General features: G+C 39.2%; 1 protein-coding gene across 1 annotated transcript; it reads right to left on the bottom strand.

Annotated features, from left to right (window-relative positions):
• Positions 1-6014: 6014 nt before the first annotated feature.
• KY (kyphoscoliosis peptidase) lies at positions 6015-54629 on the bottom strand. The gene is made up of 12 exons (XM_070753185.1): positions 54488-54629; positions 50953-51000; positions 41627-41701; positions 39491-39547; positions 36767-36841; positions 33539-33595; positions 22120-22202; positions 19154-19262; positions 15047-15164; positions 10359-10547; positions 10059-10249; positions 6015-8266 (listed from the first exon to the last, which is right to left on the bottom strand). Exons 1-12 carry the CDS (start codon positions 54549-54551, stop codon positions 7368-7370), a joined length of 1965 nt encoding a protein of 654 aa, XP_070609286.1. The 5' UTR covers positions 54552-54629; the 3' UTR covers positions 6015-7367.
• Positions 54630-66537: the final 11908 nt, after the last annotated feature.

Raw genomic sequence — 66537 nt, 5'->3', positions numbered from 1 at the left:
AACTAAGGAAGTGCTGGTATAACCCAAAGAAGGCAATTCAATATAGTGAGGAGAGGCAGTGGGGAAAGAAGAAGGAAGCATAATTGCCACTAGGAAAGCTGTAAACCAGTCCTGAGAGAAAAAGCAATTTTGGATTTTGTCTTCTGTCTCAATGAATATTTTTTGTATGTTTTAAGAAAAGTTAACTGCTGGAATTATCTGGGGAGGGGGGAAGAAATAGAATAGAATAGAATTTTATTGGCCAAGTGTGATTGGACACACAAGGAATTTGTCTTGGTGCATATGCTCTCAGCGTACATAAAAGAGAAAGATACATTTGTCAAGAATCATGTGGTACAACACTTAATTATTGTCATAGGGGTCAAATAAGCAATGAATAAGCAATGAAAGCAAGAATAAGACAGAGTGGTGCTGGAACAGAGAGAGAAAATTTAAAGATATTTGAGGCTTAAGATATTTAGGAAGTTATTTGTTCTACCAATCACCACAGTATGAAATGAGTTTTTAAAAAATTGTTTCCAATATCATTTAGTGACAATATTCATGAACTGAAAGAGAGCAGAGACACTTAATATAATACAATAGTTGGAAAGGACCTTGGCGGTCTTCTAATCCAATCCTCTGCTTAGGCAGGAAATCCTACACCACTTCAGACAAATGGTTATCCAACATCATCTTAAAATTTCCAGTGTTGGAGCATTCACCACTTGTGGAGGCAAGCTGTTCCACAAGGGTTGGATTCATTGATTAATTGTTCGATCAGGAAATTTCTCCTTAGTTCTAAGCTGCTTCTTTCCTTGATTAGTTTCCACCCATTGCTTCTTATTAAACCTTCAGGTGCTCTGGAGAATAGCTTAACTCCCTCTTGTTTGTGGCAGCTCTTGAAATATTGGAACACTTCTATCATATTTCCCCTAGCCCTTCTTGTCATTAAACTAGACATACCCAGTTCCTGCAACCATTCTTCATATGGTTTGGCTTGCAGTCTCCTAATCATCTTTGTTGCTCTTCTCTGCACTCTTTTTAGAGTCTCCACATCTTTTTTACATGATGGTGACCAAAACTGAATGCAGTATTCAAAGTATGGACTTACCAAGGCATTATAAAATAGTATTAACATTTCATTTGATTTTGATTTTGTTCTTCTGTTTATGCCCCCTATAACTGTGTTGGCTTTTTTGGCAGCTGCACATATGCTGGCTCATATTTAAATGGTTGTACACTTGGACTCCATGACCCCTCTCAGAGATACTACTGTCGAGCAATGCACCACATATATTATACCTGTGCATTTTATTTTTCTTGCCTAAATATAGAATCTTACTTTTTTCACAATTGAATTTCATTTTTAGTACCCAATGTTCAAGTATCAAGAGCCTTTATCTTGAACCTATCTTCTGGAGTGTTGCTATTCCTGCCAGCTTGGCGTCATCTGCAAATTTAATGAGTTCATCATCTATTCCCTCACCCAAGTCATTGATGAACTTATTTGAACTGGATTATTATTATACCTTTATCAAGTTCATATGCCTCCTGCCTCACTGTTGCAATGAACTATGTCAATTAGAAGAAGACTGTATGGGTGGCATTTGAATATTTGAGATGAATGGTATATTTGGAAGCACAGAGTTGTAAAAACAAGGATTTGAACATTCAGCATTTTCATTTATTTTTGTGTGAAATATTTAATCGTATACCATTAAAAATGCACTCTTCTGGGAGAACAACCTAGGGAAACCTAAGTAAATTTAGGTAACTCTTACAAGATATTACTTCTATTTAAATTCTCCATTTAAAGCATGTGAATGGAGATCTCCTTTTAGAATAAGTAGAAGCTAGAGCAGGGGTGTCAAACTTGTGTTGTCAAGTCACATCATCATGTGACGTCGTGACTTTTTCTTGCTGTTACTCCATAATTTATGGTAAATTGTAGATTTGATTGCTTAAGTATATGTAAAACAGGAACTTGTAGTTTATGCATTATAGCATCAAACTGTCGGACTTGATGTGGGTGGTGACTATGGATGTGGAAAAAGGTGTTTCTTGAATAACTGATGTAGACATGTGAACCACTTTTATCTGTCACTACCGGGTTATGCTTTGAGAATGTTGAATGCTTCTTTGGAATAATCAAATAATGTTAACAATTTATAATTAATAGAGTTGGAGGGGAGTTTCATCTTCAAACCTGGATTTTAATAATTAGAGAGTTTCTGTTTTGTTGTAGCCTGGTATGCCTATTACATATTAGAAATATTTTGGAAATTAAGTTATACATTAATAATGTAATGGGTATTCAAAGCCTTGAGTTCATAGAATGAACATATGTATTTAGTAATACACACACTCATCAGATAAAAAGATGTGGCATCCAACAGCTGGGCTTGCTATTAAAATCCTAAGGGTAGTCCTACACTAGGGTTTTTGTGCTTTTTAAAATTTGAAAGAAGTATTTGAATTAATTACTTGCACTTTCAAAGTGAATACAAATCCTCCTTGCCATTCATAACTTTGAACGGTCACTAAACATATGGTTGTAAGCCAAGGACCACTTGTAGAAATTTCAGCAAAATAGGAATGGAAACTGATAAATATTTTCTACTTCCAGACTTGACTCCTCAGCAAAACAAGTCCCAAATTGACCCTCTCCCCCAATAAATAATAGATGATCTTGTTGCTGAAAATCGTATTATAATATTGAGCCAATTTTTCCCCATTGGATTCCAAATATCCAGAAGATAATGGAAGATATTCTCTTGGTATTACAATGCAATATATTGAGAAAAATGGGAGGTGTAAGAAGAGCGTGGGATGTAAAGAAATTATGGAGAATCTGGAATATTGAGCTAGCTTTCTTTCTTGCTTGCTTGCTTACTTATTTATTTATTTTATGCCACCCATTCTAATAGGACTCAGGACGGCTTTTCTTTATTTATGGGTTCCTTTTTGTACTAGAAAAATCCATGTATTGAATTTAACAGAATAACAGAGTTAGAAGGGACCTTGGAGGTCTTCTAGTCCAACACCCTGCTCAGACAGGAAGGACTATACTATTTCAGACAAATGCTTGCTTAATCTCTTCTTAAAAACCCACAGCTTTAGAGCACTCACAACTTCTGGAGGCAAATTGTTTCACTGATTAACTGTCAGGAAATTTCTCCTTAGTTCTAAGTTGATTTTCTCCTTGATAGGTTTCCATCCATTGCTTCTTGCCCTACTTTTATTTATGTAACAATTAGAACTTGTTTCCAATCCTCCGAGTCTTTGGAAAGGGATGGCATACAAATCTAATAAATTATTATTATTAAATTATTATTATTATTGGCAAACAATAGTATTTGGCTGCCCATCAGTTTCCAGTCACAATTCAAAGTGTTGGTTATGACCTTTAAAGTCCTGCATGGCATTGGACCAGAGTACCTCCGGAACTGCCTGCTACCGCATGAATCCCAGCGACCGATAAGCTCCCACAGAGTTAGCCTTCTCTGGGTCCCGTCGACCAAACAATGTCGTTTGGTGGGCCTGAGGGGAAGAGCCTTCTCTGTGGCAGCCCCAGCCTTCTGGAATCAACTCTCCCTGGAGATTAGAATTGCCCCCACACTCCTTGTCTTTCGTAAATTACTCAAGACCCATCTATACCGCCAGGCATGGGGGTGTATGTATATGTTGTTTGCTTTTTAAAAATATGATAGGGTTTTATGTGCTTTTTAATATTAGATTTGTTTTCACTGGAATATTGTTTTTATTATTGTTGTGAGCCTCCCCGAGTCTTTGGAGAGGGGCGGCATACAAATCTAATAAATTGAATTGAATTGAATTGAATTTACAATTTCCTCTCAAGACATGCATAAAAAAAATACAGGAAAGCATACATAATAGTCATCCATGCTGTTTTAAGATGTTTCATGCATCACAACAGATTTGACTAAATTAGAATAGGAGATAATCTTGAGCCCCATACAATCCAGCACTTTTTGTTCTTTTTACTCCAATGCAATATTGGCAAAAAATGATATAAAGAAGTTTAGATATGGCTAAGAGATCAATTCTGTTCAACAGTTAAAAAATGGTAGACGTAGTTCTAATTACGCTTTAGGAACAAAGTTAGCTGGGTGACCCTGGACCAGTTTCTCACTCACACTTGACCCTAGGAGTCTGATAATGCAAACCATTTCTAAAATCTTGCCAAGAAAATTGTAGGAACATGCTTAAGCAATTGCCAAGAATGAAGACTGAGTCAGAGGTGTACAAACACACTGTCAGGATATGACCGAGGGCTACAGAAGAAATAAAGATCCAGAAAATATTCTTTGTGAACTCTAATGATAGAGGAATTGGGCAGTGGGTCATGTGACTCAGCAGCTCATAAACAACCTTTTCTCCATAGAGGATGGAGTTAGGGAGAACAGCGATCCCATTGGAAACGGATCGTAAAGAACTCACAGTTTGTAGAGGTGGATAGAATCAGCAACCAGAAAAAATAGAGGGAGAACAAGCTACCTATCACATGTCCATCCTCATCTGAGGACTGAGTGAAACAGGGGTTCCCGGTACGTGGACAGGAATAACCAGCTTAAAAGACTCAATCCTATTGGATGAAAAGACGCGGACAACTCTTGTCTAGATGCTAGCTCCACCCTATGAGAAGAGGCGTATCAAGTAAGACCAATTCCCCTGCAGTGCTTCCTCTTTCACAGGACAAAAAACCCCAAGCATTTCCTGTGGACACCATTGTTAATGGGGATGGGAACAATTCATGGCATGGGACCAGAATATCTCCGGGACCGCCTTCTGCTGCATGAATCTCAGCGACCAGTTAGTTCCCACAGAGTTGGCCTTCTCCGGGTCCCGTCGACTAAACAAAGTCGATTGGCGGGACTCAGGGGAAGAGTCTTCTCTGTGGCAGCCCCGACTCTCTGGAACCAGCTCCTCCCGGAGATTAGAATTACTCCCACCCTCCTTGCCTTTTGTAAACTCCTTAAAACTCACTTCTGCCGTCAGGCATGGGGGAATTGAGACATCTCCCCCGGGCCTATACAGTTTATGCATGGTTATGTTTGTGTGTATGTTTTTGCTTTTTAATAAGGGTTTTTTTAGTGACTTTTAAATTATTAGATTTGTTGTATATTGTTTTATTGTGAGCCGCCCCGAGTCTACGGAGAGGGGCAGCATACAGATCTAATAAATAAATAAAATAAATAAATAAATTTTAGGAATTCTTATTTTATTTTGTTTATTTTTTGTTTGTTTGTTTATTTATTTATTTATTCAGTCAGTCAGTCAGTCAGTCAGTCAGTCAGTCAGTCAGTCAGTCAGTCAGTCAGTCAGTCAGTCAAGTACATATTGGTAATATACATAGATATAACATTGTCTATATCCATAATGTGGATATTGATAAGGGGACATTAGGACAAGGATGGTGGGCATACTGGTGTACTTATGCACGCTTTCCCTACTTAGTTTACACTACAAGATCATTGGCAAAGAGCCAAAATCTTCAAAATGAACTGTGGAATGATTTTCTGTAGCAACTTTTTTGAAGTATTTTTTTAAACCAAGACTGATAGTGAATGTTGCCTATCTTGAATCCTGTCATCCTCATCTAGTGCGTTTCAAATTGCATTTGTTGTTTTCTACATTGGGCTTTATTACTCTTCAAAGTTAGGCTGCTGTGCTATTTCCCTGGGCTACTTTCTATGATTATGCAGCAAGCATTATAGGTTAAAAAAAACCCTTTCCTGACTAGTGTCTTACAAATGTGTTTTAAGATAAGCCCCAGAATTCCTGCATAGCACAAATTCTTTGCTTTTCAAATCATTCAAATCAAAGTAAGAATGTCAGGTCAGGAAATCCTTGTTAAATTAGTAGCGAGAACCAGTTTGAAAACAAGTGATTATATTTTTCTATGGCAATGGTGATCTGGCCTTTCCCTAAATCTGTAGAATGTGAACTACAAATTCATCACTTGAAATATGTCTACTTAAATACTTTAATGTCTGTTAATGATACTTAAGTAACAAAGCAGGAAAATCTTTTATTTGATAAGAGATTTTTGTATGAATCTACAGTTTGTCACAATTATAATGAAACAGTAGTAAACTAAGTAGCATTTATAAAATGAATTACTAATATTTTCTGGGTGAAACAAGGAACCTTTAAAGTTCTCTGTATGTATGAAACACATAATCCAAAATTAATTCATCATACAAAATTGCAACATATCCAGGATCATTTTAAATAAGCTTCTGCACCATATGTCACTAGTTAAACTTAAAAAAAAAATCTGCAAAATGTGGTCACTTTGGAAGTACAATCGATTGAATAATCTTTCACTTTTTTTTTTGTTTTGATTTGGCAAAGCCATACATTAAAAAGGATTTCTATATAAGGAAAGCACCGGTTTCAATAATAACTTCTTGTATTTCATTATGTAGTAATCTAGTTCAGAGTTCTCCAGCATTTCCAGATTTACGAACTGGAGAGGATGAGAGCTGATGGTTCTTGTGTGTGCGCTGCTCCATTGGAGCGAGCGGCGTGCATGAGGGCCTGCTGCCGCTCGTACACATAGTCCAGTTGTAGTCCCCTCGCGGCCCACAGGTTGGAGACTCCTAATCTAGTTTGTCTTATGTTATCATGAGGTAGGTACTTCAGCGTAGTACATAAAGCAGCAAGTGAATAATTTTTACATAAATTACATAGAAATAAGTGATTCTTATTACAACGTTTGCTAGATACTATAGCCCAGTGAATAAAAACGAGCATTTAATTGCATTTAATATCTAGTATAAAACTTTTCAGTATTTTATATTTGTAAGACGATGAAGTGCACACAAGAAAGCTTTCATTATAATCTTGCAAAATCATATTCCTTCATGATTCTTCCAATTCTGTAGCCACTTTTGATAGTCAAAAATGTGGGGGGGTTTCTCTTTTTGGCCCAACATGAATTCTACAGTCCTCTTCGATTATATGTGATAATATTGAACATATCCTTTCTGAATCAGTTGTCACATCTCAAAATTATGGCAAGATGGGTGGGAAGATGCATATCATTGCTTCTTTATATGGTAGCTTCATAAATAATTTTGTAATTATTTCATAATTTTCAATAATAATTGAAATTATTTATGGAAGTTTTGCTTGATTTTTAATGAGTAAGTTACATTTTGTATAAATCTCATACATCATATAATATCAGTGAAACGTCTCAAGGGGTGGGGATTGATCAAGTTAAGTTGTTTTGCTGCTGTGTCAGTAACATGAGTATTGTCATCCAACAGCATGAAATAAATTATTCAGAGTGAAATGGAGTATAGTTAGATCATATATTGTGCATGTGGACAGATGAGAAACATTCAAGTGGCCTATTACTGTGATTTTACTTCATATTTCAAAATATATGTCTGAAATGTGTGATTTGCATTCTCTAGTACCATCACATATATCTCTTTGCAGCCAGAGGTACTGCACGATCCCTCCCAGTAGCCATCATTACTAAGAGACAAGGGACAACGTTTTTCACATTGAACAAATACTTTGGCAATGTTGTGAACTTTAAGTTTGAACTTAATGTTGCGGTTGGCTGGTAGAAATGCAGCCAAAGGTTCCACTAATTCATAGCTTTCTTGCCATTTACTATACTTCAGGGGGAACATTGGCCATTTGACCTTAGTGTTGGGACAGCAGATGATGTAATTAAAGATATAGCTATAGTTACCAGGATCGGACTTATTCTTAGCAAAAATTTGCAAAACAAAATTCCCACCGTGTGGAAGATGGATATTTAAATTTATTTGGTTTCCTTGTCGTTGTTGTAAGATATGTCGTGTTTTTTCATCTTCACTGAGGCTGTCTGATTTCAATGAGGCGAAAATGTCCAAGTCTTCACTGAGGATGAAGCTGAGGTTGCAACAGCCATCGTTAGTATGAATAATTGGACCTTTTTGTGAAGGTCTGAGGATCCCCTGTTTTTTGGTGAACCAGTTGTACCCAACTGGTTGCATGAGTTCCTTTGGGAAACAAATACTCCTGTCTATAGAACTGCACTCAATGATGTATTCTAGGACGGAGTTGTACTCTTTTTCAGAGCTTTCAGGTGATTTGGCAAAGATTTGGAGCGTATAACTCCCCGTCTTCTGGGGGTACAGTTCCAGTTTCATCCCATTCTTCTTCAATGACATCAGGCTGTATTCTTTTGCCGTTTTCAGTTCAGACATGAACAGCATTGGAGAACGGCTTTCCACTACTATAGTGACTTTTCCATTTACTGTAAAATGCAATAAAGAAAGCTGGTTAGAACATGCCTTTTTATCAAGAAACGCAAATGAACCAAAAGGCTTGTAGAAAGGGATCTGAAGTCAGTTCTGCTGTGTTAATCACTTTGGCAGTGAAAAGGAGCATCTTGTAGTTGAATGTGGTTAGAAATTGTTCAAAACCTCTGTCATATCCAAATTCAGAATAATACAGTAACAGGATTGAAGGTAGGGAGATTTCATTTTGGGGACTTATTTTTATTTTATTACCGTGTTACCCCGAAAATAAGACATCGTCTTATATTAATTTTTGCTCCCAAAGATGTGATATGTTTTATTTTCAGGGGATGTCTTATTTTTTTTTTAATGAATTGTATCCTGTATCCTACTGCAGACAAAATGCATCCAAACATGCAGCCGCATGTTGGATGCATGTTGAATGTGTTTTAAAACTGATTGATGCAGCGTTTTGGGATGCAATTTATGGACAGCAGTGTTATTCTTGACAAATGTATCTTTTTCTTTTATGTACGCTGAGAGCATATGCACCAAGACAAATTCCTTGTGTGTCCAATCATACTTGGCCAATAAAATTCTATTCTATTCTGTTCTATTCTATTATATATGTTCTGTTTGGGAATGCTGAGAAATGAAACGTCTCCTACGTCTTACTTTCGGGGGATGCCTTATATTAGGCAATTCTATGAAATCTCTCTTACGTCTTACTTTCAGGGGTGATTTATTTTCGGGGAAACAGGGTAGTAGCATAATAAAACTGTGCATCATTCTGAGGCAAGATAAAAGCATATATGGCTTTTTTTACTTGTGGTTGATCTGCCTGCCCTTTGCTGGATTTCAAAGAAAGTTAAGAGTTCCAAAGATAGAATTCTAAAATGAAAATGTATGTTTAGTTCAGGCATGTCAAACATACGGGTTGTGGGCTGGATCTGGCTTATGCAGGCCATGCTCACCTTGGTCCCACAAGGGTAATAAAATAAAATAAAATCCCAATACGTCATGATATGGTCTGAAATATGATCAGGTTTGACACCCCTGGTCTTGATAAAAACTGCTAAATGACACTGAAGGGATAGCTGATAACATCAGAAAACTATGAGCTAATATTTATTTATGTTTGTTTATTTATATATCAGGCTTATTAACCTGCACCTGTACATCACTTGTATTCTTAACCTTTTTTTGTGTCTTCTTTTGAAATTGAAATATACAAAAAATTCTAGGAACCCTTTCAAACTAATTATATAGTGGCATTTTGTACTTGGCATAAGGGCAAAAGTGAGAACGACTGTAGAAATTTGAGATCCACAGGTTAATTCTTCCAAGCTAAGATTTTAAAATTAATTAAAATCGCCCTCAGTTTTAAATTTTGCTGTAACTTTTTTCTTCCAAAAGTTGGAGATATTATATCTGCGGAGAGGGGCGGCATACAAATCCAATAAATAATAATAAAATAATAATAATAATAATAATAATAATAATACAGTAGTACCTCTAGATACGAGCTGCTCTACATTCGAGTATTTCCAGATACGAGCTAGGAGGGGAGAGACATTTCTGTTCTACTCCTGAGCTGAAATTCGGGATACGAGCCGAGCGTCCACTAGGTGGCGCAAGAATCTTTGCTTTTGGTTAGAATCCTTGCTTTTGGTTATCTCGGAGGGGGAAAAAGTTATTTGTACCAGAATACGAGTTGTCTCGAGATACAAGCTCCCTTATGGAACGAATTATGCTCGTATCTAGGGGTACTACTGTACTGGCATGGGGAAAGAAGCTGTATGATTGTACCTGTCTGAATAATAGGTGTTTCTGGATCAGCCACCAGCATTCCCATCATGTAAAAGTTACATTTGTACAGCAGGTTATTTTCAAACTCTTTCAATGCCACAGTTGGTTTGAGTAGCTGCCAGTTGCTGTTGTCCGGGAAATGATTATTAATAAATAGTGCAGGGTGGGTGAGGAAATAAAATTCATTATATCTAGAATAAAAAGAGAGGTGGTCATAATGTTATTGCCAATGCACGTAATTCCTCCCTACCCTCACCCCATCCTCACCCCCAGCAAAATACCAGAACCAGAGACATGCACCTGAAAGTAAACTTGTTGCAACCTTCATCAACATCTCCGCTCCCCCAAGTGCTATCCACCAAATGCCACTTTCCATCAAGGTAAACTGCACTCCAGGCATGGGTGGAATCTCCTTTGAAGGTCTGTCCTGTTTTGTAGCTATAGCCTTTAGAATAACCAGATAATTTCACGCACTGTACCCCTGCAATTCTGAGGGAAGATAAAAATGAGTCCTCGGAAACTAAAGATGTGCATTTTGGAAAAATGATATTCTTTTACAATCAGGGTTAATTTCCATGCAACATTTCAAGAAAATGGTTTCTTTCTTGCCTTATTGTTGGTACAATAATGCATGTCGCTGGTGTGGTAGGTAGAAGGTTGCTGCAGGTAGATATGTTTCCTGTATTAATAAGTTTGGCCCTATTTTGTGATGCATCATTCAATTGCTCCTAAAGGTTTACCCATGTGGAAATTAATAGTTGACATCAAGTTGTGTTTGTTTCTTTTTTGTTTTGTTTTTAAGGTGGAAAAAAAGGCAAAGAATCTGATAAAGGCTCTGATGGAAAAGGACCTAGTTACTTTACATATTGATCACTTAATATCATATAAACCTTTTCCATTGTAATAGTAAAAGAATTCAAGTGCAGCATGCAAAGATGCACATCACTTTAAAAAAAACTAATACAACATATTCATTTTGACATTATCTATCTATCTATCATCTATCTATCTATCTATCTTATCTATCTTATCTATCTATCTAATCTATCTATCTATCTATCTATCTATCTATCTATCTATCTATCTATCTATCTATCTATCTATCTATTGGATTTGTATGCTGCCCCTCTCCGCAGACTCGGGGCGGCTAACAACAATGATATCCTTATTATAAAAACCAAACATACACACAAACATACCATACATAACTTGTAATGGCCTGGGGGAAGGAATATCCTAACTCCCCCATGCCTGGCGACAAAGGTGGGTCTTAAGTAATTTGCGAAAGACAAGGAGAGTGGGGGCTGTTCTAATCTCTGGGGGGAATTGATTCCAGAGGGCCGGAGCTGCCACAGAGAAGGCTCTTCACCTGGGGCCCGCCAAATGACATTGTTTGGTCGACGGGACCTGGAGAAGGCCAACTCTGTGGGACCTTATCGGCCGCTGGGATTCGTGCGGTAGAAGGTGGTTCCGGATGTATTCTGGCCCAATGCCATGTAGGGATTTAAAGGTCATTACCAACACTTTGAATTGTGACTGGAAACCGATCGGCAGCCAGTGCAGGCCGCGGAGTGTTGCAGAAACGTGGGCGAATCTAGGAAGCCCCACGATGGCTCTCGCGGCCGCATTCTGCACGATCTGAAGTTTCCGAAAACTTTTTAAAGGTAGCCCCATGTAGAGAGCGTTGCAGTAATCGAACCTCTAGGTGATGAGGGCATGAGTGACTGTGAGCAATGACTCCCTGTCCAAATAGGGCCGCAACTGGTGCACCAGGTGAACCTGGACAAACGCCTTCCTCGCCACAGCCGAAAGATGACATGCCATGTTCCGGTTAGGTCAGAATAATGTGCTTTCCCAGGAGCTATCTTTGCAAGTATTAGGGATGCTTCAGCTAAAGCAGAATATTGCTGCTAAGTTTCTGATGTATCTGATATATCCATTCAAAGCTGGTTCCTATGTATTCTGCAGAGACAGAATGATTTGAAGAAAGGCAAAGGTGTATGGACTCTCACACGCACACCACCCCCAAAACCCTAAACTTTAATCAAAGGGGGAACAAACATTTCCAACTATCCCTCAGAAACTGTTCTATGTCTAGGAAATATTGACTGAGTAAGGTAGAAAGCCAAAGAATGGCAGAGTTTGGAAGGACCTATGTGTAGAATTGACCTAAGCTATACAATCATTGCAGAAAGTAAAAGCATGGGCTCAATGCACAGAGATGATTAAAAGCAAAGAAATTAACCTGTGATTCAAAGGAGAATAGAAAATAACCTGGAAAATACTACAAATTACAATGATATCACATGAATGGTATGGCCTTCCCTTCAATACAATTTACAGTTTTGTTTACTTCAGCTGAATAAAAGAAATTGAGAACAACAACAAAAAGAAAACAAAACTACAAAGGCCGGTGGAAAGTGCAAGAGGACTAGAGAGATTTCAGTAAGGCAAGGGAATAAATGAAACAATTGGCAGTGATAAACCATGTAGTTGGAGACAAGATAAGTGTGTATAATCAATGAAAGAAGCAAATTGTTACTTGGTTGATTGGCTGGATGGCTGGTTCTTTCCTATAATGTCTCCTTTTGGATCACTGCTAGAGTCATAACTGATTTAGGATTAAACTGCTGAGATACAAATATTTTTGCCCATTTCCACTTTCCTTTGCCAAGCTGGTAGTTTGTTTGCCAGTTAGAATTGCCCTTCGTCAATTAACTTTGCTGTAGCAAATTGTAGAATTGCCAATCTAGACAGCTGTCTGAGTCAGCAAAGCTCTGGAATTTGGGGCATCTTCTGTTTGAAATGGCAAACAGGCAGTTGAACTCTTTTTCTTTGAAAAACAAAACAAAACTAGTATCATAATGAGCTAGAGAAGGAAATTTATAATATTTACATCAACAATAGAAGTTGATGGTGTCTTGTAAAACCTGTATTTTTCCACAGCTATTTTTTGCATTACCAATTACTGGAACAAGGCAGTAAATTGCTTTCTAGGGCTTGGGCTCAGATTCTTCAGAACATTTATTATACTCCCTGACTGTTCTTTGTCTCCCAACTGTTGTCTTGCAGCGCTGCCAAATCAAGCAGCTGTTTCAGCAAAGACCCTACCATCACAATGTCAATGTTCTTGGACTTCATTCAGCATTTGAGCTAAAATCTATTAAGAGTTTTAAACATCAGGAAATGTAATAGATAATCAAAATCTTAGGGAGAAAAGATCATTCCTCTGTTTGGACATTAAATACCCTTCACCTAAATTCTACTAAATCGGACAAGTTAATGTTTTCCATTGACTGTTATATAGTGAATGGCCAAAAGTAGAGAGCTTTGTTTGTGTTATCCGAATTTGCTCCGTAATCAATTATAGTTACAATTATAGACCATGGTTACAATTAAGTATGGTACTATTGTCAGGACTATATAGTCATTATGAGTGACTATAATTCTACAATGATCCCAATTAGAATCCTGCTGACCTAACAAATGTCATAGTATCCAAGATCAAGAAGAGAGCAAGCAATGTCCTCTTTCTCTACATGCTTTCCTTATTTGAGATGGGTGGCACTACAAGTACTTTGACATGCAGAAGGAATAAATTTCAAGTGCCAAACTTCCATACCAAGTTTGGTATGGAAAAAAAGGTTGAGCAGCCGTCACTTAAAAAAAAAAAGAATCATAAGGGAAGAACCAAATTCTGCCTCAATTTAAGGAGAAAGTTCTATTTAACATACAATTTTATTTCTCTTGAAAAGGTTATTAATGCATTGCTAAATTTCATATTTAGTAAGAAGTAGACATGTAAGTGCAACCTGTTGAAAACATATAATTGTCTATTATGGTTTTTCTGCATTTGTTCCTGCTTTGGAGATTTTTAAGAAATGTATGTATGTATGTATGTATGTACGTATGTATTATTTATTATTTATTGGTTGCCCATCTTACCAACAAGTAACTGGCGGCTTACAATCATAAAATATTTTGTGTGTGTGTGTGTGCATATGCACACACACAAACACACACACACTGAGAGCTTTTGTTCGATTTTCCTGCAAATGAACGTTTGTCGTAAACTATCAATATAGATCTACTTAGTTAACACACTGCTACAATCAAAGATGTCTGTAAATGTTAGAATTATTAATATATATTGTAAGAATTTAACATCTCAACACGTGTCTTCAATCTCATTTTGTTTTAAATAGTTATTTAACTTCCAGGTAATTCGGATTTATCAAGAGTTCATTTACTCAGTTGATCAAAATGGTTTTTAAATGAGATTTCATAATTTGTTTCCTAATGCCAGAAATTTTGCCTTGGTGAGATATTTTTGTAAATATATTTCCAGACTTTGGATGTCAATTATTAATTATATGTTTATTTCTAATGAATAAAGACTGTGTTGGAAGAAAGCCTGGTTCAATATTAAATAAGAATCTAGATGACAGTACCGAAATATAGAGCTTCAAGTTACTTCCAGTTATGTCTAACTTCAAAATAGGTGAGCTCCCATCAGTTAGATATTATAAAATAAAATTATTAGAAAACTGCTACATATAGATAGATTAGTCTCTTCCTTAATATGCTAACTTGCACATCCTAATTCTACCCTTTTGCCTTACACATAAAATAGAGAGTGGATGTGTATTCACAATTATTTTCTTGCAGGCAACCCTGTTTCATAGCCTCCAGACTTTTCTTTTTAACCTTCAAATATTGAGAAAAACACAGTACCTCTTTTAACTAAATTATCCCCCTATTCACATCTGCCATTATATTAATGCAATGTGAGCTTCAGCAGATGGTGCAAAATAAAGTATATTGGAGAAGAATGATAAGCAAGATTAACCTTTTTAGGACTTCTTGCCATTCAGCAACATAGATTCAAAATGATATTTCAGATTCTTAACTACGTGTAAATGGAAATGGAATAGATCCATAGGTAATTAAGCAATGAATATGACCACAAAATTTGGAATTTGGTGTACCTGCACATTTGTTCAAAGAGGCGAGAGTATCCCTCACAAATGCTCTTTCCAGTCTGCAGGACATCTAGGGGATTGCAAGATGCATTGCCTTTATCGAAGAAACCTACAACATCATATTCTGGAGGAACAAGGGAATAAGTAATACATAAAACAAGAAATTACAAGTGAAGTTACAAAAGTTTCTCTACTCTAGACCTACCTACTAGTATTTGTCCCAAGATAGATCAGGTAGACCTACCATAAACAGCGAGTGGATAAAAAACTAAAATGTATAAGATTAATTACCAGTTTTTCAACCTTACTATAATAATAAACAATATCTTTAATTCTGGTATAAGTTTTATTTAAATGTTTGTATTCATTTACAAATATTTTTTTCATAACTCATGGTTCTAAATGTTTTTCTGAAAAAAATAGCTTTTCAGATAAAGATATAACAGCTGAGAGAAGGAAGTTGGGATACCCAAGAAAAGCAATATTTTATATATGTTTATAGGTTATATATGTTTCCTGATCGGCAATTCTAGGAAAAGTATCTGAAGTTAGATATTTCCTGTGAATGATAATAACTACAGTGTTCCCTCGATTTTCGTGGGTTTGAACTTCGCAAACAGCCTATACCACGGTTTTTCAAAAAATATTAATTAAAAAATACTTTGCGGCTTTTTCCCCTATACCACAGTGTTCCCCACCCAATGATGTCATATGTCATCACCAAAGTAATAATTTTTGCAAATAAATAACAAAAAAAATAATTATTGTTAATAAATAATTATGTTTATAAATATCAGGATCACTAAGTGTCTTATTCAATGGTGAGTACCAGTAATAATGGTGAGTAATTGGTTGTTAAAGGGAATGGGAAATGGTAATTTAGGGGTTTAAAGTGTTAAGGGAAGGCTTGTGATACTGTCCATAGCCAAAAATGGTGTATTTACTTCCGCATCTCTACTTCGCGGAAATTCGACTTTCGCAGGCGGTCTCGGAACGCATCCCCCGCGGAAATCGAGGGAACACTGTATATTGTCTCCCAGAAGGGAGATATACTAGATCAGTGGGTTACAACACAAGCCATATGACATCTCCCTTTCAGGATCATGCCACATTTATAGTAAGTTTCTGGGAGGGCCACTCAACTATTAGAATAGAATAGAATAGAATAGAATTTTTATTGGTCAAGTGTGATTGGACACACAAGGAATTTGTCTCAGCGTACATAAAATAAAATATACATTTGTCAAGAATCATGTGGTACAACACTTAATGATTGTCATGGGGTCAAATAAGCAATGAAGAAGCAATATTAATAAAAATCTTAGGATATAAGCAACAAGTTACAGTCATACAGTCAACATGGGAGGAAATGGGTGAAAGGAATGATGAGAAAAACTAGTAGAATAGAAGTGCAGATTTAGTAGAAAGTCTGACAGTGTTGAGGGAATTATTTGTTTAGTAGAGTGATGGCGTTCGGAAAAAAACTGTTCTTGTGTCTAGTTGTCTTGGTGTGCAGTGCTCTGTAGTAACTCTGTAGTGATCAAATTATCACATTACTCTCATCTTGTTCTGTGTGCTAATTTCAGCATAATTGAAACTTACAATACAGTTTACAACAAATGTCAACTTAATAGTAACTACGAGGGAGCCTCTGGTAAAGCAGGCTGCTTAGAAAAATTGCAGGCACTTGTGTTGCCTTCTTCCTTTTCTATTTGAACCTTCACAGCAGCAATACGTCAAACCTCCATTGGGGCCAGAATTTCTGTTATTAAGGGGATGGTTAAGTGAGTTGTGCCTGATTTTATGATCTTTTTGTCACAGTTGTTAAGTGAGTCATTGCAGTTGTTAAGTGAATCATGGGGCCATTAAGCAAATCTGTCTTCTCCCATTGACTTTGCTTGTTGGAAGTTGGCTAAGAAGGTGGCAAATGGCAGTTATGTAAGCCTGGGATGCTGCAACCATTGGAAAGGCATGCCAGTTGCTAAGTGCCTGAATTTTGATCATATGACCATGAGGATCTTGTAGTTGTTGTAAGTGTGGCCACCAGTCATAAGTCACTTTTTTCAGTGGAGGTGTAATTCCAAATTTATTTTTTGATTTGATTTGATTTGATTTGAATGCTGCCCCTCTCCGTAGACTTGGGGCGGCTAACAACAGTAATAAAAAACAGTATGTAAATCCAATACTAAAACAACTAAAAAACCCTTATTGTAAAACCAAACATCCATCCGTACAAACATAACATGCATGAATTGTAAAAGCTTAAGGGGAAAGAATATCTCAGTTCCCCCAGGCCTGACGGCAGAGGTGGGTTTTAAGGAGCTTACGAAAGGCAATGAGGGTGGGGGCAATTCTAATCTCCGGGGGGAGTTGGTTCCAGAGGGCGGGGGCCGTCACAGAGAAGGCTTTTCCCCTGGGCCCCGCCAAACGACATTGTTTTGTTGACGGGACCCAGAGAAGGCCCACTCTGTGGAACCTAACCGGTCGCTGGGATTCGTGGAATAGTCGCTAAACAAATGGTTGTAAGTCAAAGACTACTGTATAGGATAAGATAGAGGCAATAGGAAGCACTCATATCTGTTGTCATGTCAGATTCTGAGGAGGATGAGCCAGGCCCCTTTGGATACCCTGGGCCAGGGGGGTTGCCAGCTGATGCAGAGGGTGAGAGTGAGGGAGAAAGTAACCTGAGTGAACCTGAGGAACCACTAGAGGGGGCTGATATAACAATAGGGAGTGGTCCCAGTTGGAGGATGCGGAAGCTATTAGAGTGGAAAGCCAGTGGATAGACCCTTGCTATAGGAGATTGCTCAGAAGGCAAGAGGAGTTGCATAGTAAAAGTATTAGTTTACAGCCTTAGCCCCTTTGATGCTAATACTGCCTTTATACTTCCAGGCAGTATAAAGGCAAAGGATTTGGGGTAATTGGGTGTGGGGTTTCAGCATCGTTCAATGGAAGAGATGTGAGACTGGCGGTGTGATTGAACAAGGCTTTCAAACCATGATTTCGCCCTCAGTAAAAGACATTCTCTGCTGGATTATTTTTGGCTAGGTCTTCGGTGAGCAAATTCATATGCTTAACTGATAAATAGACTTGTTATCTAAGGAATGCTAATTAGGCTGAGTTTGGTGTCTTTCCCGGACATTGTTTATGTTTAGCTCCGAAGAAAAAGATAACTTACCATTCCTTACCATTCCAAGTTTGCTTTTTGTTATGTGTGCTTTTTTCAATAAAGAGTTTGCTTTTTTTCATATAATAAGGGATTTTTGAGTCAGGGCTTCACTCTAGGGGCTGTGCACAGAACAATATCTGCGTGTTTCAATTATATATCTTGGATTTGTTTTTTTTCAAAATACAACAACTGCTCAAAACTTACAGACATATATAAATAACCACCAGCAGTGTTCCCTCTAATTTTTTTGGGGGGTGGGCGGAAAAGTATAGTGTCTGAGCGGCAGTCCCTTCGGGACTAGGCGGCACAGAAATAATAAACAAACAAACAAACAAACAAACAAACGAACAAACAAACAAATAAATAAAAAACCCACCCTGTTTTGCCGCAGAAAATTTCAAAATAAAATACTGTACTGTGTGTCTATAACAGTGAGCTCATAATAGGGCAACTCTATCAATATCAAAATGCCACTTAAATAGTTGAGCTAGTTTTAAACTAGATTTTGATTTTCTTTCTCTCTTCCTTAATCTCATTCTTTTTCTTTCTCTTTTCCTTCCTCTCTTTTTTCTATCTGTTTCTCTTTCTTCCTCTCTCTCTCCTTCCCTCTCACTTTTTCCCTCTCGGCTTCTGGGCAGGTTTGGAAAACTCTGAGTTGATGATGATTTTTAAGTGAGCGATTGCTCACTGCTCAGCTTAGAGGGAATTATGACCACCAGTCCTGGTCCTTGTGCTCTTCAGACCTTTGGAATATAGGTCAATCAAATTTAGTTTTAGTTTTTTTTTTTAAACTCAAGACAATTAGAGATAACCTTGTCCTGGACTATACTTAGTCCCCCTCAATCATATATTCTTATACTAGGCTTTCAGAACAAAACAGCAGGCATAAATACAAGTCAAACAAGGAGCCTTACCCACACATTTCATAGAGAGAGACTACTTACCTATGTGGTGGCATATCCATATCCAAATGGCTCTAACTTTCTCCAGGTCAGTATGTGCTACTTGGAGCAAGGCTTGTATTAATTCTTCCACACTGCTTTTGACATTCACCTGTAATTTGTTAACAAGATATTGTCTTAATTTGAAACCAACAGTCAATCCACTTTCCTTCCCTAATGCTCAGTTCACGGCATCTCTATTTGTCAGATGTAGTGTGTAGTGCCCAGAAAGAAGACAATTGCTCAGTTGTCAGGCCAAAGCAGAGATTGCATTAATCTGTAATTTTCTTTATTGGCTGATCAAGATTATATTCTAAAAATTTGGAAGCTGTATAATCAGAAATATCTCATGGATCCAATCTGGCTCAGGCAAGCAGAATGGGGACCTACAATTATTTATTACAAGATGTCTGCACAACATGGTGGGAAGAGAAAGGAAGAAACAAGGTATAAAACCAACCACATGGTTTTTGTCATATATTCCATCTGTCCATCCATTACCCTGGGGGGGGGAACTACTGACCCCCTCAGAGAGGGTTCGCAACTTGGGCGTCCTTGATCCACAGCTGACATTAGAACATCATATTTCGGCTGTGGCAAGGAGGACGTTTGCCCAGGTTCGCCTGGTGCACCGGTTGTGGCCCTATTTGGACAGGGAGTCATTGCTCACAGTCACTCATGCCCTCATCACCTCAAGGTTCGATTACTGCAACGCTCTCTACATGGGGCTACCTCTGAAAAGTGTTCGGAAACTTCAGATTGTGCAGAATGCAGCCGCGAGAGCCATCTTGGGGCTTCCAAGATTCGCCCACATTTCTTCAACACTCCGTGGCTTGCATTGGCTGCCGATCAGTTTCCAGTCACAATTCAAAGTGTTGGTCATGACCTTTAAAACCCTACATGGCATTGGACCAGATTACCTCTGGAACCGCCTGCTACCGCACGAATCCCAGCTGCCGATAAGGTCCCACAGAGTTGGCCTTCTCCGGGTCCGGTCGACTAAACAATGTCGTTTGGCGGGCCCCAGGGAAAGAGCCTTCTCTGTGGTGGCCCTGGCCCTCTGTAACCAACTCCCCCTGGAGATTAGAACTGCCCCCACCCTCCCTGTCTTTCGTAAACTACTCAAGACTCATTTATACCGCCAGGCATGGGGGAGTTGAGATAGCCCTTCCCTCTAGGCCATTACAAGGTATGCATGGTATGTTTGTGTGTATGTTTGGTTTTATAATAGGGGTTTTAGTTGTTTTTTTTAATTGGATTGTACATGTTGTTTTTATTATTGTTGTTAGCCGCCCTGAGTCTACAGAGAGGGGCGGCATACAAATCCAATAAATTATTATTATTATTATTATATTTTAAAAAATTAAGAAGCTGTAGAACACAACTTCTGAGAACTGCAAGTGGATATTGCACATCACCCAGAGGCTATCATATGAGAACAAGCTATACATTGTAAAGATCATGTGGTGCTGGCAAATACTTCCACTATAAACTAACGAATCCTCGACATGGATTGTCCCCTATAGGACAGACAGAAAGAAGTTAACCACCGGATTGCAAGAATACAAGTGCGCTGTCAGATAAAGAGACTCAATCTCATTGGCAGCTTCATCTGCAATGACTTACATTAAATTTTGCAGCTACTAAGATTGTGGGTTGAGTGGACACAAAAACAGCCAGGGAAGTGATTGAAGCCTGGGAAACAGGGCCCCTCATCAGTCAACAAGAGTGCTGATTTACCACTATCATATCAAGTACTTATCAAGGTGAGGGCTGGGAAGCACAGGCAAGTGACAGCCAATAACTTAATAACCAGACATCAACACCCCAATCAACATCTAAAAAGCCACAAACAACAGGCACCATATAAATCCCACACAGAGAACAGCACAGACTCCACTAGAGGTATTTCCTGAAGATGGGCTCCAAAATGAGTCTGAAAGCTCAGAAACTGTTCCTGGTGACCGATCCAGATTGGATCATGGTTATTTTGGGACGAATGCTCTTTGCAATACAAAAAGGGTGCCTTGTTTCTTTTGAATTTTGTGATAAAGAACATTGTTTTGAATTTTCAAACGGGTATGTGTCTGAAATTTGTACCCTTGAATTTTTGGGAGGCTCATACCAGAGAGCCCGGCAGAACAATATCAGGTATTTTTGAGCAGTTTTTCTCAATGAAAATACAACTTCCAATGGGTCTAGAATAAGTTTGCATTTTTCTTCAAAAAGAGGAAATGGCTTCCTTAAGATAATTGTGAAAGAATGAGGTCAGTATACAATAGAAGATGCACGGGGGACATGGGGGCACAAATACAGATACAGTAAAGTTCTCAGATGGATCACTTGTATACTACATTCTGTTCAAGTGGAACTTGTCTGAAGAAATAGATTGAAACCATCAAATCTTAGCAAATTGTACTTTATAATTTGTCTTGTCTGATGACTGCAGCATCTATTTTATATAAATCAGGTATAATTCCCAGGATCCAAATATTATGAATTTGTGCTACAGTTTAATTTGCTTCCATTTTTCTCCAAAACAGTACGTGTGTGTGTGTGTGTGTGTGTGTGTGTGAGAGAGAGAGAGAGAGAGAGAGTATGTATTAAATCAACACTATTGTACAGTTTTTAATTCACTATATATGTGGATTATCAGCTTAGCTATTAGCTGCTCTATAACTCTTGAGTAACTGTCAAACATGTAGGTAATTTGGACATACAACAACAATTATTGAAATAACATTGTATATAAAGAAGGTAGTCAGCATAACTACATCAGCATAATTTAAAATAGCTAGAAAAACTAAATAACAAGACTCTACACGAATTCCATAATGTTGCTGGAAATAATTAACACCAGAATCTATGCAATGCAGTAAACACTAATATATCTATGGCTATGGGTTATATCTAAAAAGGGTGCCAACCCTGTTGCATGCATGCTGTTATTACTTTCAGAATTTATTTACCTTTTTTGCATATGCATCCAATTTTTCAAATTGCTTCAGGTCCAAAGGCATAGATTTTAAGCATGATTTGTCCCACGGATAAGCTGGAAATAAACATGCAATCAGGAATAATTAGGATGACCAGATGCAGTAGCTCTACCATCTTCTGCAATTGATCTCCCAAGATTAATTATTCTAGAAAGAATAAGTCAACAACCTAGTAAATCTAATTTAGAACAATAATAAGGGCTTCTATACTTCAGGGTTAGGGGTGGGTTTTTTTTGTTTAGCTCACTGTACATATTATGTTAAAACAATAAAATGTTTTGTAAAATCCTAAATAACACAACTAACAAGTAATAGCAGAGAATTAGGCACAACTATTACCAAGCAAGGGTGTTTGATATGTTTACGTCAATCTGCAAATAAGAGCAGTGAAGCAAATGTATATGGATTTCTACTTAATATGTATGAAGTTTCTTGTTAGGCCTTGCTTAGGGCAAAGTAGATGAGATAACTTACTCCCAAGCTGACATACTTGTGAGATTTTGTCTGCAAATAGTATCATTCATATTTATTCAGGTTAGAAGTCAACCAAAGTAGAACTGAATCAGGTGATGGGAGTTATGTCTTACAATGTTAGTACAAAGTCAATATTGCATCAAGTCAATGCTACTGTAAATAGAGATTAGATACAAAAGTACGAAAACACCTAGTGCTCAAATTAGATGATTTCTACAACTTTATAAAGAAGACAAGGACTCTGCTTTCTTATTTACCTAACTACTCTACTTTATAAGGGGTCCTTGGTGCTCTCGGAACTTACTTGTTTTCTTGCAAATGTTTCATTACCCTAACTAGGTAACATCACCAGTGCTGCTTACTGTCAGTTTATATTCTGACGCCTTGAGTGGGAGTGGTAATAGATATGCTTTAGTTGGGCTGTTTATGGATGGCTCTTTAGCAGTTTCTTGATTGGGGTATTGTTTATTTGATTGTTGGTCTGATTGTTTCTGTACTTTATTTCTGAGTAGCAAGGACTTGCATGTGTTCTTCTGAACACTTGGGGCTAAACCATTCTTGCATGGCTGGCATTATTGCAGAATTGGCTCAACCTGGGTTGGACTTGTAAAGACACACATAATCTAATCCAGCAGTTTTAGGATCCATGTTACTTTTAGATAATAGCCATTCTGAGAATTATCTAATACCATGTGTTTGTAATGTTTTCCCCCCTAGAGATCTTGTAAAATAACTTTCAATTGTCCTAAGATTCTAGTCCTCATGTATGAATTTTAACTATCATCACAAATTTGTACCGAATGGTTATGAGTTGGGGTGGATGGGAGGGAGTTGATCTTTAAGAATGGTTGTGCATGAGCAAACACTCATTTGAGTTGAATAGTGCCTGGGAGGTCATATGCTGTTCCTATATAATGAACTCCAAGTACCTTGTATTGCTTTGAATAAAATATTACTTATTAATATATTTTGATAAGTATAACAACATAACATAAATAACAGCAAAAAGCATAGTAATCAACATTGCAAAGAGAACTATGCTCATCAATCCCTATCCATTGATATAGAATACTTAATATGGTGGCTGTTTTATGAAGAGTTAGGAAAAAAGAGGTAGAAAGTAGAAATTGGAAAAATGGTATTATGTATACAGATATATAATAGAATATATTATAATTACAATGTACACACAAATGTTAGAAGTTGAAAAATTATGATTATGAACTGTATATCTAAATAGTATAGAAACATAGAAACATAGAAGTCTGACGGCAGAAAAAGACCTCATGGTCCATCTAGTCTGCCCTTATACTATTTTCTGTATTTTATCTTAGGATGGATATATGTTTATCCCAGGCATGTTTAAATTCAGTTACTGTGGATTTATCTACCACATCTGCTGGAAGTTTGTTCCAAGGATCTACTACTCTTTCAGTAAAATAATATTTTCTCATGTTGCTTTTGATCTTTCCCCCAACTAACTTCAGATTGTGTCCCCTTGTTCTTGTGTTCACTTTCCTATTAAAAACACTTCCCTCCTGGACCTTATTTAACCCTTTAATATATTTAAATGTTTCGATCATGTCCCCCCTTTTCCTTCTGTCTTCCAGACTATACAGATTGAGTTCATTAAGTGTTTCCTGATACGTTTTATACTTAAGACCTTCCACCATTCTTGTAGCCCGTCTTTGGACCCGTTCAATTTTGTCAATATCTTTTTGTAGGTGAGGTCTCCAGAACTGAACACAGTATTCCAAATGTGGTCTCACCAGCATTCTATATAGTGGGATCATAATCTCCCTCTTCCTGCTTGTTATACCTCTAGCTATGCAGCCAAGCATCCTACTTGCTTTCCCTACCGCCTGACTGCACTGTTCACCCATTTTGAGACTGTCAGAAATCACTACCCCTAAATCCTTTTCTTTTGAAGTATTTGCCAACACTGAACTGCCAATACAATACTCAGATTGAGGATTCCTTTTCCCCAAGTGCATTATTTTACATTTGGAAACATTAAACTGCAGTTTCCATTGCTTAGACCATTTATCTAGTAAAGCTAAATCATTTACCATATTACAGACGCCTCCAGGAATATCAACCCTATTGCACACTTTAGAGTCATCGGCAAATAGGCAAACCTTCCCTACCAAACCTTCCCCTATGTCACTCACAAATATATTAAAAAGAATAGGACCCAGAACAGATCCTTGTGGCACACCGCTTGTAACCTGACTCTGCTCAGAATACTCGCCATTGGTAGTAATAGCACTGTGTATAAAGTATATTGACCCAGACAATACACTGTTAACTAAATACTAATGGATATTATAAAAAACATCCAGCGAGACCCACCCAGCGAGATAGAGAGATAATAAACAAATAAATAAATCCTCCATCCAAATGTACCACAAGGTGGGAGTGCCCTAGTAACACAAAACCTCCTCCCAGAGCTAGCTTAAAAAGCCTAGATTTTATGGTTTTCCTAAGACCTAGCAGGATGAGATCTAGAAGGAATCTATTCCCAAAAAGAGAACCCTGGGTTCAACTCTTTGGAATTCTGTAAATGGCAGTTCCTAAAAGGAGGAAGCCAGTGTAGGCTTGACATATTTGATCTCATTGGACGGGCAGAGCCCATGGGAAACAGACAGTTCTACAGAAATCTTGACTCTGAGGTATGTAGAGCTTTTAGCACTTTGGGTTGCTAACAATCACTTGGCAACCACTGCAATTTTCAAAGTAGAGATATATATTCCTTGGGAGAATTTCCATAATCACAAACGTCTTTATTCAGACGATTTATTCAGAAATTTCCAGCTGACAGTCCTATGTAGAGCAAATTGCAGTAATATACTATGCAGTAATATACCAGAATATCTCCAAGACCACTTTCTGCTGCACGAATCCCAGCGACCGATTAGGTCCTACAGAATGGGCCTTCTCCGGGTCCCGTCAACTAAACAATGCCGTTTGGCGGGCCCCAGGGGAAGAGCCTTCTCTGTGGCGGCCCCGACTCTCTGGAACCAGCTCCCCCCCAGAGATTAGAACTGCCCTTACCCTCCTTGCCTTTCGTAAACTCCTCAAAACCCACCTTTGTCGTCAGGCATGGGGGAACTGAGATATCTCCTCTGGGCCTATACAATTTATGTATGGTATGTTTGTATGTATGTCTGCTTCATAATTGGGTTTTTAAAAAATATTTTAAATTGTAAATTATTAGATTTGTTATGAACTGTTTTATTGTGTTGTGAGCCGCCCCGAGTCTACGGAGAGGGGTGGCATACAAATCTAATTAATAATAATAATAATAATAATAATAATAATAATAATAATAATAATTTCAGATTAGAGCTTCCCAGAGTTACACTCAAGGGTGGGCTGCTGCCCGGACCAGGGGGGGAATAGCAAAAATGGAGCCCCACCCCAGAGCACCCAATTTGCACTGAAAGATGTTGAAAGAAAATGCAGGGTGTCCTGCATAAGCCACGCCCACAGTGTGGTAGTAAAAATTTTGGTAGCCCTTCACTGGTTACAGTATTCCATATTTTAAAGTTAGGGAACAAACTTTCTTCTGTACCTGAGATTACAGGGCAGGACAGGCACTGCTTAAGAAAAGCATTGTGTCAGAAGCTTATAGAGACTGCAGGAGGATATTTTAGGATTGAACCTTATTTCTAGGCTGCAGTGAGTGACGGCAAAACTTCAAGCAAGAAAAGATGGCCCCGTGAGCTGCCTAATGTGCTGAGCAGCCATCTGTCTGTCTCAACCAGCACTCAGCACCAGGGCATCTGTCTCTTTAATAAGCTTGTTTGTATGTATGGCCTTTTACTGAAAAGGGCTATTTCAGTAACCTAAAGAGAGCTAAAGCAGATTTATGCATTTAAGAGGTTCCTACTCTGCACATCTCTGAAAATTACTTTTTTACCATTTGGGAGCACGGCCATTCTTTAAATTGCTGGTCTGTTTTGCTTTTTGTCAGACTATAACTGAAAAGGCTGGAAACAACAGCAGAATTCACAAGAAGTCATACAATGATATAAAGATACCATCAACAACTGGAATTCTGCAGCAAGCTGCGAGTGCATTGCTAGTGCTTTTTATAAAAAATATAAATGATGCTGCAGTTAAATGGTTAGATGGTGTTGAGTCACCCTGGTATATTGAAGAAGCTTCCTTTTTGCCTCTTGGCCCCGCCAGGGGTCATATTCCAAGACAGATAAACTTTTTTTTAATAGCCACCAATTATCTATAGATGTAACATATTTTTGCTGATAATGAAAAGGAAGGGAGGCTGCTATAGATCTATTTTGTGCTTATTTACAAGACAGAGGCCCCAGGTTCAAATCAAACCTGATGAAGGCAAATAAGACTGAACTAGATTTATAGTAGTCTCCCTTCCTTTTCATTATCAGCAAAAATATGTTACATACACACACACACACACACACACACATTACTAGTCCATGTAATGCCATATGCTAAATAAATAAGTGCATTGCTCCATTTGAGCGAACAAAGGCCACATCAAACTCTGGCAGGTGTGTTTTATCTCAGTTTCTGGAGAGAGTAAATGGAGCTGGAAACAAGTGGAACATTTGATTCCTGTGCATGGCCACATCTGCCACCCACCCAGAGGTGTCCCAGCATAGAAAGGTAAGTGCATCCCTTCGCTACCCACAATGCTTGTGTCATGTTTGTATCCAAGCCAACAGCTGATATTGGCAAAAGAGGCTATAATAAACACACACAAGGTACCAGCCAACCCAAACTAAAAAATTAATTTAATAAAAACTAACATGAAATAAAAGGCAGAAGTACACAACTCCTATTTTGATTTATGTTAATTAACAACTGGGTATGGTAATTCAGTGATTAGAATGCAGTATTGCAAGCTAATTCTGCCCACAGCCTGGAGTTCAGTTCTGATGGACTCAAGGTTGCTTCAGCCTTTCCTCTGAAGCCAGTAAAATGATGACGCAATGTGGGGGCAATATGCTGACATTGTAAACCACTCAGAAAGTGCTGTAACCAACTATACCCAGAGGTTTGTACTGGTCCCACCCTATTGGCTTTTCGAAAAGCCTTGGAAAACCTGGCTTTGCTGGCAGGCCTGGGGGCCGTGAGAAGTTGATCCTGGCCTCAATAAGATATGAATTTGGTTGTATGATATTGTTTGATTGCAAAAAAGTGCCCACCACTTTTTCACTATACACTTGTTTTATGTTGTGTGTATCTAAAATTGTTAAAAATCAATAAAAATATTTTAAAAAAAGATATTGTATGATTGCATGAATGAGATTTAATATGCTTTATATTATTGTCATTGTTTATCAATTGCATATATTGTTTTATTATTCTTATTGTTGTAAGCCGCCCTTGTCACGCTAAATATTGCCAGCCCCAGAGACATTCAGTAGTTAAAGAGTTAACTTTGTGTGCCTTACTAAGTTCCTCCTATTATGATGTAATATCCTGCCACATCTAATGTACTTCCTTCTTCTTCATCCTTGGGATTGGGCAGCATACAAATTTAATTAATTAATTAATGAAATATAAAGCACTATAGGCAAACCTTTTTTCTCTTGGGTGCCAAAAACATGCCCACACACGTAATTTAATGCCCAACATCCCTGCACATGCGTGCATGAGGCCTCATGCTGCCCAACCCAGAGGTTTCCCTGGAGCCAGGGGAAAGCAAAAACAACTTTCCCTGCTCCTCTGGAGGCCCTCCAGAGGTTGAAGACGCCCTCCCAGCGCCTCTGTGCGAGCCAAAAATCATCTGGCTGGGGGGCACATGTGCGGTGAAGCTCAGTTAGGCAATGACTTGTGTGCCAGCAGATATGGCTCTGCATGCCACCTATGGGGTGCGTGCCATAGGTTAGCCATCACAAGTATATAAGTTTAAGTGCTATTGCTATATCTTTCCTCAGACATGTGGGAAAAAACGGACTGAAGGAGGACGACGAGGAAGACTGAGTAAAACATAATTGGAGAATATCCATTTATTCAGAACAAGTTTATTTATTTATTATTTATTAATTAGATTTGTATGCCGCCCCTCTCCACAGACTCGCGGCGGCTAACAACAGTAGTGAAACATCATATAACAAATCTAATATTTAAAATAATTTAAAAGACCCTAATTTAAAATACAACCAAACATACACACAAACATACCATGCATACATTGTATAGGCCTAGGGGGAAGGGCATATCTCAGTTTCCCCATGCCTGATGACAGAGGTGGGTTTTAAGGACCTTGCGAAAGGTGAGGAGGGTGGGGGCAATTCTGATCTCTGGGAGGAGTTGGTTCCAGAGGGTCAGGGCCGCCACAGAGAAGTCTCTTCCCCTGGGTCCTGCCAAATGACATTGTTTAGTCGACGGGACCCGGAGAAGGCCAACTCTGTGGGACCTAACTGGTCACTGGGATTCGTGCGGCAGAAGGCAGTCCCGGAGATATTCTGGTCCGATGCCATGAAGAGCTTTATAGGTCATAACCAACACTTTGAATTGTGACCGGAAACTGATCGGCAACATAACTCATTTAATTTGAGAATTGCTCTTGGGAGTTGCCCTTAAAGCAACAGCAACATATTATAGAGGGAATTTGCAGATGGTCTGGCAGAAGCTGTATGTACAATCTTAAAAAGTATAAGAAAACTGGTGATATGCCAGACAACTGGAAGACAGTGGATTTTGTCTCTATCTCTCTCTGCAACAAGGTAGGGAAGCATGAAGATAATTATACATGGAATTCCTTTACCAGCTATAAATAGCCATACGAGGCATTTTCTTTCTTTTTTTCCTAGTGTAATTATGATTTTTGTGGCCTCCTATGAATGAGTGCATGCTTCTGCTTTTTCCTCAGTTGTTTGTGTGCTTAGCCATATTTTTGCACAAAAAAGCACAGGGCAGGCTGCAAATGCCAAGAAGAGGGAAGAATTTGGCACCATTCCAATTCACTGCCCAAGAGCCTTTGACATAAGGCTGAACTGATGATGATGGGTTTGCTGGAGTGTTCTTCCTGGCTTGACTAACCCATTTACAAACTCATTTTTTTTCTTTTTCTGACATTTTTTGCTGTGCTTTCCATATTTGATCCCATTCTGATTTGTGTTCAGACAGTTTTCTTGCTGATACATGGACATATATCCAGAAAAAGTTGGTTGAAAAAAATAAAAAGGGTGGGTGGGTGGGAGTGAGTGATTTCAATATGGGTAAAGATGCTATAGAATATTTATTGATTGATTTGATTGATCCATCCATCCATCCATCCATCCATCCATCCATCCATCCATCCATCCATGTATGTATGTATGTATGTATGTATGTATGTATGTATGTATGTATGTATTTATTTATTGAACCCCAGCCAAATGGCAGTCCAATTTCCTCTTAAAAATGTCCAGAGTATTGGAGTTCACAACGTCCGCTGGTAGGTTGTTCCAGTAGTTGATCGTTCTGACCATCAGGAAGTTCTTCCTTATTTCCAGGTTGAATCTCTCCTTGGTCAGCTTCCAGCCGTTGTTCCTTGTCCGGCCCTCCGGTGCCCTGGAGAATAAAGTGATCCACTCCTCTCTGTGGCAACCCCTCGTATACCTGTAGACTGCTATCATGTCCGCTCTGGCCCTCCTTTTCTCTAGGCTATCCATGCCCAGTTCCTGCAGTCTCTCTTCATAAGTCTTGGTTTCTAGACCCCTGATCATTTTGGTTGCTCTTTTCTGCACCTTCTCCAGAGTTTCAATGTCTTTTTTGAAGTGTGGTGACCAGATTTTATAAAGCATGTTCTGAAAGGATCTTGAAAATAAGGCCGGCTGTTAATTCATCCAGCCATTCCATTATTGTGCTGTCACAAATTTTTAAAAATACTTCTCTTGTTTGGTATTTAGCAGAAGAAATTGAATAGAAGTAGCTTTAGTGTCTTGGAGAGGAGACAAAAAAGCCCAAATTATGTCTTTCCCTGAAATAATAGTCTGTGGACTATTGTGGACTTCCTATGACTGAGATCATAGTAAGCTTATTGTGAGAATTAAGCTATTGCATCTGAAAGTCAGTATAGTTTTGTCAAGAGCAAGTGTTATCAAACTAACATCTTTTTAAAATAAATTCTGATACTGCTGAAGATGTAACGTTAATTTTTGCAATATATTTGACAATATATCACATGATGTAATGATTAATAAGCTACTTAGGAGTAGTGAGTGAAGCTAAATTAAGCAGATATGTAGCTGTCTTAAAACCATATTCAATGAATGATCACCAGTGGTTTCTTATCACACTGAAATAAGGTACTGGAGGGGGGGGGTGTTGGTGCCATCAGTTTCAATCCTTGTGCTCTTCAACAAATTTGTTAATAAGTTGGATGAATTGGTGGAGAGAATACTTATTTGTAGATGTACTTTATTGGTAGATATTTAATATTCTAGAAAGCAAGAATCAAAATGTGAAATAAACTTCATGACTTGGAGAGACGGGCTGAAAATAACAGAATGGAATTTGAGAAATTCCTACTTTTAATTTAAGAAGCAGAAATCAGATGTACAAGTTTACAACGTGGGGAGGCTGACTTGGGAGTAATTCTCTTGGCAAAGAGATGTAATATGATGTGGCTACAAAAGCAATATTGGGCTATATCAACTGAAGAAGAGTTTCCAAATCACAGAAAGTAATCATTCTGTACTGACCAGAATACACAACTATTGCATCAAGTTCATCCATATGTAAGAAAGAGGCAGACAAACTGAAACAAGTTCAGAGGAAGCAAATAAGAGTACAAAACAAAACAAAACATCTATGACAAGAGTTTGAATGAATTGGGAATGTTTACAACAGAAAGTGGAGGAGAACTATAATACCATAGCATTCCTCAAATATCTGAAAGGATAAAACATGGAAGGTCAAGATATGTTCTTCATCATTCCAGAATATAAGACATGGAATAATGATTTTAAGGGACAGAAAAGTATATGGTGATTAAATGTAAAATATTTCTAACAGCAGAATCAGAGGCCCCAATAATCGTGGTATCTTCCATTCCTTGAGAGTTGGTATCTTCCATTCCTTGGGTGTGTTCAAGTATTTGTTAGGGATGCTTTAGTTAGGATCCCTGCAGTGGAGGGGATTAGAGTCAGGAGTGGGCAGCAGGCAGTACGGGGTGGAACACAGTTTCACCAGCAGAAATGAAGATGCATGTGCAGCTCTAGCTGATTGGCGGCTGTCACTTCCTGGATTACTGATCTCGGCTCAGCTCTCCTTTTTTTTCTTGCTGCTGCTGGTGTGTCTGCTCTCCTTGCTTTTTTCCTCTTTCCTCCTTCCTGGCCTCAGATGAGCTTCCCTCTCTCCTGCCCAGCTCCCCTCCAGCCTCACGTGGCCACCTCCTGCCTGAGGTGCAAGCAGAAGGCATGGGTGGAAGCAGCGCTGGTAGCATTTATGCTTCTGGCAGCATCCGTTTGCCTAGCTACACAGCCTGAGGTGGGGGGGGGAGGCGCGACCCAGGAAGGAGAGCACAGGAAAGGTAACAGTAGTGTTGGGCGAATCCAATGAAGTTCGGGTTTAGGTTCGGCACCCGAACTTTTGCTGTAAAAGTTCAGGAATGTTGCCGAACCCGAACTTTACCCAAACCCAAACTCGAGGACCCAAGGAGTGCCGCCACCTGGCTGTCACCTTCTGAAACAGCTGGGGCATTTCTCGGCATTCTCCTGAAAGCTGAACCCAAAACTTTTGGCAAAAGTTCGGGTTCGGGAGAACGCCAAGAAGCGCCGCTGCCCAGCGGTCACCTTCCTAGAACAGCCGGGGAGCTGTCGGCCGGTCGGAAGGCACAAACGGAGGTGGGGAATCCCAATAGGGGATTCCAGGGACGGAGCTTTGATGTCATGTATACGTCCTTCCTGGAGTCCCCGTTTCGGCCGGCCAGGAAGGACATCTCCGTGACGTCAAAGCTCTGCACCAGGAACCCCCTATTGGGATTCCCCACCTCTGTTTGCATCTCCCGACCATTCAACAGCTCCCTGGCTCTTCTGGGAAGGTGACAACTGGGTGGCGGTGCTTCTCGGCATTCTCCCAAACCCCAAACTGAACTTTTGCTGAATTTCCGGGTTCGGCCATTGGGAGAACGGCGAGAAGCACCCCAGCTGTTTCAGAAGGTGACAGCTGGGTGGTGGCGTTTCTCGGCATTCTCCTGAACCCGAACATTTGCCAAACTTTCGCAAAGTTCGGGTTCGGTATACCGAACTTCGCAAAGTTCGGTACGAACCTGAACTTTGCGGATTCGGTTCGCCCAACACTATTTAACAGTTCACTTGAACGATGATGATCGTGAAGCCACTCCTACCTGGTCACATGGCCGGCAAGCCACTCCTACCCAGTCACATGACCATTAAGCCACAGCCACAGTGTGGCAGTAAAACGTTTGGCTGCCCATTACTAATTAGAGTTGTTGGCCAAAATGGACATTTCCAGTTGCCTGATCCCAAGAGTTCCATTTCACACCAAAATAGAACAAACCCTGAATGCTGACTTTGTCAATACTGGAATTGTTAAAACATATTTGAACCATACTTTTGTTCATTACCAGCAGAAAAGAATTAGAGAGAATCAAAAGGAAAAATATACCTTTAAATTGGTGATCTCTGCCAAGAATTCTCCTGCTTTTCCATATATTACTTCTGCTCATTTCATATATTGAGAGGGATATTCAAATAAATATTAGGGTTTTTTTTAAAAAAAGCTCAAAATACCAGGTTTCCTAATTCAAGTAAAACATTAGTCAATATTTTCTATACCTCATGTTAACAGGTTAAACCATAACTTACTGAGATATTTTGATAAACTTTAAAAAGTATATAAGACTTGCAGCATTACTGAAGTATATAAATAATTACACAGTCTTGTAGAAATGGGAGAGACAATATGATGTATTTACCATGCTGGTCATTCAGTCCAGGTGGGCGGGGATTGCTATTTCCATTCACTTGAAAACCTATGAAATTAAGAAAAGTATATGAATAAGTTGGATAGACAGAAAAATGGATGCTCTAATATTCTAGCTTGGAAAGTTGTAGAAGATTTGATACCGCACAACTGGAAAACACCAGGCTAGAGAACTTGTTGTGGTTCTTTGCTATATCATCTGTCTGGAACCCATACCACATCTCGGATATCAACACCCTTGAAAATGTCCAAAGATAATTCACCAGAAGAGCCCTTCACTCCTCCACTCGAAACAGAATATCCTACAAAAGCAGACTATCAATCCTAGGTCTAGAAAGCTTAGAACTACGTCGCCTAAAACACAATGTAAGTATTGCCCACAAGATCATATGCTGCAACGTTCTACCTGTCAAGGACTATTTCAGCTTCAATCGCAACAACACAAGAGCACGCAACAGATTCAAACTTAATATTAACCGCTCCAAACTTGACTGTAAACAATATGACTTCAACAACCAAGTTGTTGAAGTGTGGAACTCATTACCTGACTCAGTAGTGTCAACCCCTAACCCCAAATATTTTTCCCTTAGACTATCCACGATTGACCTCCCCAGGTTCCTTAGAGGTCAGTAAAGGGTGTGCATAAGTGAACTAGTGTGCCTTCCGTCCCCTGGCCAATTGTCTCTCCTTATCTCATTTATCTTTTCTTCCTTTCAAATATGTTCACCTATACTTTTATATCTTTTCTTCTATTCTTTTCTTTACTTATATTATTACATATCTTTCTCTTCAATGTGTATTATGTATTGGACAAAATAAATAAATAAATAAATAAAAAATAAAACTCTCTACAGTTACTCTCCCCACTATAATAACAGATGTTGAGCATCATTTGGGACAAAACCACACTTTTTCCTGAGTAGGCATATCAAAGAGTAGATAATGTAATCACTATAGGTGTGACTGTGATGTCATACGGCAGGTACGTAGCCATCTGCAGACCCTTGCAGTACCCAGTTCTCATGAGAAGAACCATCTGCCTAATCATGAGTGTTGGAATTTGGTCTTCTTCATCACTTATCATCACGGTAATAGCAATTTATGTACAATCCCTGCCTTACTGTAGGTCAAACGTAATTGATCATTTTGTCTGTGAATTCCCAGCTCTAATGAAATTATCATGTGCTGATACATCTGGATTTGAAAAAGTAATATACATTGACAATGTGTTGATAATTCTCTTGCCCATCTTAGTGATTATTTTCTCATATATGGCCATTCTTGTGCAGATTTTGAACGTGCACTCAACTGAGAGAAGGCACAAAGCACTGGGCACCTGCGTGTCCCATTTATGTGTAGTGAGCATCTTCTATGGGGCAAGCATCCTGACATACAGTACTCCTGTGTCTTCTTACTTTGCAACATTTTCATCTGAAATGCGCTTATTGTTTTACTTAGATTGAAGTTAACTTCCATTATTTTTCTCTCCTTCTCAATCTATTAATTTCTTTTTTAAAACAATTAAGTATTACAATAGGAGAGCATCAAACAATTGATTGGATATAAATAGGATGTGATTGAAATGTCCAATTGATCAAAATTAGACAACCACAATTAATTGTAAATCTCCTCTTACAATAAATAACATTATTATGGTGATATGGGAATCCAAGACATTAATGTCTCTCATGATTAGATATTGGATACAAAAACTGAAAAAACTGTTCATGAATTTAAGTACCATTTACTATAGTTGAAAGCAGATTTGACCAACATGAGACTTGACAGTAATGCTTAGACATCATAAACTTATCCATTTTGCATCATTCTTCCATTGAACTGAGAGTTTTTAATGAAAACTTTTACTGTTGACTATAATTGCAATTCTTCTACTCTATAAAATGTATCTAACAGTACACCTTGAACAAGGACTTTTGGTAGTGTCCATTTAAATTTTTCCAAGTAAAAAGGCACTTTTATACAACACAATATTTTCTTTTTCTTTTGTTTTAATTGAAGCAACTTATTTATTCAATTAGGGATCTGTAGGTTGTAATATTTGATTGATTTTGGTTGATCTTTATGAAGAAAGCAGGGTCAGATTTGTTTACAAAGAGGAACTTTAAGGAATTCTCAAGGTTGAATACTATGGAAATATATACAGTGTTCCCTCGCTTTTCGCGGGGGGTGCATTCCGAAACCGCCCGCGAAAATTGAATTTCCGCGAAGTAGAGATGCAGAAGTAAATACACTATTTTTCGCTATGAAGAGTATCACAAGCCATCCATTAACACTTTAAACCCCTAAATTGCAATTTTCCATTCCCTTAGCAACCATTCAGATTATTACTCACCATGTTTATTTATTAAAGTTTATTTAAAAAAATATTTATTAAAGGCAGACAAATGTTTGGCGATGACATATGACATCATCGGGTGGGAAAAACCGTGGTATAGGGAAAAACCCCGCAAAGTATTTTTAATTAATATTTTTGAAAAACTGTGGTATAGACTTTCCGCGAAGTTCGAACCCACGAAAATCGAGGGAACACTGTATATCATATGTAAGCAAAAAAACCACAACACCTTCAGAAGAAGGCAGCAGTAAATTACTTCCTAAAACAAACAATGTTAAGCAACCCCAAACATTCATGGTCCCATCTGAGTAGCTACCAGGAGTCAAATTTACTTAAGGGAAACATTGTAATATTTTCTTATTATGAAGAACATGCTCATGTCTCATATAATTGATTTCTTAATGAGGAGAAGGCGGACAGCCCAAATAACCTATTTGCAAATCAGTTTGAGCTTAATTTGTTTCTTTAATTGGGAAACATAAGCTAGATATAAATCTTTAGAAGCAGAATTTTCTTTAAAGGGAGGAATTCCTCAGAATTAGCTCTTTCTCTGTGCTGTACTATGCTGTACTGTTGATTTATATAATGCTCTCAATTACTGAAAGCATTTCATGTACATTACTTCTTGTCAGCTTTACAACTGGCCTATAAAAGTAAGTCATTATTGTCCTCATATTACAGAAAGGGGAATTCAGCCAGAAAGGGAGAAGTTTGGCTAAAACCAGCTACTGACGTCTTAGCAATATAGAGATATAAAGTAGGGATTTTTTTATGCAAACACTGTGCCAGCTTTTTAATATAGTATAATTTAATCTAATTTCTCTCCTTCTATTTAAAGCAGAATGTTTTTATAAAACCTCATACCTTTCTTAAAGGAGATCTTCTTGAATAACTGTGGAGTAGAATTATTTCTATGAACTTCTACTGTCATCTGGGTTCCTAAAATAAATAATAATTTTGTAGTCATTGAGTTTTGAAAAAGATACTTCAGATTGTACAGCGTACACATGTTTTCTGCCTTAGATACAAAAAGTGAAAATATACGAGGCACTTCCATATCCCTTTTCCCCCAATGCAACTTGTTAGGTACTGTACTTCCAAACTGGAAATAATTTAATTACAGGAAAGCGTGGGGATACAAGCTCCGTAACTTTTGTGAAAGAGCAGACTTGGAAAAAAACTAGGTAGCAGCACAAACTTTTGTGAGTAAATTCTTGTTCAACCAGACAACTTCCATTCAATATTGAATAATTCAAATCCATAACTAGGCATGCACACCCACACTACCTCACTCCCTGCCACTATTACTGCCCCTAACAATTTTAACTACCTCACTACTCCTACTGATCCTAACTTTTGTGAAAGAGCCTAATTTCTCCATTCCTAGCATGCTCTCTATGAAGCATTGTTGTGCTGGTGAGGATGATTTTGGGCCCTCTTCTTATTTAACTTTGTTATTGTTGTGGTGCTTGCCATTTTCCCTATTTTTAATATATTATTTAAAAATGTCATACAATATCTTAACTGATGATGATGATGATGATAATGATGATGATAATAATAAACTTTGGAGAGGGGCAGCATACAAATCTAATAAATTATTATTATTATTATTATTATTATTATTAATAATAATAATATATCACATCATGATATTAATAGCTTTGTTGATACAAGCTGTAATCAATATTAATAGTAATATATTTATTTATTTTATTTATTTATTATTTATTCATTTATTTATTGGATTTGTATGCTGCCCCTCTCCATAGACTCGGGGCGGCTAACAACAATAATAAAAACAGCATGTAAATCCAATACTACAACAACTAAAAAACCGTTATTTTAAAACCAATCATACCTACAAGCAAACATACCATGCATAAATTGTATAGGCCTAGGGGGAAAGAGTATCTCAGTTCCCCCATGCCTGATGGCAGAGGTGGGTTTTAAGGAGCTTATGAAAGAGGAAGAGGATGGGGGCAATTCTAATCTCCGGGGGGAGTTGGTTCCAGAGGGCTGGGGCCACCACAGACAAGGCTCTTCCCCTGGGCCCTGCCAAACGACATTGTTTAGTTGACGGGACCCGGAGAAGGCCACTCTGTGGGACTAACTGGTCGCTGGGATTCGTGCAGCAGAAGGCGGTTCCTGAGATAATCTGGTCCAGTGCCATGGAGGACTTTATAGGTCATAACCAACACTTTGAATTGTGACCGGAAAGTGATCGGCAACCAATGCAGACTGCGGAGTGTTGGTGTTATATGGGCATTTTTGGGAAAGCCCATGATTGCTCTCGCAGCTGCATTCTGCACGATCTGAAGTTTCTGAACACTTTTCAAAGGTAGCCCCATGTAGAGAGCATAACAGTAGTCGAGCCTCGAGGTGATGAGGGCATGAGTGACTGTGAGCAGTGACTCCTGGTCCAAATAGGGCCGCAAATGGTGCACCAGGCGAACCTGGGCAAACACCCCCCTCGCCACAGCCGAAAGATGTTTCTCTAATGTGAGCAGTAGATCGAGGAGGACACCCAAGTTGCAGACCCTCTCTGAGGGGGTCAGTAATTCCCCCCCCAGGGTAATGGATGGACAGATGGAATTGTCTTTGGGAGGCAAAACCCATAGACACTTTGTCTTATTAGGGTTGAGATTGAGTCTGTTGACACCCATCCAGACCCCAACAGCCTCCAGGCACCGGCACATCACTTCCACTGCTTCGCTGACTGGACATTACTCCTATACTAATCTCAAATTATGTTTTTTTTAATTATCTTTATTTTGTAGAGATCTTTTCTTTTTGTACATTTTTATGTACACTGAGAGCATATACACCAAAGACAAATTCCTTGTGTGTCCAAACGCACTTGGGCAATAAAGTATTCTATTCTATTCTATTCTATTCTATTCTATTCTATTCTATTCTATTCTATTCTATTGTTGTACTCTTATTGCACTATATTTAACACATCAGATAACCAAATAGCATATAACATCAATTTGAAATTTCAATCCAGAAGTACTCACTATATCACTATAATTTTCTAATATATAAATTCTATGTATGTTATCATTTGATATAATTAATATTATTTATTATTTATAAATTATATAAATAATGCCATTAATTCAACTTTCACTAACCTCCCCTTCCTCTTAATTTTCTTATTTTCTATTAACTATTTTGTCCAGTGTCCTTTAGTATCTTTTAGTGGGATCACTTATCTTATGCTATTTTCGTAACTCTATGCAATCTTCTTTCAGTCTTGCATCCTCTTTACTTTCCACCACTGTTGGTGATCTGTGCCAAGAATTCTCCTGCTTCTCCATATATCACGTTTGCTCACTTTATATATTGAGAGGGACATTCTAATAAATATTGGTGTTTTTTTTAAAAAAGCTCAAAATAACAGATTTCTCAATTTAAATAAAACATTCATCAATATTTTCTATACCTCATGTTAACAGATTAAACCATAATTTACTGAGATACTTTGATAAACTTTAAAAAAAATATAAGACTTGCTGCATTATGAAGTATATAAATTAATTACACAGCCCTGCAGAAATGGGGCACACAATATAATGTATTTACCATGCTGATTTCTCAGTCCAGGTGAGGGGGGATTGCTCTTTCCATTCACTTGAAAACCTATGGAATTGTGAAAAAAAATATGAACATGTTAGATGAACAGAAAAATGGATACTCTAAAATGCTAGCTTGGAAAGTTGTAGAAGATTTGATACCACACAACTGGAAAACACCAGGCCAGAGAACCTGTGTAGTTCTTTGCTATTAAACTCTCTACAGGCACTCTCCCCCCCCCGCTATAATAACAGCAGTGTTTGGAAAAAACACACATACTTTTTCATGAGTAGGCAGATCAAGAGTTGATCATGTAATCACTATATGTGTCATAGCTTTGCAAAATTTTCATCTGAAATGCACCTATTGTCTTACTTAGATTACAGTTAATTTTCACTATTTTTCTCTCCTTCTCAATCTATCCATCTCTTATTTTTTAAATGATCAAGTATTCCAATAGGAAAGCATCAAGAAATTGATTGGATATAAATGGTATGTGATTGGAATGTCCAATTGACCAAAATTAGAAAACCACAATTAATTGTAAATCTCGTCTTACTATAAATAATATTATTGTGGTGATGTGGGGAATATAAGACATTAATGCCTCTCATGATTAGATATTGGATACAACAACTGAAAAACTGATCATGAATTTAAGTATCATTTACTATAAGTGAAAGCAGATTTGACTAACATGGAGAGTTGATAGTAAGGCTTAGGCATCATAAACTTATGCATTTTGTATTGTAAAATTTTCCAAGTAAAAAGGCACTTTTATGCAACTCAACATTTTTTTTAATTTTCTTTTAATTGAAGCAACTTATTTATTAAAGTCTTCAGAGAGGGGCGGCATACAAATCTAATAAATAATAATAATAATAATAATAATAATAATAATAATAATAATAATAATATAAATTAGGAATCTGTAGGTTACAATATTTGATCGATCTTGGCTGATCTTTATGAAGAAAGCAGGGTCAGATTTGGGTACTGTTTACAAAGAGGAACCTTAAGGAATTCTCAAGGTTGCATACTATGGAAATATATATACCTTATGTAAGAAAGAAGAAAACCCTCAGAAAAAGCAACACTAAATTATTTCCTAAAACAAACAGCTTTAATGAACCCCAAACATTCATGGTCCTATCTGAATAGCTACCAGGAGTCAAATTTACTTAAGGGAAACATTGTAATATTTTCTTATTATGAAGAACATTCTCATATCTCATATAATGGATTTCCTAATGAGAAGAAGGTGGACAGCCCAAATAATCTATTTGCAAATTAGTTTGAGACTAATTTGTTTCTTTAATTGGGAAACATAAGCTAGATATAAATCTTTAGAACCAGTATTTTCTTTAAAGGGAGGAATTGCTCAGAAGTATCGTATTTTTCTAATATAAGACCCACCTTAGTTTTTGGGGAGGAAAATAGGGAAAAGTATCTGCTTACCAGATATTCATCCGGCTAACTCCTTAGTCAGTTTCAGCACATTATTTTATCCCCTGGTTAGGACTTAAATAAAACCTTATTTGGAGAGAGTAACAATAAAAGAGCTTGCAAGCGGGTAACAGCTGGGAACATATTTAGCACCTGGCTAGGGCTGTAGAGAAACTTATTTGGAGCAAGTTAGAGCAATGAAATTTTTTTTTGAACACTTAGGGCTTGAAAAACATTTTTTGCAAACAGTAACCTGCAAGGTAAGAGCTGGGAAGATTGTTAGCACCTAGTTGTCTAGCGGACCCAGGGGAAGAGCCTTCTCTGTGGCAGCCCCGACACTCTGGAACCAGCTCCCCCTGGAGATTAGGATTGCCCCCACCCTCCTTGCCTTTCGCAAACTCCTTAAAACCCACCTCTGCCATCAAGCATGGGGGAATTGAGACATTCCCCCCCCCCGGGGCCTATATAGTTTTATGTATGGTATGCTTGTGTTGTATGTTCTTTTAAATAATGGGTTTTTAGATTTTAAATATTAGATTTGTTCTCTGTATATTGTTGTTCTGAGCCACCCCAAATCTGCGGAGACGGGCGGCATACAAATCTAATAAGTAAGTAAGTAAGTAAGTAAGTAAGTAAGTAAGTAAGTAAGTAAATAAATAAATAAATAAATAAATAAATAAATAAAATAAGGCCTCATACCTTTCTCAGAGGAGATCTTCTTGGATAACTGTGGAGCAGAATTACTACCGTGAACTTCTACTGTCATCTGGGTTCCTAAAATAAGTAATCATTTTGTAGTCATTGAGTTTTGAAAAAGACACTTCGAATTTTCACATCATGCACATGTTTTATGCCTTAGATACAAAAAGTGAAATAGAAAGGGCAGTTCCACATATCTTTTTCCTCAATGCAACTTGCTAGCTGACTTCCAAACCTGAAGTCATTTAATTACAGGAAACAATGAAGATACAAGCTTGGTAACTTTTGTGAAAGAGCAGACTTGGAAAAAACTAGGAAGCAGCACAAACTTGTTAGAGTAAAATTCTGTTGAATCACTCTTGGGGCAATCCAGAGCTAATAAAGCCTTTCCTTTCTCTGCAGCGGTGGGAGAAGCTCTCTCTATATAGGGAGAGGTGAATTGGGCGGGTTGATTGGCAAGCCAGCAAATCAGCAAGCTGCTGGCTCATCAATCACTCCCAGAGCATGCCCATGTGGATCTTTTTGAAAATAAAAATAAAACTAAATTGAAAAAAGTCACTTCCTGGATTACGGGACCCGAAATCCCGGAAGTGACTGCTACTGGTCAGCTGAAGTTGGACTTGCAGCTTCATTTTTGCCGATGGAACACCGTTCCACCCCATGGTGGCAGCAGCCCATCTCTGTGTACCATTCATAATTTCCCAAAACAAGAAAAACAAACTACCCATAACAATAAGGGAGCTACAAGCCCCCCTCCAAATCTCTTTGGCGAAAAAACAAAACTGGCTTCAAAAGCCATTACAAAAACTTATGCCATCAGATGAAGACTGAATGTACCAATTCAATCAAGAGTAAAACCTCCTGCGCACAAAATCCAACTGTGCATTCTACAATTTTGTAAATAACAAACTTAAAGAGATGAGAACCACCCCACCCCTAAAAGTACCTAACAATAATGACTGTAATGATGAAAGCGTTAAAGCCAACCTCTTTAACACATTCTTCAGCTCAGTCTTTGTAAACAGCAACAACCTATGGTGTACCTGCTGTCCCATGTATTTGTAAAATATCATGTACTCAAAACCAAGCATATAATTCCTATATATTCATATTAATGTTTATAGTTTGTAATCTTATTTATTTATTAATTATTTGGATTTATATACTGCTCCTCTCCGAGGACTTGGAGCAGCTTACAACATATAAAAAAGACAATAAACATCAAAATTAGAAGTTAAATCTAAAAACTAAAGAACCAGTTAAAATACACACATATCCATTCAATCAATACATGTTTTACAAAATAAACATTAAACAAACAAACAAACAAACAAACCTCTTCTTCCATCTCACTTTGTCATCACACATTCCAACCTTTTCATAGTACCAACAAAGGAGAATATTTGTAGCTCAAGGTTGAAGTGAGAGGTCTTGGTGCTCTTTGAGCTTGGTTGTTTACTTGCAAACATTATCCAAACTGAGTATCAACATCAGAGAGCATCAAACATCTCTCAGTCTTTGTACAACCTGTACAGATAGACACATGTATATGCATAAACCAGAAAAGTAGCTCTGGCTCACATTTTCATTTTACAAGATCATCAACTTTTTGTTCAACTATTTAAAATTCCTTCAGATCCTGTTTATTTTCTATTATTTCCATTACTGTTCATTTGTCCAGTCATTTGTTTGACATTCAAAGACTCGATGATTTTTCAGGAACCGATTTCTTATGTAACTATGCCACCTTCTTATATAAGGGTTATGGGGATGGATCAATCTGAATCCTAAAATATTCAATCCCCCCCCCCCGGAATAGAGCTGCAAAGGATAATATGTTGGTAAGAAGTAAAAACATGTTATGACAGCTGTGTCTTCTTGCCTTTGATATTTCCTCATCAAACAGGGAAATTTAGCTAACAGCCTCTGGGCATTTACTGATGTATTTTAGGATTTCTTATAGTCCCTTGGCAAACAATGAAATCAAGTAATTGCTCTGTCAGTCCTTCCTTCTCTTTTGAAGAGGGAAAGGGGTTTTTTTTGGGGGGGGAGCTTCTTTTTATTACAGGTGAATCCTTTCTCTTTGAGAGATAGCTTAATTATGATTATTAGATTTGTTTCCTAGGCAAAAAGGTTGCTGAAAAAGTGTGAGGTGGCTGGGATAGAGAACAAAGGGTAGAGTGCCTGAAGGTTTATAAATTGGAAAGGAGAATAAAGTTCAGTTGTCAATTCTGGCCACAGTAAGTAGGCTTTACTGTATAATCATCATGTCACACATAGAGTTTTATATAAGATATAGACATTACTAGTTTCCATTTGTACATGTTTCCAGAAATGGGATGAGATTAGAGATATGTAAGAGCTTTAACTTCTTCCATTTAGAATAATTCCATATGAAATCTTAAGATGTTCAGTAAATTGCATGCAGTACTACCAAGTCTGGTCTTTGGTTTATTGGCATCAATAAAGTTTATACCATTTAGGACTGTATTTTTGTAACTTGATTGTATCCTAAGATTTTTATTATTTGACCCCTATGACAATCATTAAGTGTTGTACCTCATGATTCTTGGCAAATGTATATTTTTCTTTTATGTACACTGAGAGCAGATGCACCAAGACAAATTCCTTGTGTGACTAATCACACTTGGCCCATAAAGAATTTTATCTATCTATCTATCTATCTATCTATCTATCTATCTATCTATCTATCTATCATCTATCCATCCATCCATCCATCCATTTAATTATTTATTTTATTATTTATTATTTAGATATGTATGCTGCCCCTCTCCGAAGACTCGGGGCGGCTCACAACAAGATAGAACAAATCATAAATAATCCAAATAACATTAAAATATTTAAAGATTTAAAAGAACCCCATATACTAACAGACACACACACAAGCATACCATGTATAAATTGAACATGCCCGGGGGAGGTGATTCAATTCCCCCATGCCTGACAGCAAAGGTGGGTTTTAAGGAGTTTACGGAAGGCAGGAAGAGTAGGGGCAGTTCTAATCTCTGGGGGGAGTTGGTTCCAGAGAGTCGGTGCCGCCACAGAGAAGGCTCTTCTCCTGGGGCCCGCCAACCGACATTGTTTAGTTGACGGGACCCGGAGAAGGCCCACTCTGTGGGACCTAATCGGTCACTGGGATTCGTGCGGCAGGAGGCGGTCTCGGAGATATTCTGGTCCAGTGCCATGAAGGGCTTTAAAGGTCATAACCAACACTTTGAATTGTGACCGGAAATTGATCGGCAGCCAATGCAGGCTGCGGAGTGATGGTGAAACATGGGCATACCTAGGTAAGCCCATGACTGCTCTCGCAGCTGCATTCTGCACGATCTGAAGTTTCTGAACACTTTTCAAAGGTAGCTCCATGTAGAGAGCATTACAGTAGTCGAACCTCGAGGTGATGAGGGCATGAGTGACTGTGAGTAATGAGTCCCGGTCCAGATAGGGCCGCAACTGGTGCACCAGGCGAACCGGGGCAAACGCCCCCCTCGCCACAGCTGAAAGATGGTTCTCTAATGTGAGCTGTGGATCGAGGAGGACGCCCAAGTTGCAGACTCTCTCTGAGGGGGTCAATAATTCCCCCCCCCCGGGTAATGGACGGACAGATGGGATTGTCCTTGGGAGGCAAAACCCACAGCCACTCCATCTTATCCGGGTTGAGTTTGAGTCTGTTGACACCCATCCAGGCCCCAACAGCCTCCAGGCACCGGCACATCACTTCCACTGCTTCGTTGACTGGACATGGGGTGAAGATGTAAAGCTGGGTATCATCAGCGTATTGATGATACCTCACCCCATGTCCTTGGATGATCTCACCCAGCGGTTTCATGTAGATATTAAATAGCAGGGGGGAGAGGACCGACCCCTGAGGCACCCCACAAGGGAGAGACCTCGGAGCCGACCTCTGACCCCCCACTAACACTGACTGCGACCGGCCAGAGAGGTAGGAGGAGAACCACTGGGGAACAGTGCCTCCCACCTCCAACCCCTCCAGCCGGTGCAGAAGGATACCATGGTCAATGGTATCGAAAGCCGCTGAGAGGTCAAGGAGCACCAGGACAGAGGATAAACCCCTGTCCTGGGCCCGCCAGAGATCATCCATCGACGCGACCAAAGCAGTTTCCGTGCTGTAACCGGGCCTGAAACCCGACTGCTGGGGACCTAGATAATTGGCTTCTTCCAAGGACCGTTGGAGCTGGAGTGCCAAAACCTTCTCAACAACCTTCCCCATAAAGGGAAGGTTGGAGACTGGACTATAGTTATTAAGTACGGCTGGGTCCAGGGAAGGCTTCTTGAGGAGGGGGTGCACGAGCGCTTCTTTATAGAGTGTTGGAAAAACTCCCCTCCCCAAGGAAGCGTTGGTAATCTCCTGGACCCAGCTCCGTGTCACCTCCCTGCTGGCCGAGACCAACCAGGAGGGACACGGATCCAGTAAACAGGTGGCGGAACTCACAGCTCCAATGGCCTTGTCCACTTCATCAGGTGTCACCAGATCAAACTCTTCCCAGACAGGTGGACAAGTACGTGCCCCAGTCACCTCGACTGACTCGTTGTCAGTCGACTCTGTTTTCCAATTGGAGTCGAGATCAGCCTGGATCTGAGCGACTTTATCAGCGAAAAATGTGTTAAAATCCTCGGCACTGCTCTGCAAGGTCTCCCCAACTCCCCCCTGGTTAAGAAGGGAGCGGGTCACCCTAAACAGAGCGGCCGGGCGGGATTCCACTGATGCAATCAAGGCGGCATGGTACGCGCATATTGCCGCCTTGAGCGCCACTTTGTAAGTCTTAATAAAAGCTCTTACAAGTGTTCGATCAGATTCAGACCTACTCTTCCTCCATCGCTTCTCTAGACGTCTCTTATGGCGTTTCAACTCCCGGAGCTCCTCGTTGAACCATGGGGCTCTACGGGGTCTAGCGCCACGGAGAGGTCGCAAAGGCGCAATCCGGTCTAGAGCCTCTGCCGCAGCCCTGTTCCAGGCCTCCGCAAGAGACTCCCCCGAACTGTGGACGAGTGCCTCTGGAATAACCCCAAGGGCCGTCTGAAAGCCCTCTGGGTCCATCAGGCGTCTGGGGTGGAACATCTTAATTGGTTCCGCCTCCCTGCGGGGAAGGATTGGAGCCAGGAAGTCAAGCCGTAGTAGAAAATGGTCTGACCGTGACAAAGGCAATGCTTCTAAGCCCCTTAGTCTCAGACCATTACTCAATTGCTCGGGAAGAAATACCATGTCAGGTGCGTGCCCTCCCTCGTGAGTCGGACCCTGAACTACTTGAGTCAGGTCCATGGCTGTCATGGTGGCCATGAACTACTGTGCCAACCCAGAGGTTTCGCCGAGCGATGGCAGATTGAAGTCCCCCAGGACAATGAGTCCGGGGAACTCCACCACCAACCCGTCCACCTCCTCGAGTAGCACAGGCAGGGCTTTTGACACGCAGCTGGGAGGCAGGTACGTGAGAAATAAGCCCACCTGAACCCCTAAGTCCAACTTCATCAAGAGAGACTCGCAGCCCGCAATTTCCGGAGCAATGAGTCTACGTAGGCAAAGGCTCTCCCTGGCTATAATAGCCACTCCTCCCCCCCTTCCCTGGGGTCGAGGTTGATGCCATATCTAAACCCGGCTGGGCAAATTTCAGAGAGAGGAACACCTCCCTCTGGGCCCAGCCAGGGTTCAGTAATACATGCCAGGTCGGCCTTTTCATCCAGGATCAAATCCTGGATGAGGAGAGCTTTATTTAACACCGACCTGGCATTAAGCAGCAGCAACCTGAGCCCAGGGTCAGAGTTACACTCATCACCAGTACCCAAGATTGGGCTCACAGAGCCAGAACAAGGGACCGTTATTAAGCAACGATCCCTCGTTCCCCTGGAACGGCTAACTCTGTGGCCCCCGCCATATCTGCCTCTCCCCAGCAACACTGGAATATTCTGACCCTCTGCCACCCCAGAGATCGGTGCCCCTTCCTCTCCTGTCTCCCGAGCGTCAGGTAGGCCAGATATATTATTTACATCCTTTCCATTCATCTCACCCATACTGTGACCCCACCCATCCCACCCATCCCATCCATACCAATCATTCGCTCCATACACACTACACCCACCCCAATTATCCATCACTAACCCCCCCCCAATAATTTAGTTAAAATATGAATCAATTTATAATTAAAAATACTAAGATTAAAATACTAATAAAAAGATAATAGATACAAATAGAAAAAATAGAATATATAAAATATAAGTAATAATGCAGCAATTCAGTTGGTTAAAATAGATCCAGTCAGCAGCAAATGACAAAAGAGCCGATGTCTCAGGTGGTAAAGTCAAAGATTGTTCAGAGTCAAGAGTCATTCTATATCTACCTCCCTCCTCAAAGAAGCGGGGGGTAGAATGTCCTTATCCCAAGTATGCTGGTTGTTAATTTCCCTGTCTCTCAAACTCCTTGATGTCGATGTTTCCAGATCTTCCTTCTCTCTTGTCCCATTCACTCTTACAGTACCTCCAGACCTCCAGGCATTCAGAGCCTCCATGCAGCCACAGTATGTTCCTTTGATGGTCATAATAGTATTCTCCTCCTTGGCCTCTTTGTTTTCCCATAATCCTCTGTCTCCTCTCTCTCCTCCTCCTGCAGCTCCCCACCTGCCTGGTCTTCTGACTCCCAACACCCCCACCATTCAGTGTTCCCGCGTCTCAGGACAGTTAGTATGTCTGGTGGGTCTGGCTGTTTCAATTTGGCTGGCTTGATAGTTCAGCTCAGCCTCTCAGCCTCTGAAAGTCATAGCTCAGCAAAAGAAAAGAAGAGAAAAGGGCAGCAGGTGGTTTTGGTCTAATTGGTGGAGCGGGGGGGGTAGCGAAAACCTCCTGGGCTGGGACAAGCCGACTCCTGGAATTCCAAGTTTCAGCTCTGTTTGGTCTTTCGGCAATGCAGCTTAGGTCTTAATCAGGTCCTCGGCGTCAGCTTCAAAGGCAGCCGCCATCCTCCGCTCCCCAGCTGACTGACTCATCCATCCATCCATCCATCCATCCATCCATCCATCCATCCATCTATCTATCTATCTATCTATCTATCTATCTATCTATCTATCTATCTATCTATCTCAAATGCAGGCAGCTTTTTGGTTACACAATGTGCAATATCTTTCCCCCTTTTTTCTTTGCAAACAGGACTAGGAGTTTTTTAGAGTCAAAATGGAAAAATGCTTCTTATCTTCTCCAAATGGAGGAAAATGGATTCTGCTGTTTGAACAATAAAAGTCCCTATGACATCGCTTAGTGAGGTCACACATCAATATCAACCACCCATTATCTATCAGCAACCTCAAATAAAGATATAGATAACTGCTTAAGCTTTTTCTGCTGGCATTTTATGCTTGGGCTGCAATTGATTAAATGACTTTCTCCAGGAAATCAGCTGGCACTGACAAGGAAATACAAAATGGGATCCTTTCAAGATAAGAGGAAATCACAATACTTCACTTTGAGACCAGACCCCTAACAAAATTCCACATCAAGGAAGAGATTTAGCATACACCACAAAACAAGGAATGACTCTCCTCTCCTGGATGTCACATGGATTTCACATGTGCCCAAGGCAGACACACCTCAATTTACATATCTAAGATACTTCACGTCAAAGTTCAATATTTCCTATTCAATTAAAGTCCTCTGTTACTATAGTACTATCGTCCTTAGCTCTGTAACCTCTAACCTGCCTTCCACAGCTGATTTTTTTTTGCTGTTTTTGCTACCGAATGAAATTTATTTCCTCTTGGACAGGCATCATCTGCTCATTCACTCAGCCACAAAATAGACCAGAATTTTCTTCTAAAACTGTGTCTTGAGCACTTTTTAAAGGCACGGTGTACACACAAATACACAGAATACACATTCCAAAATGCCAAAAAGGTGAAAGATGGTCCTGCTCACACTAATTGGGATACAACAACCTACAATTTATTACATTCTTTACCAATGGGATTTTTTAAAAAGGAAGATAATTACCGCAGACCATCAATGGAGAAAGCCTCCATCAAAATATGATTGAATGTTTGACCAGTGGGATCAGTAAATTTCCTTCAGAAACTGATAAATCAAGTAATTATTGTAATAATAATAATAATAATAATAATAATAATAATAATGTCAATATTTTGAATTCGTTTATCCTTCTTTTCACTAAATCGTTGATTTCAATGAGAATAAAGGAAATTAGGATGCTTAAATTGGCATTTTGACTTAAGACCTCTATATTAATAGGACTTGCCTCAATTGGGCATTCTTTGGATATGCAGTTTTCTGTCTTTCCCAGTCAGTTTATTTAAAAAAATCCCATTTTTAAATATATTTTAAATCTGGGAATTCTGGGCAATGCATGCATCATTTTCTATGGCTGGTTAAAGTTTTCCAAGATTCCTACCATACCAGCTCTTTTGAAGATTTTGCAGATGAAACCCAGTACTGTTTATAAGCATGTCTCACTGAGTTACAACTCTTCAATTTTCATGAAGTTACACTTTCTACAGGCATCTGTTAAATCAGGGATGGAGACTGAACGCTGGATTAAATGAGTCTTTGGTTTCTTCACGATAGACAATTCTCTCATTTGCATGAAAATAAGATTCATAGCTGATACAAGCTAGTGTAAGAAAATTTTTCTAACAGAAAATATAGTTCCAGGTTGACCTGCTTTGGTTATTTCAATAATTGAGGTCTAAAGGAATCCTTTTAATGTTTTAGCCATTATGAACATATTAATTTAAGATTTTTTTTTCAAGCTTTTGAATTTTTTAAAAGACATGGGTGACGAGGCAACTGTCCCCATGTTGAACTGAAAAAGTACATGTTAAAAAGTTGAACTTGAATCTATTAGTCATGATCTTTCCAGCAAACTTTTAAGGGGAAGTTCTGCTTGCTTGTTCTCTGTTAATTTGCTGCTGGACGGAGAAGGTTGCAAACTAATTGAATAAACTCAGGAAGCATAACCCCATCTCTTTGACACAAATTTAATTACACTTTAAGTGGACTATATGAACAGAATTATAATGTCTTTACAGACTTTTCAATTGCTTTCTAAATCTTTTCAAGTGCTTCCTAATTTTTGTGTTATTCTAGAGCAGTGTTTCCCAACCATGGCAACTTGAAGATATCTGGACTTCAACTCCCAGAATTCCCCAGCCAGCATTTGCTGGCTGGGGAATTCTGGGAGTTGAAGTTCAAATATCTTCAAGTTGCCAAGATTGGGAAACACTGTTCTAGAGAATGAAAATTGCAGAAACATAGGGAACTATCAGCTCATTTGTGACTAGTTTGCCACCTACCTTCAGGCGAAGAGGTTGTAAAGATTTTTGGATTGCAAAAAATATTCCCTGGAGGAAGAAAAAATATATTAAAATATAAATATTAATATAAACTATAATATAAAATATAAAAGGAAAATATATTAATATATACTATAATATAAAATATAAAAGGAAAATATATTAAAATATAATATATTAAGTGACAGAAGTAGTGTGAAATTGCGTAATTAGAAACAAATAGGATCTAGAACTAACTTTAATGTATATTGTCGCCTCATAATTATATTCCACATAAAATGATTACTAAGTATCCTTAATTCTCATTTCTGCTTGTTTCTTTCCTTTCTCTCCCCGTTCTCTCCCCCTCCTGCCCTTCCCTCTCTCCCTCTTTCTATTTTCCTAGATTGGTTGTAAAAATCTTATTTCTAATTTTGTAATCCTCAAAATTCTGAAAGTTTCCTGGGGACAACAACAAGCCATGATTTCTTAAATAAGAAGTGGCTATCGGTAATAAACCACCATTAAAATATTATCCCACTTGACTCTCATGTTTCAGTTCTCATAACTCAGGTTTATTGATGCATGCCTCAGGTTCAGAAGATAGAAAAGCAATGTCTGAATAACCATTAACAGTTTAGCTTGAATTCTTATACCTTTCCAAAAAAAGTAGGATGAGCAAGCGTGTCATAGCATGGACCAATGATATTGGTTACATGTTTGCGTGCATACAGGAAGGGAAGTAAAAGAATAACATTGACAGAAAATATGACTACATGGTAAAATAATCACAAGGTAATTACAAGTATAGCATATGGCAGTGATGGCGAACCTTTTTTTCCTCAGGTGCCAAAAGAGTGTGTGTGCATGCTATTGCACATGCACGAGTGCCCACACCCATAACTCAATGCCTGGGGAGGGCGAAAAGAGGCCCTCTGGAGGCTGGAAATGACCTGTTTCCCAACTTCTGGTGGGTCCAGTTGGCTTGTGTTTTGCCCTCCCCAGGCTTCAAAGGCTTCCCAGGAGTCAGGGGAAGGTAAAAATGCCCTCCCCATCCCCCCCGAGGCTTTCTGGAAGTCAAAAATGCTCTCCCAGAGCCTCTGTGTGAGCCAAAAGTTGCACGTTGGAGCTGAACTAGGGCAGCGGCTCGTGTGCCAGCAGATATGGCACCGTGTGCCGTTTCTGGCACCCGTGCCATAGGTTTGCCATCAATGGTATATGGAATGGTATATGGAATATATGATACGTGATGGTTATATTTAGATTCTTCAGCATTCATAATTTTCACAAGTTTCACTTCCCAATTCCCGCAGCGTGTATGTCTCCATAAGCAAACTGCTTATCGAAGACAGGGAGTAAAAATACAGACTATGCATTTATGATCTTTTACAGTGTGGAATTGATGATTAGAAGTTTTGCAAAACTTGAAGCTTAATTAAAGCATTATTAAAGCACTTAAAATATATAGGAAAATACGTATGTTGGGGTGTCTTCCTCAAAACACAATACAGCCAATCAACAAATGCTTCCCCACCCCTCTGAATCATTCCTGCTTCCAAAATCTTAAAGCCTCTTCTGGTGGTGGTATCTCCCTTTCTCCAGAAAGCACAACAAACATTAGGAACTGTTTCCAAATTTCATTGAATTCATTCACTTTTATCATGCCACTCCTTACATGTCAATTTATCATTTATGGCAATATCTCATACTTCCTTATACCATTCTTCCAAGCAGCAATCACCTCGTATCTTCTAGTTCCTGGAAATCATTAACCTTGCTGCAGTCAGCAAATTTGTTATCAAATATTTAGTTTCTTTTTTACACTTTATATCTTTAAATAGTGAGAATAATGCTATCTTTGCTGCCTCTTCAACCTTTATTCCAACAATTTCTTCAACCTCTTTGAACACCATCTTCCATAATTTTTGCACAAATTTACAAGACCATCACATATGTAAATACAGTGGTACCTCTACCTAAGAACGCCTCTATTTAAGAACTTTTCTAGATAAGAGCTGGGTGTTCAAGATTTTTTTGCTTCTTCTCAAGAACCATTTTCTACTTAAGAATCTGAGCCCAGAAAAATTTCCTAAGAAATATGAGAGCGGCATGACGGCCCGGCCAGTTTCCTGCCATTCCCCCTTTAGTCCCAGCCATCTTGGGCTTTTCTGGGCTGCCAGAGGAGCCTTTTGGTGGCACTTAAGGAGGCTTTGGTAGTCCAGAGCGAATGAAGCATTTTCCTTTCTCTGGGCGCTTGGAGAGGCAATAAATCTCTGCCAGCACCCAGAGAAAAGAAAAGCTCCCTTCACTCTGGGCAGCCCAGAGCGAACAGAGTGTTTTCCTTCCTCTGGGCGCTTGGAGAGGGAATAAACCACTTTGCTGTGGTGACTCCCTCGCACTGCCTTTCATAAACCTGGTGCGAGGTTGCCTCCCAGAGCGTCTGGGCGTGGAAAGGCAAAAGGGAGCTGGATCAACTCGCCTTCAGCCAAACCGAGGAGTCACCACAGTGAAGGAAAGGCACTGGATACAAAGTGAGTGAGCGAGAGGAGAGGGGAGCCCTTCAGCATGGGAAGGAAGAGGAAGCAGCTAGCAGCAGCCACCTTTTGGTCAAAAGAGGGGGAGGTTCTCCCTCTTGCCCACCTGGGTTTCTCTCTCTGGTGCAATGTATGGGAGGCAACTTCGCGCCAGGTTTATGGGAGGCGCATGCTCCTCCTCGCCGCCTCAGAGTCCCTCTTTTTTTTAAGCCTTAAGGTTTTGGATTTTTTTGATTTCCCTCACCTCACCTTCTTCCTTCGGCAGTGACTGTCCTCCTCCTCTTCTTCCTCTTCCTCCTACCACCCAAATTCCAAGCTTTTATTTATTCCCTAATGGGTTTGCACACATTATTTGCTTTTACATTGATTCGTATGGTAAAAATTGCTTCTACTTACAAACTTTTCTACTTAAGAACCTGGTCACGGAACGAATTAAGTTCTTAAGTTGAGCTACTATTGTACGTTCCTTTTACCCACAACAGTTCACTGAATGCTGCTAATTCATATTGTTTAATCTGACTGGAATTAGGTACCATCTCCATACAAATTTATAATAATTCTCTTTTATTCTTACTGACATTTTTCTCAACACTCTTTGTTGCCAAATTCCTTTCCAACTCTATTGCACTATTTGTGTCTTCAAGTCAGGTTCCCAGTCTCCCCAAACTTTCCTAAATCATCCCCCAACTCTTCCCCCAACAATATTTTATAAATTCCACTCATTAAACCTTTTATTCCTTTATTTTCTCCCTTTTTAATGTCTTTTTATTTAAAAAATTAAAATAGACTCACTCATTTGCTTCCAGGAGTTGGTCAACTATGGCAAAGACTGTGCTGTTAGTAGGCAATTCTTGGTGACACAATCCAAGTCTCCTTCAAAATTGTTCCTAATATTATTCTGGTCCCCCCACCTCACCAGCTCCTACTGTAGCTGGAACTCCCTCCTCCAATTGTCCTCTTCCTAATACAGTAAAGTTTGTTTGAAGTTGGAAGGGGGAAAGAAAAGAGAAAATGAGTCTTACTTGCAATTTCCCATATCCGGCAACACCAATTTTTCTTGGGTTGTTCTGGATTTGTCGCAGCCATGTTGTCTCTGAGAGATTTAAACTAAACTGAACTAAACTGAAACTAGAACCTACATTTCCCTAAACTCTTCAGAGAAGCAGTATTTCCTCCTCTGTTGGAGACTATTGAACTTTATACAAGTTACCTAGTTACATATACAATAGCTAGTTACACATTGAATAGTTTAAATGTTGACTATGATACATAATTCACTCTATTCATCATACATACTGAATCAAGCTGGCTTTTCATTACAAAATGGTTACTCCTAAAATATAGTTTTCCTATCTCAGAGCCAAATCAGAAGACATACAACATTTGTAATACTATTTCCAGTTTTATATACAGTGGTACCTCAAGATACGAACCCCTCGTCTTACGAACAACTCGTGATACGAACCCGGGGTTCAGAAAAATTTTGCCTCTTCTTACGAACTTTTTTCGAGTTACGAACCGGCGTTCGGAGACTGCTGGGAAGCCGCGCGGCTGTTTTAAAAGGTGACAGCCGGGCGGCGGGGCTTCCCAGAAGCCTCCCGAACGCCAGTTCGTAACTCGAACAAAGTTTGTAAGAAGAGGCAAAATTTTTCTGAACCCCGGGTTCGGTTCGGGAGGTTGCTGGGCAGTGTTCCCTCTAATTTTTTGGGGGGGTGGGCGGAAAAGTATAGTGTCTGAGCGGCAGTCCCTTCGGGACTGGGCGGCACAGAAATAATAAACAAACAAACAAACAAACAAATAAAAAACCCACCCTGTTTTGCCTCAGAGAATTTCAAAATAAAACACTGTACTGTGTGTCTATAACAGTGAGCTCATAATAGGGCAACTCTATCAATATCAAAATGCCACTTAAATAGTTGAGCTAGTTTCAAACTAGGTTTTGATTTTCTTTCTCTCTTCCTTACTCCCATTCTTTTTCTTTCTCTTTTCCTTCCTCTCTTTTTTCTATCTGTTTCTCTCTCTTCCTCTCTCTCTCCTTCCCTCTCACTCTTTCCCTCTCGGCTTCTGGGCAGGTTTGGAAAACTCTGAGTTGATGATGATTTTTAAGTGAGCGATTGCTCACTGCTCAGCTTAGAGGGAACTATGTTGCTGGGAAGCCCCCCAGCCCGGCTGTCACCTTTTAAAACAACCGCGCCGCTTCCCAGCTGTCTCCTGAAGCCGAACGCAGAAGTTCGGCTTTGGCGTTCGGCTTCAGGAGACAGCTGGGAAGCGGCGCGGCTGTTTTAAAAGATCGCAGCCGGCCTGGGGGGCTTCCCAGCACCCCCAAACCCACCCGGGTTCGGGGGGGGTGCTGGGAAGCCCCCCAGGCCGGCTGTCACCTTTTAAAACAGCCGCGTGGCTTCCCAGCAGTCGCCGAAAGCCGTTTTTTTGCGGGGGTTTTTTGGTTGCACGGATTAATTGACTTTACATTGTTTCCTATGGGAAACAATGTTTCATCTTACGAACCTTTCGTCATACGAACCTCCTCCTTGCACCAATTAAATTCGTATCATGAGGTATTACTATACTTGTATGTGAACCTTTCTCTCTTTGTGATTTTCTTGGTAATAGAATATGCTAACATGCCAGCAAAATAATGCATTAGTATATCCTTAGAATAAATAATGGAGATATTTAGTAGTGGGCAGTTTCTGCTTTTTATGAACAACCACCAACATGGACTATCTATGGATTATCACTTTGTAAAGTAGTGAAGAAGGTCTTGGAAAATATATTCAAACTATTGAATGCAGCAGTGTCAAACTGAAGGCCCAGGGGACTGGATCTGGCTGACAGGATGCCTAGATCTATGCCAAGGGGTTTCCCTTGAAACAGTCAAGGACCAGACACAGTGCCTTTGCCAGTGAAGCAGGTAGTTGGACTAGAAGATTTACAAGGTCCCTTCCAACTCTGCTATTCTATTCTTCCCTGTCCTGCCATGCCATGCCCTACTCTACTCTACTCCACTCTACTCTATTCTATTCTTCAGCACAAGATTTGCAAGATTGTTGTCAGTCCCATTGGGTACACCCATCAAGAAATCAATGCCCGAGGAAGACTAAAACTACTTTTGCTGAGATTAGCTATACTAGTGATCAGTGTTCCCTCTAATGTGAGTTGTGCGCTATAGAGCAGGAGATTTGAGATGTCTGCCCACAAGTTTCCAATTCCAGCGCGGAGGTCTGACCTCTGCGCTGGAATTGGCAATTAGAATAAGGTGACCAGACCTTGATCATTTCTCCGGACTCCAAAATGCGGCCTGACTTTAAAACTGACTGGATTGGATTTCCACCCTCAAGACAAAGAGAAAAGCCCAGCCGGCTAATTTCCCCCCTCCCCCCCACCCCAAAATGCGGCCTGACTTTAAAACTGACTGGATTGGATTTCCACCCTCAAGACAAAGAGAAAAGCCCAGCCGGCTAATTTCCCCCCTCCCCCCCACCCCAAAATGCGGCCTGACTTTAAAAACTGACTGGATTTGATTTCCACCGTGGGGAAGGAGCGGGAAAAAAGGAGAGAAAAGTATGGCTTTTTCTAATTGGATATTGTATTTTTTAAATTCTCATTGAAGGCATTTGTAATTGCTTCTAAATGATGTTGGTTTTGCTTTTGCAAAAAAAAAAAAATCAAAACAACCTCCTTAGATGCAAGTCAGCTGAAAGTCCTAGAGAGACTGAAGGTAGATAATTCATTAACAATAAAGGCATGTCAAACTGATTTGTGTTTCCTGAACTAGATACTGGATATTGGATACTAGATGTAGAAGTTGTTTATGGTTATTCCCAGTTTCTGGAAGTATTGTCTACAAGGTGGGAAGATGTTCCTCTAAAGAGATGTCTCTTGTGGCTTGTACAGATATTTTAAAATGTGAAACATTTTCTAACAACCAAGATGGAAGGGACCTTGGAGGTCTTCTAGTCCAACCCCCTGCTTAGGCAGAAAACCCTACAGACAAGTGGGTATCCAACATCTTCTTTAAAACTTCCAGTGTTTGAGCATTCACAACTTCTAGAGGCAAGTAGTTCCATGGATTAATTAATTGCAAATATGATTTGCTATATGTCCTTTTCCTGATTTTTGCCTAACCCACTTCCAAATATTAACCGGATTTAAAATACTTTTCACCTCTTGTTAGCCACCCCCATCCCACCCCCACACTGTGAAGGTCATCTTCTTTACTCTCTAAATTTACACAGTAGGTAGACCTGAGAACAGGAATGCCCAAAATAGAAATAAGTTATTACAAATTGGCTGGAAGTAACATTCTTCTTTAATGGCTTGGTTCTATTACTTTGGAAGGACAACCACTTCTCATCATGGATAATAACAGTAAATCAAAGACTGAGTTGTTCTGTGCTCACTACAGATTTGCTATCATCTGGGTTTGACTAGGCAAAAAGACAGTCCTTAAAAAGTTGAATGATAATGAATACCAAACCAAAGCTAGTACCCCTTCCTGACATTGATAGGCACATGCCAATCTGCACACTGTTTGTGCAGGTTAAACTTCCCTGTATTAACAAACATGCTTTTAAAAAGCTAGGCACAATATATTTCTATTGGCTTTATTACAGGGCGGATTCAGCAAATACTTAGTAATAGAATACCTCTTACAACACTCAGGAAATAGAAACCACCGACATGTATTGTTTTATTGCAGTTTCTAAGAGAGATCTGTATAAGGATTACATACTGCTCCTGATGCAATACAGCATATTTTATATTACCCTAATCCTCTCCTTTCAGGTTCAAACTATGCCACGATCAGTACAAAAACCAAATTTTGTTTGGCTCCAGTGAAAGCATGGCAACAACAAGTACTACTAGTGAGGAAGTCAAAATTCATTACACAAATTGTATTTTATTAATTTTACCAGGATGGAATGATATCTTTGATTAAAATAATACATTTGATTTGCTTTGGAGGTAAGCCAATGTTTTTTTTTATAGTCGAGGATTATACTGGTTCTTCTTAAATTTGCCTTGTTTAGTGATTAGACCAGATGGTCATATTATCCTGGCTATGCATATTTTGTACTGCTTTAATTGCTGACTTCTATTCCTCTTCAATAACAAGGCTAAGGAATGGTGCTGCCCTTAGGGTTTAACAGGGTCAAGTTAAGAAAGGTGGATTGGTGGATTATCCTGTTTTCTTCCCCACCTCCAAGTATCATTTTCTGACAGAAAAACTAACTCCTTAAAGTGTGATAGTGTTAGCCTTAGCAAATATAGATGACTTCTTTGAATGGTGAGGTTTGGTTAACAATCATGTTGCACAAATGTCATCAAAAAGGAGGTGCATGTTAATTATGGGCACGAGAAAGTTCTTTATGTATAATTGTGTACAGATTCAGGATGGATCCATGCAAACTGGTAGCCACAGAGCATAAAACACAGAATCATATGGCTGCCAGGGACTTTTAGATCTTCTAGTTCAAGGCAGGAGACCTTATACCACCTGGTCAAATGGTTGTCCAATCTATTTTTGAAAACCTCCAGGGAGGGAACACCCACTAACCCCAGGAGATAAGCTATTCCACTAATTAATTCTTTTCACTATCAGAATATTTCACCTTACCTCTAGGTTGGATCTCTCATTAACAAGCTTCCATCTGTTACTTTTTGTCCTGCTGTTTGGTGCTTTGGAGAATAACTTAACCCCCTCTTCTCTGTGATAACCCCTCAAGTACTGGAAGACAGTTATCATGTCCTTCTAATCCTTCCCTTTGATAGGCTAGACATATCTGGATCCCTCAAAAATTCATCATACACTTTAGCCCCCCAAACCTTCTATCAAGGGAACTAGTTTACCAAGAGAATTAGTTGAACCCAAATTTTCTCTCTGCATTGGAAAAACATATAGGAAGGGCTAAAATGTGTTTTTCTGTTTCTAAATCTTATATTTTAATGTACAAATCAAAATAAAAGTACAGAATAATATAACAATATATATTATATAATATATAATTATATAATAATATCATATAACACATTAAGCAATATATGTTTTCAAAGAACTGTACACTGATAATTGGCAAAGAGAAGCTACAGCATTCCAAAAATGCATTTTCCATTCTGGGTACTACATAATTTATGACTGGCATAGCTCAGGCCATGAATGATAAATTGTCATTGCAATGTGTGATAGTCATGTGTTTGTTTAACTACAGTATGGTTCAATCAGAATTACTTCAGAGCATTCAGAAATACTGTAAGAGCACTGGCTGCTTCATGGTGTCAAACTTCACAAGTACTGTAATCAAACCGTAAGACCCAAAATTGATTTGTTGACACCTTCGTACTAAGCGCATGAAGATTGCTAATAATTAATTATGCAACTAAAATTTTTAGGAGCTATTTAAAAAGTAAGCTAACAAATAAACTTGCCTAACGTTCCTGGTTTACTTGGTACCTACTTCTTGTGACTTGATGTCTGAAGCCAATTTTTTTCTTTAGTTTATATTATATTTTATTATTGTAATCAAAAGTCTGACAAGAAACCACAATAACAGAATCTCCTTGTGGACCATTTATGAAATGTCTTCACTCAAGGGAAAATCTTCCACTGTACCCATTGCCGTGACTTTTCCTTGCTTGGCAACAAACACATATAGCCTGACAAGCTTTGATTGATCCTGCCTGCTGCAGCTGACCCAGGCAGACCACAGGGAGCAATGGCTGAATCAGCTGCTGAAAGAACATCAAAATGGTTTGATGCACTGCAAGTGATACATTTTCTTTATAAATATCAGACTAAAACCAACAGAGTCTGTTCATATTATACTGTATAAGATCAGCCGTTTGCTTCCTCTTTCTGTTTACTAAAGTGTTGTGGTTAGCTCTGGCCCAACTCCTGCCCCAAAGACTGTGGATGTGGGGGAGACATCCACATGCTGCAGGCCTGTTTTGCCCCAGTGGAATCTGCTGATGAAGGTTCCTCTGACCAAGAAGACATGAGTGACAGGGAGGAGGAGAGTGTGGCAGACAGCTCAGAGGAGATCAATTATCTAGCTCCTCCTTGGATTCAGAACAAGAGTTAATGATACAGCCACGCATGCGGAGAGCGATGCATAGGCAACAACAACTGAGAGATTATTATCAAAGAAAATGAGGCCACTTGTGGTTGGGTGGGGCTGTGGTAATTAGTAAGGCTGCTATAAATAGCAGCTTGTGGGTTTGGCCATTGTGGAGGATTATCTGATCGTTGTGTTTCATGACTGCTTTACTGACTTTGACCTTTTGTGTGCTGATTTCCCCCCGCTTTGAAACTAAACCAGAGCAAAGTGTGTTTCACTTTGTGAAAGAAGAAGGACTGTGAATTGCCTCACAGCTGCAAGCTAAGTATCACAGAACTGATAAGGGACTTGTACAAATTACCAGTTTGTTTGGAGACGAGTGCTCTTTGCTATACCAAAAGACGGCTTAGTTTAAGTGACTTTTCATTATAAAGAACATTGTTTTGAATTTTCAAACGTGTGTGTGTTTGAAATTTGTACCTGTGAATTTTTGGGAGAAGTCTACCAGAGAGCCCGACAGAACACTAAAGAATCATTGATAGATATAATATAATATAATTCCCTTTATATGAAGACTTTAGATTTGTCTACTAAATGCCTTTCTACTATAGTATTCTGTGAAACTTTCTTCATTACTTATTGACGCCGCCACTGGAATGGCTAGGCAAGCACAATTTTATTCCAAGCTGATCTATCTTTGTCATGCCATGAGTTACGTAGAACCTTCTCCAACTGCAAAGCATAGAAGAAAGCCAGGACAAAGTATCCTTACACAGATAAATCTATCACCACAACAGGAGATGGTTCCTGTATATGATTCCTATTATGAAAGATGGCATCACGGATTGGCTAATAAAAGCATGAAGGAAGTTCACAAGAAGGTTATGGCTCTTTTCCACTGTTGATCCTTATCAAATGGCATTTAAGGAATGCAGCTTTTGATTCCAAAAATTATATTCAACTATGAAGACTATAAGCCATTGGTAGCTCTATTCTTGATGAATTTAACTGGTCTGCTTTGAAAACTGTCTTTGTTGGTACAATGAGCAGTTCAGAAGGTAGTGAGAAACAAATGTCAACATGCGTGGCACCATAATCAACCATTGTGTCACTACATAATGTGCCATTTGCAAGATGACATCATTTATTTATTTTTGTTTATATATCAAATTCAGAGACCGCCATCTCATTCATGAATGTGCTATCATTTTGACATAATTTTGGCTGTTAATTCCACAATTTAATTATGTGGTAGATTAAAAAATTTTTTAGGACAATGCAAGATATTTGAAAGAGATGATGTGAACAGAGCATTTTCTTTGAACAATTAAAGCACTCACATCCTTCAGAAAGGTCTGTGTTTTCCAGTTGCTTCCACATGTGTTTATGTGCATAGCCTCTGCTTATATCCACAAGATAAGCTGTAGCTAGCCCCATAGACAAGATATTTGTACAAAACACACAAAAGCAACTGGAGAAGCATTTCAATCACACAAGGTATATTAGGAACATTTTTTTAAACTCTGCATGAAAAGACACCTTGCTCTGGTTTTAATAGTGTGACAAAGAACAAAACATTACTCAGTTTTTGATACATAACTGCATATCTGAAATAATACCCAGGTGGTTTAAGAGTGGTCCCACTAAAGATTAATAAAAGATGGGATGATCATCCCAAGGTCATCAACAAATTCAGTAGCAAATTGTTGGTACTTTTGTTCCTGTGATTCTAACATGTTAAATTTATACTTTTTGCAAAGTTAATCTTAAAAATAAAGGTGTTAAGGCAACCTTTCCAGCTTAGGGGAGGTGATAAAGATGGGGCAGAAGGAAGGATAGTTTTGTGTATACACACCACTTTTACAAATGTAGTATTGTGTGCATGCATGTTCGGCTACAAGTTCCATGGTCCAGTTCAGAGAATAATAATAATAATAATAATAATAATAATAATAATAATAATAATAATTTATTAGATTTGTATGTCACCCCTCTCTGAAGAATCCCTATGTTAAGGCCCCATTGGGTTAAATAAACTCAGTTTATGTAAGTAGCTTCCACCCTTCAAATATTCAAATATTGAAACTCAAACTCAACCCTGATGAGACAGAGTGGCTGTGGGTTTTGCCTCCCAAGGACAATTCCATCTGCCTGTCCAATACAGTTCGGCCAGCCAGGAAGGACATCTTTGTGACGTCAAAGCTCTGCCCATGGAATTCCCTATTGGGATTCCCCACCTCCTTTCCAGCCTCCCAACTGGCCCGACAGTTCCACGGCTCTTTTGAAAAGCTAACAGCCGGGTGGCGGGGTTTCTCAGCATCCTCCTGAACCTGAACGCCGACACCGAACTTTTGCCAAACTTCTGGGTTCGGCGTTTGGGAGAACGCCGAGAAGCCCCCCGGCTGTTTCAAAAGGCAACAGCTGGGCGACGGGGCTTCTCGGCAGCCTCCCGAACGCTGAACCCGGAAGTTCAGCAAAAGTTCAGGTTTGGCATTCAGGTTAGGGAGGATACCGAGAAGCCCCCCCCCGGCTGTTTCAAAAGGTGACAGCTGGGCGGCGGGGCTTCTCGGTGGCCACCCGAACCCGAACTTTTGCCAAACTTCCGGGTTCGGCGTTCGGGCGGCAGGTTCATAAGACGGAAAAAGTTTGGAAGAAGAGGCAAAAAAATTCCGAACCCTGGGTTCGTATCTCGGATTGTTCATATGGCGAGGTGTTCGTATCACGAGGTACCACTGTATGAAGATCTTAAAAACGAGCTGCAACGACTCTGGCATAAGCCAGTGAAAATGGTCCCAGTGGTACTTGGCACGCTAGGCGCAGTGCCAAAGGATCTCAGCAGACATTTGAAAACCATCGGAATTGACAAAATCTCCATCTGTCAATTGCAAAAGGCCACTTTGCTGGGATCGGCAAACATAATTCGCCACTACAATACGCAGTCCTAGGTGCTTGGGAAGTGCTCTACTGGTGATGAAATATGAAATCCATCATAGTGATCTCATTTGCTGAGTTGTATTGACATAATTCTCTCTCTCTCTCTCCCTCCCTCCTTCTCCCTTGCTCCCTCTCTGTTTTTTCTCACCCACCCACCCACCCACCCATCAACCAACCAACCAACCAACCAACCAACCAACCAACCAACCAACCAACCAGAAGCAAGAAACCAGCAACATTGCTCTGGTGAAATAACTGAATTACCGTCCATGGCTTTAATTCTTCTTAAACAGCTATCACTGTATATCCACTGGGAAAAAAGCCAAGATGGCAACCACAACTCTGCAATAAAAGCTCTACCTGTTTTTAAGTGATTTTTTATTACTGTACACAGTTTCCCTCCATAATAAGATGGACAGAAGAACAATCTTTAGGAATCTATGTAACTTAATGTTTAAGAAAAAAGAAAATTAGGTTCCAGTTTATGTTCAATTATGAATTTCTCTGGGTGACTTTGAACTTCCTCTCACCCTAAACTATTTCACCTGAGAAGTTATTATGAAGTAAAAGGAATAATATGGGAAACCTATATAAACTTCAGTGGCATGTCACTTAATCAGTGAATAGTATTCATGAACCAACAAATAGGAACAAAAGCTTTGTCTGATTCCAAAATCAAAATAGCAGTAGCTGCAACTATAAAATCTGCTAAGTCACTATTAAAATTTATACCCTCTGCAAAACACAATCTAGGCTTTTGATTTGAATGAAGCTATAAATGTCTTTTCTGATATCCCTTTTATTAATCACAACTATGCCCACTAATACAGTCATATTTATATAGACACATAAAATATTTATTCTCTTTGTTTATTATAGCAGAAGCTGGAAATAGAATTACTGAACCATTGTCCATTCCAGACTGTCCCCACAGTGGATTTCTGCATCATACTTTAGAGGTATAGAATCTCATGCTATAAAATCTATAGGACTATCAGGTCTGTGCTGCAAAAATCCAGATGGTAGATAAAAAGATATAGAAATAAAAATTACAACGCCGATCCGGTAGCTCTGATAAAATCTCACATTGAGCTAGGATTATCTGCATTCATAATCCTTGCAACAGTAGCCACAATGCGTTCCTTTGCACTTATCCCTGTGCTGTGCTGTATACTTGTATTGCTCCCAGCTGCATTGCCCTACTGACAATGTGTGACGCTTTACACACTATTAAAACAGCAATCACACTACCTGTAGCTTTCATCCAAAGACTTGCAGAAAAGAATAAAACTGAAAGAAAAAAAGGGAAAGGAGCTAAGACAAAGAAATATTCTCCTTTTGTCTTAAACTCTTGTTTATCCATATATATATGCAAAACAAAACAAACAAATATACAAAAAAAATCCACAACCTGCTTGTTTCCTTTGATTCCTCAATCCCTCATTCTGCTAAAACAATACTTGCTAAGGGAGATGTACAGATTACCCCGCCTTGCAAACTCCCCATCAATGCAATTTCTTTTTTACCTTGGTTTTGCTGTAGGACAAGGCTTCCCCCCTGTTTGTCTTCCCGCAGATTCTGCACAGCAGTGGTGTGTCTCTTCTCAGATTGGACTACAAGAAGCATTTTTAGAGCAACTGCATTATGGACATTTGGAAACTCCATAGTCCCCATCACTTCATTGCCTCTTCTGCCTTATAGCTACTGATGATACTGTCTCTAAGGACAAGCACTGTGTGCTTTTTTGCTTCTCCCTATATCCAAATTCATCTACCCATACATGCAAACACACACACAAGCTTCTGGATGATGTTGTTGGTGTTGTATAGTGATCTGACCTAAGAGTAGGTTACAAGTCAGTTTTGAAAGGAAATCCCAGCACAGATCCATTTCTTCCATTTCCCAAACCTGAGAGAGAGAGCGAGAGAGAGAGAGAGGGAGGGAGGGAGGGAGAGAGTGGGGGGAGGGAGGGGAGAGAGAGAGAGAGAGAGAGAGAGAGAGAGAGAGAGATGGGGATGGAAGGGTCAAGTTTCAGACTGTGTCCTCTTTAAGCCTCTTCCTTTTCTGGCTGCCCTTTCAGCATGAAATCCTTGCCCACATATAAATCCTGCTAATGCCTCTGTTGCTGTCGGAGAATTTACTTTGTGAAGCTTGCCCATTCCCTAAAAGGATTTCTCCTTAATTGAGAAACCAATACTTGGACTTTAAGATTTAGCTAGATCAGTGAAATGAAAAAAAAAAAGCAAAAAAGAGTTAAATGATTTGAATGCTCTTTGGAAATGGAAGTTTTTGACATTGTCCAAGTCATCTCAAACAATTCACAATGCAATCTCAACTATCTTTAGAAGTTGACCAGATCTTCCAAGATGTAACAGCAATATCACAATATTTGCATTCCCCCATATTTTTTTTGATATTTTGCATCCTTGATTAATTTTGCCCACTCAGACTAAGCATGAAAAAGGCTGAAGTCTCAACCAATCCTTTGGTCAGTCTTCCAGGCCAGCTGAAGTCTGGTTTAGCAATTATGAGCGACTTAGTTTAGCCAGCCAGAGTAGTGGGGTGAGAGCGTGCTAGCTTAAGAATCTTTTCTAAATATATGTTAGGCCTCTACCTAGGGTTGGAGTTTAATGATTTTTGGCTTGTGGTTTTTTGGGAGTGAGTGAAGGATAGTTCAATTTTTTTGTGTTTCTGTAGCCCATGTTCATTAATCAAATGCAAATTCATATAGTAATTGATCACAGAGTATCCAAGCTTTAATTACTACTAGCTCATTTTTTTCAAGCAACTTTGCTGTAGTTTGTTACCATAAATATTTCTGCAGATAATCTCTGATTTACAACCATCATTTTGCTTATGATCACTTCTCACATTTAAGGGCTTAGTTAGAAGAGCAAACATGTAGCAGAAATAAAATTTTGGAACAAATCATGAATTGGTTATACTTAAGTTACAAGTTAAGCTAGAAGAGAAGAACAAAGTCAATTAGTTTGTATGATGTATTCTTGAGCATATGTCACAATTTCCAAGTCAAACAACAGAAGTACTTTAAATTCCTGAACCTCACTGACAGAGAGGAACTA

Source organism: Erythrolamprus reginae, chromosome 5, assembly GCF_031021105.1.
Source record: "Erythrolamprus reginae isolate rEryReg1 chromosome 5, rEryReg1.hap1, whole genome shotgun sequence".
Classification (NCBI taxonomy): domain Eukaryota; kingdom Metazoa; phylum Chordata; class Lepidosauria; order Squamata; family Dipsadidae; genus Erythrolamprus; species Erythrolamprus reginae.
The sequence above is the reverse complement of the archived record's forward strand: the minus strand, read 5'-3'. Positions and strand labels throughout refer to the sequence as shown.

Bases quoted from the DNA above. Each gene is read 5' to 3' on its own strand.
- KY (XM_070753185.1), bottom strand. From the start codon at position 54,551: ATGGCTGCGACAAATCCAGAACAACCCAAGAAAAATTGGTGTTGCCGG. The intron at 10,250-10,358 runs GTGCATGTCTCT...TTTTTATTCTAG, and splicing joins TGCAACAAGTTTACTTTCAG to ATATAATGAATTTTATTTCC. The intron at 8,267-10,058 runs GTACAATCATAC...TGCATTTTACAG, and splicing joins AACACCTATTATTCAGACAG to TAAATGGAAAAGTCACTATA.